Here is a 72,089-nt window from a genome sequence, read left to right as displayed (position 1 = left end):
ATGTATTCTACAATTGGCTCAGGGTCCCTTTCTTTATAATTTTCCCAGTTCTGCCGTAACAAATCTAAAGGCCCTCTTACTTTATGACCAAACAAAAGTTCATGGTTCATGCAAATCTCTACATAAATATTAATGAGCAGGGTGAACGCTACAGTGCTATCCTATCTCTCCTCTGTCTTCTTTTCTCGAGGCTAAACATGCCTAGTTCTTTCACTTTCTCCTATCAAAATAGCATGATTGATGAAGAAGCTGGTTTTTGCTCCTTGACAAGTCCCATATAGTCTGAGGCAAGAATATCAATACTGTTATATCATCACAGTTTTCATAATTGTGTTGATTGCAGTCTGGTGATCTTCCTACCTATTTTTCTGCTAATTTGGCTCCAGTAGCCTTTTGTCTAATCCATTCTTTGCCTTTCTGGTTTGTTTATTTCAGTGGCAAAATCTGTTTATTTTGTGAGTCTGTGTGTTTCAGGCAGTGAACGTTATTCCACCCTCTTTGCCCAACCCTTTCACCTAGTTGTTCTGTACTTGACTGGACTTCTCCAAATGATTAATTTTTAAAACACACACACACACACACACACACACACACACACACACACACACACACACACACACACAAACTCAATCTGTCTCTATCTCTCTCCCCTCTTGCTTGTGTATGTGTGTGTTTGTCATGGTGTATCCATGTGAATTCTTCCAGGATGCATTTTGTTCTTTGGCAAAGCATATATATTCTTCTAATGCATGCTTAATTCATATTGTGGCTGAGACTCATGCCAAGCCCTGGCATTTTTAATTTCTGTTACTCATTTCATTCCTACATATGTGGGCAGAAATGGGTAAACCTGCTCTCATTGTCCAACGGGCTCCATTGGCGTCTGTGGATCAGACAGAAGGTAGGCATCTGGGTTCACCATCACAAAGAAAAAGCAAAATATTGCCTGGAACCACTTTGTGGTATGAGAGATTGCTAGTGACCTTCACTTCTTTGTTTTGTCAAACGCAATCTAATGCTGCTTCTGGAGTGGATGGATCAGCCAATGAGCACTGTCATTGCCCGGAAGACACCCACATCCATTTATAGTCCACCCATTATTTTGGGGAAGGTCCTTCAATGTCTCCCAATGAGTCATGTAGCCCATGGATGAGTGAGTTCTCTAAGCCTCAATTTGGACAGCAAAGGTGTGGGCACAAACTGCCAGGCCCTTTCAGCACCGGCAGCCAGCTCAGCTACCTAAGGGAGTGACGTTATGTTTTCCTGCTTAGGACAGAGGTTAAAAAAAAAAAAGGTCTCACAAGCCAGACAGCAAGGGCAAGACCCAGAGGCTCAGACAAAGAGGGCCAGGTCCTCTGGCATCAGCTCACAATCTGTCCACTGCAACAATTCAAGAGAAAGGAACCACAAGGATGCCCTTAGAGGGATCTATCAGAGTGTCTCCCATATTAAGGAGAGAGGTTATATCAGCTTGGAAGGGTCTTTTTGTTGGACTTACAGAGCAGCCTGCTGTTATGTACAGCCCCACTGTTTTGCCTGCCTGCCTGCCTGCCCCTGTCAAATTCTGCTGCCTCTCTGTGCCCACTCGGTTCACAGCAACCTGCCTTTTTAATGAAATACTTTCACAATACATGTGGTCTTTGCTGAACGATTCAGTGCAAGAGTATGCTAATGCTGAAGTCTGAACCTTTAGGACTCTAGCATGGTGTTCGCTCAGCAAGAGAGCACTAATTTGAAATATTAGTTTTGGTTTAGCTGCCTCTCTCGGCCTGCCAGTCTCTATCAGCCACTTCTGCCTGCCTGCCTGCCTTCCCAGGGCCCACTTTCTTGTCTTTCATATTTTATCTCATCCTCCTGATTTGCTCTCTCTTTGTTTAAAAAATATCTCTTCCTTGATGTAGCTTTTCAGTGGTACACTTCACGACTTTCCAAAGTTTCCAGCAAGAAGCTGCCGGTCCTGGGGAACAGTCAGTGGACCAAAGCAGCATGAACGGGCAATGCTGAGCACTTGACTGAGTGTACGTGCTTTTTAATTGTATTTTGCTGTCTGAAAAAAAGTTCATGTTAAAGTTGTTTGGTGTGTGCAAACACTTGAAGCTAACTATTTGAAATTGGGTACATTTACTCCCTTCTTTAGCTTCTATGATGTCTCCAAATGTAACATATATTGGGGTGGGGGAAAAGTTAAAGCAAATATTCATTCATTCATTCGTTCCATTTATATCCTGGCCATCTAGTGCCTCGGCACTACTCCAGGTGGCTAACAGCAGTTAAAATGCCACAACCCAATACCACCCAAAAGACACAGAGAACAAAGAAACATTAAAAGCCCAAGGTATCCCCCCAAAAAAGACAGAAACCTGGATGGCAAATCAAAAGGAAAATCAATGTCTGTTTTCCATTAGGAGGCCTGGTGAATAAATGTTGGAATTGATCAAGGTTCAGGCACTAGACCATATGGGTTGCTCTTGATTAGTGGTTCCCAGCGTTAGGTCCCCAGATGTGCTTGGATTAAAGCTCCCACCAGCCTTCACCACTAGCTGTGCTGGCCAGGATTTCTGGGAGTTGTCGTCCAAGAACATCTGGGGATCCAATGTTGGGAACCACTGCTCTGGACCAACCTGGGACTGCATTTAAAGGGCTTAACAAGTATCCAAAAGCCCTAATTCTAATCTGACCTTTCAAAGATATGGTCATTTCTGCTGTTTTGGTAGAAGTGACTACAGACAATGAACCACTGGGGAAGGCAAGGACCCCAAAGTATTTTTAAGATACTTTAAGATGCTTTATTGTTGCTGAGTCTTGCAGCTCAGAGCTTAGGACATGGGGGCAGATTAGGGATCATCTTTGGAACCTCCTGTAGAGGTCTAATAAGAGTTGTGAAGCCCAGGGCATGATATTAGCCATGTGCAAAATATTACACATTGCCACTAAGGTCAGAGAGACCTTGCCCATTAAACTTTATAGAGGTTCATAGTGTAGGTTCCCAATAAATCTTTTCTGTTACTTTTAAATGACCGTGGTTCTCCATAAATTGAATTCCTGGGTCTCACATCCTTAAAAGAAACTAGAATTTTTGCAAGCAGAAGTCGTATTATGGAATTACATCTCAGCATTCATTTCAGCTCAACACTAGTTCATATTGAGAAGATACATATTGGAAATGTGTGAGTGAATCCAGTCTCTTATGAGAAACTTTTGAGTTACTTTTAGCTTTGTAAACTCCAGTTGTTAAAATCCCTCATGTGATATCTCTCCATCGCTCCCTTGCTCCACTTTGATAACATTATTAAATAATCAGAGAAGGTTTAACCCAAATGTTGTTTCTATGAACAACAATTTTCTTAAAAAGAAAAAAAAAAGAGTTAGGGCCCCACGATGGACTAACTGCCACAGAGCTGTGTTGCAATTTAAATATATGGGCTGGAAACAAGTTGTTACTAGAATAGATGCATTGAATCAACTGCTAAATGGTAAGTCAACACACGTATAAATTTATCTATTCAGTGGGTCTACTTTAACTGAAATAAGCAATTAGATTTAGGTCTTGAGTTGCAAGTCTCAAAAAACCCTTAAAGCGGATGCACTAAATCAATAAGACTCAGTTTAATCATGACTAATTTGTCCCACTGACTTATGAATGGACACACATAAAACAGAATCGAAATGGAATTCCACTTTTAGAAAATAAATTAGCTACAATCAAAGGACCAAATTCTCTTGAGGTTTCAATGCCAGCATGATGGAACTTTCTCCCTCCCCCTCCTTTCTCTCATCGCAGCTCTTAGACTTGCCCATGAGCCAGCCTAGAGGGACTCTTTCCAGACCATGTTTTTGGGGTACACAGTGGGCTGCGGTTGGGAAAGGAGACAGTTCCTTTCAAAATATTTCATGTGTTCTTAGTCTGTGGAACTCCTTGCCACAGGATGTGGGAATGGCATCTGGCTGAGATGCCTTGAAAAGGGGATTGGACAGATTCCTGGTGGGAAAGTCCATTGCAGGTAACAAGCCATGATGGGGATGTATAATCTCCATGCTTAAAAGGAAGGTACTTCAAAATGCCAGATGTAGGTGAGGGGTATCAGGAGACAGGTATCTAGCTGTCTCGTGTGCTCCCAGGGGCATCTGGTGTAGGGTTGCCAGATACATGGGTACCAAAAGGAGGACATAGAAAGACAAAAAAAGGTCAGAGGAGGATGTATTGAATGTTTCATTTGAATCATTCTGGATTAAGCCCGCAATCAATACAATTTTATTAAAACTGCCAATAAATGTCTCTCAGTGAACCAACCAAGAAATAGTCTTTGTAGAAGCCATTTTCATAAACATGGATGGCAAAAAGTAGTAATATATATGAGCAGAACAAACAGGAAGGGGGTCTACCAAGAAACAGCAGCTTCTGATTGGGAGCAAAGCAAATAAACCTGAACCCACCCCGGCCTGGCTGTGGGATCCCCCAGCTGCTCGCACTCTGCACAGGCTCAGAGGCAACCTTGCTAATCTGGATGTCCAAACAAGGCTCCAGCGCAGGCAGGGGGAAAGCGGCACTGGGCAAAGCCAAATGAGGCAGCCTCCCCCCCCAAGGGTCATAAGTTCAAGGCTGGGGAGTGTGGGAGTTGGAGTCCCTGAAAGGGATTTTGAACGCCCACACTCCGGCTGCTCGCCTTCCCATCCATGCGCTCGGTCGCTGTTTGCTCCTGTCTGGCTCGGCGGGCGGTGCTCCGCTCACACTGCCTTTCTGGGCTCCACATGGGCTGGGTGGGCACGGCGGATCGCAGAGCAGCTGCTGCTGCCGAGGTAGGGGATGAGGGCTGCGCTCCGGTGCTGGCAGCAGGTAATGGGGGAAGGGTGGGTGGGGACAGGGAAAGGCAGGGGGAAGGGGGGTCCTTCCATCTCTCCCCCTCCCATCCAAATTTATAACACAAAAAAATGCAAAAGCTGGACATTTAAAAAGTTTTTATCTTTGCCTGCTGGACAGAGGACATTAGGCTAAAAAGGAGGACATGTCCCCCCCTTTGCCAGACATCTGGCAACCCTAACCTGGTGGAGCCACCGTGAGATGCAGGAATCTGGACTAGATGGGCCCTTGACCTGACCTAGCAGGGCTCTTCTTATGTAAACCTCTTCTAGATTCTGCAGAAGCTCACAGCTCGGTGTTCCTCATAGTTCCAGGCACCCTAAAAAGAACAGATTATTGTTATATTTCCAGTTTTAAGAAGTAATTTCCCTGTTCCTCATAAAAAGTTAAATGTTTGCTTCTAAGGTATTTTCAAGCAAACAGATAAATCTGAATAATGCAAGCCTCTGGTCTATGCTAGATGTCATATTTCCTTCCCACTGACCTCAGTGTTCGTTCAAAATCCACCAATGAGCATGAGCCAGCACCTGAACCATGTGATATTCCTTCTTTGTCATCTCCATAAGCCACATCCCTGAAGCTATAAAAGTAACTAAAAAGATGCAATGCCAAAGCAATGCAGTTACCCACTGTTAAGTTAAAATTAGGGCTCTGCATAGGCTTTGATGGAATCCTGAACCAAATTGGCCTAATTTAGGCTGATTGGTAGGAGTTCCAGATTGTGGCAGAACGGGCAGATTCGTTGCAGTGGTGAAATAAAATGGCCCAAAGCAATGAGGACTGATCTGGCAATTTGGACATGTACAATGAGCTGGGACAAACTAGGCTACAGGGAGAGGGTGTGTGAGTTAGGAGGGAATGGAGGGCAATTGGGCCTGAAGCAATGACAGCTGCAATGGCTTCCTGTTAGTTGAAGTGGGAAGGGAAGCAATGTCACAGCCCCCCTGTGTTATGCGCTGACCCCCACCATAATGACAGGAAAAGGAGAAGGAGGGCAGCATTCCCTCCCTCCCTAGTGTCACAAACCATGTGCATAAGCAAGGCATTATGGGGAAAGTGCTCCCCATCACAGATTGGATTGTGCAGGCAACCATTTTGGCTGCACATACTGTGCAAGCCACCATTTTGGACATCTCTGCCCTCAATGCCATGCCCTCCCTGCCCCCAGGAGCTGCAGGGCCAGGCAGGACTCACACCACCAGTGAAGGAGCGGCTGCTCTACAGCAGCAAGTGCCGGAGCCCTGGAGGAAGACAACAACAGTCCCCTTCTCCTTCCTGGTCCTTTGGGAAGCAGCCAGGAGACATCCAAAAAGATGCCTATGACACCCTATCTTCCACCCCAGGTCCCTCTTCAAGGTCTCATGTGTCTCTAGATTTCATGTACATTCGTGCAGAATGAAACAAACAACAAAAAATTAAGCCATTTTGGGTTTCCAGTGCAAGGGGAAGAGTAGCTGCCAATTCTGTCTTCACATCCTGAAGTGTGAGATAGGCCTCGAAACCAAACCAAGAACCCTGTGCAGATCCATAATTAAAATTGTAATGCAATTCTAGTTACACCTTTGTTATTAGGGAAGTGAACTAGTTGCACATAACTACTTATGTGGACAAGCAGATGCTCTGCTTAGTAGATTTCTTAGTAGGTTTGTAAGTCTGTGCTCAGATCACTCATCTACCCACAGTTGCAGACACCACAAAGAAGTATAAAGAGATTATTCATAACTGTTTAATGTCTCTGCATAATTCAGCAGGGATGTTTTAACAGAGATCCTGCTTCAGGAATAATTCTTGGAAGCATCACCTAACATCGAAAAGCCATTAAGGGAGATTTTAATGCGATTTTTCTGCACATAGATCCTTTCAGAAGCAGAAGCTGCTTCCGAAACGTCCTGGTGTAATGAAGCATTGTACGGATAGTACGCCTGCAAGTAAATGAAAAATGAAAATCATCACACATTACATTAGGGATAGTTGGACAAGCATGGCTTTCCATCATGTTGGCTCTTAAAACCCTGAACGTCGACTAACTTCTTTTTAAAAACAATACAGTCTATGCTATTTGAACACGTTGTGCTTCAGGCCGGGAGTTTCTGGACTGTAAAAGATCCAGGTGACAGAGAGAGATGCATTTCTCCCTTCAGCAACGGATAATATATTTGGAACAGATGTTTTTCAGATATCTAAATTATACTTCTAACAGGAATATTTTCTAACAGTGTAATTGCTGTGTCTCAGGAGCATTTGGTAAGTCAGTGAGCTGCTTATTCCAAACCTACTTATTATTTCAGATCACTTGAGGGGTGGCAAATGCATTGTTTTTGGCTTCCTCATAAAGACACTGGTGCAAATAGCCAACATTGTGCTAGAGAAGGGAGCCGAGCAAATTGTGACAAAATAACGCAAAATGGAGGCGACGGGGAATTTAACTGGGTTCATAGCAGAAGTGTGAAAAACTGTGCTTTTGGAGTACAAAGCAAAGCAAAAAGCAAAGCGTGCTGCTTATATATCGCCCCCATAGTGCTTCAAGCACTCTCTCGGCAGTTTACAAGTTAATTACGCAGGCTACACACTGCCTCACCAGCAAGCTGGGTACTCATTTTACCGACCTCGGAAGGATAGAAAGCTGAGTCAACCTTGAGCCGGCTACCTGGGATTGAAGCCCAGGTCGTGAGCACAGTTTTGGCTGCAGTACAGAGGTTTAACCACTGCGCCACGAGGCTCAACAACTCCCAGAATTCCCCAGGTACAAGTCTTGGGCACATCTAGTTCATCTAGTTTGATAAAAACATACTAGATTTGGCATCCTGAATTGATACTTGAACTGGAACACAGGCACTCTTTGGTATTTGAACTTTTCCAAAACATGGTTACTGTATGGAATTATGCATAGATTAGGAGAGAAAAGCTGCAACAAGCAATATATAAGGGGAAACGGACCAGTAAAAACATAGAAAAAGATGACCAATACCAGTCAAACAGACTGAATTGGCTCAAAAAAATTCACAGGTTTAGTTTCCAAGTAAGATCTTTGATAAAACAATAAAAGATCAAGCTTTCAACAAAGAAAATATTACTATTACATGGTCTGCTGTGTTGTATGTAGTGTGGATACTATGAGTTCTTGGGTGGGGTTTTGGAACTTAGGGATTGTTACGAGGGTGTGTGTGTGTTTTGGTCTGGTCTCTGAGTGTACTTTGTGAATTTCTTTGTATGTGTATACGGTGTATATAGTTTAATGACAATAAATAAATTGAAATAAATTGAAATTGAAAATACATCTCCAGGATTATAAACAGCACACTAAGTACATTGCATACAGTGATATACTGTATATTCAATGTGATTACATCACAAAACATTCCAGGTGTACTCATTGCTTAATCAACTTCTGCTGTTCTGATGAGGTCAGTTATAGGAAGCCACGTGTCACTAAGTCTTTGCCATTCCTCCCAGTTAACCACATTCTTTCTCACATGTATCTCTAAAGACCCCCTTTCTCAGTCTCAGGTTCCGGGAGTGTGACTGAAACAGCTTTTTTGTTTCATTACAGATACGATGCCCAGTTTCCCAGCTGCGTTTTGCTTAAAAAGAGTTTTCTTCTGGACCCAGTCTATGATAGTGGTCATGCTCTTTGCATTGGATTTCAGTGCTTCTCCCTGTCTATCCTGCAGATGGCAAACTGCATGAATATGGACTCTATTCATAAACACTGGGGACCCCCAAACCCAGATAATCCTTCGCAGGCTGCATACACTGACTGATCTTTCTAAAAGGTCTGAAAACAATGTGTAGCCTGTATAATTAAAAATTGTAAACCGCCCGGAGAGTGCTTGTAGCGCTATGGGGCGGTATATAAGTCCAATAAATAAATAAATAAATAAATAAATAAATAAATAAATAAATAAATAAATAAATAAATAAATAAATAAATAAATAAATAAAACAGTTTTGATCCCAACCTCCTTTAGCAGTCTTTCAAGACAATTGGACCTTGAACCATTGTGGAAATATCTATTGTACCCATTCGACTGAAAAGGTTTGCATTAAAAAACCCATTTTCCCCCATATGATCTTGATCCGATATGGTTCTTGCTCTGTGCATTAGCATATACATCACTGAACGTTTTTGTGGTGGATAATGATGGCTAGCACTGCTCCAACAGAGATCTGTGTGAGTTGGTTTCCTATATACATTTCTGCCTAAAGAACCGTCTTTATTCCTGTATATCAGCACATCCAAAAAAGGTAATTTTCTATCTCTTTCTAATTCTACTGTAAATTGTATATTAATACAGATCTTATTTAAATGTGCTAGAAATTCATATAATTTTTTGTCTCCATGAGGCCAAACCAAGAAAGTATCATCCATATACCTTTCGTGAAAAGATGGTTTAAAAGGTGCGGATGCTAAAGCCTGCTTTTCAAATGCTCCCATATAGAAATCAGCTACTACTCGGAACAAGGAGGACACCATTGTCCCTACTCCATCTGTCTGTTCAAACAACTTCCCATTAGACATAAAATAAATTGATCTAAGCACAAAATTAAATAATTCTGCTACAGGTGGAGGAAATAACGGTTCTAATAATGATAATGTAGCTTCCACTGGGACCCTAATAAACAATGATAAACTTACTAATAAATCATTTTCAGATACCACTGAGAACTCCCAGAAGTACAAGCTGGATTTCAAAGGGGCAGAGGAACTTGAGACCAAATTCGCAAACATGCGCTGGATTATGGAGAAAGCCAGAGAGTTCCGGAAAAATATCTACTTCTGCTTCATTGACTATGCAAAAGCCTTTGACTGTGTGCATCACAACAAACTATGGCAAGTCCTTAAAGAAATGGGAGTGCCTGACCACCTTATCTATCTCCTGAGAAACCTATATGTGGGACAGGAAGCAGCAGTTAGAACTGGATATGGAAGAACTGATTGGTTCAAAATAGGGAAAGGAGTACAACAAGGCTGTATATTGTCCTCCGGCTTATTTAACTTATATGCAGAATACATAATGGGAAAGGCCAGACTGGAGGAATCCCAGCAATTCCCAGAATTCCGGCAATTAAGATTGATGCTTTTGAATTGTGGAGCTGGAGGAGGCTCTTGAGAGTCCCCTGGGCTGCAAGGAGAACAAACCTATCCATTTTAAAAGAAATAAATGTTGAGTGCTCACTGGAAGGACAGATCCTGAAGCTGAGGCTCTCATGGCCATCTCATGAGAAGAGAAGACTCCCTGGAAAAGACCCTCATGTTGGGAAAGTGTGAAGGCAAGGGGAAAAGGGAATGACAGAGGACGAGATGGCTGGACAGTGTCATCAAAGCTACCAGCATGAATTTGACCCAACTTCAGGAGGCAGTGGAGGACAGGGGGGCTGGCGTGTGCTGGTCCATGGGGTCACGAAGAGTCGGACATGACTAAATGACTAAACAACAACAAATATCTTGAATTTCTTGTGCAAAGGCCCTGGAGTTTTTTAAATGAAACTCAGCTTGACCCAGCCTAGGTTTCAATAAACTTGCAAGATACTCTGCAATTTTAAAGGCGGGAGAACCAACAGTAATTACAATGAGGCCTAAAGGAATCCTACTTTATGTATCTTAGGAAGACCACAAAGTCTAGGGGAACAAGACTTTACTGCACCACAGCCCATCAGTTGCTTTTAACAATCATTCCAGTTTCCCTTCTGTCTTTCTAATCGGATCCCTAGGAATCAAACTGAAGGCTTGATCTGTCAATATATCCTCCATCTTTTTTTACATAATCCACCTGACCTAATAGCACTGCTGCATTTCCTTCATCAGCCTTTAACACTACCATGCTTTTATCATTACATAAAGTTTTTCAAGCTCTTTGCTCTTTCATTGTGATGTTACTACCAGTTGGTGTTGCAGATTTTAACAGCTGACACACTTCTCCCCATACCTCTTCTGCTTCTGACAGGGGATGGTCTTTAATTGCTAGTTTAGTCCCGCACAGAATGCTTTTATTGGCATAGTCAATAAAGCAACAGTAAAGTCTAGACCTTTGGATCGGGCTGACATAGTCTCATCATCCAGGATTTTGGAGTTGAAATTAACCACCAGTTTAGATTTATCCAACTCACCACTCCCTTTTGATAATGTCCCTAGTCTTTCAAACTTTTCTTTCTGTTTCACAGAAGTCCATTTCTTCAAAGCCGCTGACCATATCACTGTACTATAGATTTTTTCAAACCTTTCACAATCTTCTTTCCCCAAACTTGATGCCACTTTTAGATGTCATTCAAATGCTGATCTGTTTACTGAGTCAGGTTTCTGCCATGTGAACTGGATTTTCTCTCTCACAATGGCCATTCCAGTACATTTAAATAAATGTCCAAACTCTTGTGAATGTATAACATGTGTAACCCTTCCAAAGATAGGAACCAATTTACAATTCTGACACCATAGCAAAAACGTGAGATTGCATAAGAGGGTTTCCCGTTGCAATCGTAGCCATTAAAAACATGTAAGATAAAAATGCAGATTATGGACATTAGGAGAGAGTACACAGGTATGAATTTTCATTCCCCCCTTTTAACATGCAGTAATAAAGGGAGATGGGATAAACCAAATTGGAATAATAGGAAGTGGAAAGAAATTCTGACTGGAAGATGTATTTACGAGTAGCACAAAAGAACCATTTCAGTGGTAGGATGAAGAGAGGATGTTAAAAGCTGTGTTCTTTTAAAATAGGCCCCTGATGGATTGCTGGCTGAGCTTGGCAGCTATGCTGACCAATGGCTGAGTCAAGCACCAGTAAAATCACTTCAGTGTTAAAAACAGGAAGAACAACTGTGGAGACTGGTGGGGAAGATGGGCATCAACAGGAAATGTTGTAACCTGCACTGCTCCTGTAGCTGCTTCTAGAATGAAGTCTGCTAAAGAATAAAACACAGTTGAGTTGTGAGTCTCAACCAGAGTAGATCCACTGAATCAATGAGAATTTAGTCAGACAGACCTTATTCATTCCATGGGACTATCACATTTCCAATGAGGTGCTGGATGCATTGTTGGGTAAACAGCAAAAACATTGATCAACTCATGACACAATCCAGTGCATGAGAAATGTGACTGAAGAGAACCTGTGTACCATTCTAGATCCTGGTTCTGAGTACAAAGGGGCATGAATTAAGTTGTACGGAGTCCTCTGTGTGGCACCACAAGCGCCATGCATTCCCTCCCCTCAGCCGCCCTGGCTGGTTGGCCCACTCACATTCCATCACACTTCTCTGGGGTCCTCCTTCTCTGGCAGTGCTCCAGTCCAGGCAGAAGCTCAGACTGCCCTTCCCTGCCTCCTCTAGCAGCTGACCACGCAACAGCTACACAGGAAGGATCCTTGTCCCTCCTCATCAGTGGTGCTGCATGGAGGCCTTCATTCTAAGGGGCATGACTTAATTCCTGTCCCTCTCTAGTTCTGAGGGACAAATTTTATGCTATATTGAGAAGGAGATGGAAGAAAATGTAATTCGGTATCATGTGTTATCCCTGAAAAAATTAAAGCCAAGAAAAGCATGCAGATTCTCTCTCTCCTTCTCTGGCACTCTTTTAAAACTTTGCCTTCTTAAAAGTTATTTTTTTATATTTCATATCTAACTCTTGTTTTGATAAATTACAATTGTGTGATGGTGGGTGTCACCTTCTGCTAACATTTTTTTAGGCTGTGATTGACTTACGTTCTAGTTTTGAAATATCAAAATGTTGCATCATTATTTAGTTCTATGGCACTTGTTTACACTAATCGGCATCTCCTAGGCAACTTTCAGAGATGGAAAAGTTAGTGAAGAATGTTAAGTTACTCATTAATAATAATAACTGTGTGCCAACAAGTCAGTTTTGATTCTCAGGGTTTTCTAGCTAGAGGCTACTCAGAAGTGGTTTCTCATTCCGTTCTTCTGGGGGCACCCTCTGACTGTGCAGCTTGCCCAAGGCCACCCAGGCTGGCTCTTCTCGGATACACAGTGAGGGAATTGAACTCCCAACCTCTGACTTCATAATAAGATATCTAACTCACTGATCTATCCAGCCAGCTTTAAATTACTCATTATTATGCTAAAAAAATTACATTATATTTACTTTGAAAACAGGATGTTTAACTTGGCAATGCTTTACTAGAAAGAAAGTGAAAAATCATAACCATGATTTTACTCCTTTCCTTCCCTTTGACCCTATTTTGAACTTCAGAGAGAAGGAAATTGCAAGATTTTTTGAAAATCCCATCTCTTACTTGCCCAATCAAAAACCTCTTACCTTGCTTTCCCTTTCTCCTTCCTTTTTTAACTGTTTCTTTAGCTTATGTGAAGACTCTTCATCAGATTGGGCAATGGCAATCTTGGAGTGGGAGGAGAAACAAAGTTTTTATTATGAAAATTATTGATGATCCTGTCACCTGGTAGCAGCTTTCTTTCTCTGCACTCCCCCATAACTAATTTACCATTGAAAAGATCTTGACCAGGTTGGGTTAAACATCAGATTACAAAATGCACACATTACTGTTACAGAGTCACCGATTACAATTAAAGATTAAATCAGCATCATATGAAGAAAATGGAATAATATGTTGATGTAAAAGATTTCTTTAATACTGGTAGGGTTTTTGTTTGTTTGTTTAATTATGACACAGAATAGAACAATTTTGTAATTGTTCCCAATGGCACTGATGGGAACAATATCAATCTTTTTTCTAATCTATTACTATCTTTCCTATAACTTAAAAACCAGTTAGTGTTTGTGCATAATGTCGAATGCTTAAAAAAAGAAAGAAAAAAAGAAATTGGTAAAACAAATGTTCCCGTCATCAGGAAAATTCCCAAAGATTTCTAGCAAGTGCAGAATATGTTATAAAGATCAAGACAGTGTCAAATTTTCATCTCACCAATGAGAATAGACACGTGGTAAAGGGGTGGGTATGCCCTCAGTATATCCCCTTCACAACACAAGTAACATTACATATTATTTGGGCGTCTTCACAGAGAACAGATATTATATGTTAGTGAATGAGTTATCTGGTGGCGAATCTCCCCAATATCTTAACTAGCAGCAATTCACAGGCAAGATTTACACCAAGGAACTAGAAGCAATTCAAAGCTGAGATTTATACCAGGTATACTTAACAGGATTCTGGCCACTTAGTTTGAACCTCAGAGAGACCAGCTTAGCTTCAGCAGCATTGCTGCTCCTGCATGGAGCATCTGATCAAGACTTCCTTCTGTGCTTAATTTCTCATTTTCATCTTTTATCCCTCATCCTTAAAAAAAAAAAAAAAAACCTCACTGTATTATCTTCTGCATTCCTATTCAGCGATGATTTCTAGAAAAGAAATCCCACAGATAGCCATTTGGGAAACTAAGCGTCAGGCCAGCCTGTGTGTTTTGCCTTTATGTGGCTCATGGGAAGGATGTAAACCTCCCACAGACCTTGCAATACACCAGGAGGACTGGATCATTTCAATCCTATTATATTTCCATTGGGACAGATTGATTGTCCAATCAAGGATTATACTATGAATATTCTAGGAATATGCGGTGCCCAAAATCCAGTTAGAATTCAATTAGGCCTGTTATAGCAATGGGTTACTCTTTTAATTAGACCTGCAGAGTAGAACCTTGATTTATTTATTTACCATATTTTATAGGACTTTCCTGAAATAGAAAATCAAGGCAGATTCAATGGAGCCAAGCGGCACAGAAACACATCAAACACAAATCACTTAACAGATAATGCAGTCAAAACTGTACAGATAAATGGTTCTGGCAACCTTATCCCTATAGCCTTAAACTGTAGGAATCAGACTCTGTTGGCAGTATAAAATCTTGAAGGCGATGAATGCCCTTTAACCTAATCAGCACTGAGCTTCTGAATGGGATGAAAACCTTGGGGTGCAGCAGAATAATAAGTCAACACACCAAAATATGTGTAGATGAGGGCCACATTTATTGATTTATTTCTATGCCCTGCAACAGTAACAATTGCAGAGTTTTATAACTACCCCGGCGCTGTCTGGCAACCAGATGTGGGATATGTTACATTTTTCCTTAAAGACACCTGCCAGCTAAACTTCTTCCTCTCCAGTGGCGACACCTTTCCAGGTGTTGACAGCTTCTGGCATCCATTCCGTTCTATTCCAGGCTGCACATTAGTTCTGCCCCAGAGGCACCCTGTATTCTTTGGAACAGCAACCGGTATAATATGCCTTTAAGAATTTTTGATGGGAGCAACTTTGGGTGAATATCAATTGCGTAGAATAAGCAATTGTTTCATTCTGCACCTCAGATTCTATTTGCCACATTTTTACCTCAGTCAGAGTTCAGTGTCAATTTTAGCAATGTTGTCTGTTAGTGTTCAGTAATGTGAGGGTTGTGAGACAGGTTAGCCGTTTCAGTGATCTGAGTGTTTATGCCACCATGTAGTTAGTGAAGAAACTAATGAAGCCAGCAAACTAAGATGCCATACTATGTAACCAGTGAATATATATAAATAGTAAAAAAGCCTCTGGTTTAGAAAGAATAAAAATGTTTCTCTTTTACTTACAAAATCTTCACATCAAAATAAAAACAAATATATATATATATATATATATATATATATATATATATATATATATATATATATATATATATATATATATATATATATATATATATATATATATATATATATATATATATATATATATATATATATATATATATATATGTTTGTATTTTGATGTGAAGATTTTATAAGTAAATGAGAAACATTTTATTCTTTCTAAACCAGATGCTTTTTTACTATTTATATGGAGAGTATATGCCAGTTGAATAAAATTGAGGTAAAATCTGGCTAAAGTTAATATACCAACCTATTCTGTGGGTCTTTGTTTGGAATGCTGTGTAGCTAGAACTTTGCTTTTCTTTTTTAACCAGCATTTTCTACACACACTGCTCAATAGTATCCTATCTCACAGGTTAATCAACAGCAGCTTTAATAGTTTGAAATGTTACAGGAAAATAAAAGCTTTTTCAGAAAGGGGGGGAAAACCATTCAGAGGAAGTTAGTCAAGGAAAAATATTCAGTATGACATTTGGATCCTCATGATCTTAATAAATATTCAGATTCAATAGGAAGTCTATTGTATGAATCATATGTTGTACACCCAGTGCCACTGGTCTCATTCTATAGTTTGCAGCTCATACCACATTTTTTTAACCAGAATTTTTACAAAGAATTTACATATAATTTTTGGCAGCATTATGAGCAGACTGCACCAACTCCTCCTACGCCGTTTGTCCATGAAGACATCAATCTGTTTCGTTTTGCTGCATACGGAGGAAGGCTGCCTATGAACTGAGAGACAAAATGCAAATTCTTAATAGGCATTAAGAATTGTCTGAGTGAGGCCTATTCCCCAGCGCTGTGCCAGAATTCACCTGCTAACCAGGGTATTATCTCACAATGAACTTGATTATGGGAAAACATAAAGTTTTTTTTTTGGTACTGTACTCTACAGTGACCACGATGAAGATGCATTTTTATTGCCGAAACTGTGATTACTTTTTAGTCAAGGCACACAAACGGCAAATGAGATTAGACAGCTTGTAATGTTGCTCATTTTCATTTGTTCTCATCAGGGTGAGAATGGATGCAAGGTAGCCTTGTGCTCTCCCCCTCATTATCAACTATCACATAAAGATGATATATATTTTAATAGCAGCAGTTTTCTAATGCATTACCATACAATATGGCTTTGACCTTTCAAGATGATGCTGGGGATTTTTATTGATTTGCTATTGTTGACTAATTGTGTTTTCTGAAACAAAGGCCACTCAATGTATTTTGCTGCTCTATAGCAAGGCTATTGTAAACAGGAAAACACCAAACAAATATGGGAAATCATCTAGCCAACGAGGTCATTGAGCTCATACAAGACTCATAATAGCTCTTTCACATTTCCAGCATGCCTTCCAGGCTGGTACTCAGTACAGGTTTTGTCAGGTTGTTATATAATTATTTGTGCAAGAGTAGGCCGATTGCTAAAAAAAGTACACATACACTCGTGCCACACTGTAGTCCAGTGTTCCGGCACTACCAGGAATATCCCTTCTGTCAACATCACATTCGTTCTTTATCTTTTTCTTTGTTTGTGTCTCAAGATGGTCACAAACCAGTTCACCAATTCGTGCCGGTTTGGTTTTTTTTTTTTTTTTGTCCGAATACATTTTCAGTGCTTCCCAGCCCCGCCTCCTCTGGGGGATGCCCACTTGGAGGCAGCACCCAGAGGAGGTGGGGCAGGAAAGCTGGGGAACTGCCTCTTACTGGGTGCCCGCCAGAGGAGGTAGGGCTAGGAAGCACAGAACACCTGTCCAGATGAAAAATGAACTGGCACAAACCACCAAACTGATTGTTTGTGCCCATCTCTATGTGTCTCAGAAGCAGCATAGTAAAATAAATAAATTTATCACATGAGAGCATCTTCTCATAAGGTGCTACACTCAATATGCCAGCAATTTTGGTAAACTCTAGAGTGGCCAGAGGACTGGAAAAGATCAGTCTACATCCCAATCCCAAAGAAGGGCAGTGCCAAAGAATGCTCCCACTATCGTACAATTGCACTCATTTCACATGCTAGCAAGGTTATGCTCAAAATCCTACAAGGAAGGCTTCAGCAGTATGTGGACCGAGAACTCCCAGAAGTACAAGCTGGATTTCGAAGGGGCAGAGGCACTAGAGACCAAATTGCTAACATGCACTGGATTATGAAGAAAGCCACAGAGTTCCAGAAAAACCCTGATGTTAGGAAAGTGTGAGGGCAAGAGGAGAAGGGGACGTCAGAGGATGAGATGGTTGGACAGTGTCATCAAAGCAACCAACATGAATTTGACCAAACTCCGGGACGCAATGGAAGACAGGAGGGCCTGGCATGCTCTGGTCCATGGGGTCACGAAGTGTCGGACACGACTAAACAACTAAATAACAGCAACATGAAACCCCCATAGTACTTGCTGGGGGGCATACAATACATTGACATCATAGTATATTATGTCGAATTTTTTTTAAAAAAATGCAAATGTGCATGTATATTTAGCTGCTTCCATCTAGCCTAGAGTGGATCAATATAACTTCAGTCCTTGTCAGTTTTATCTGTGTTTATTTCTAGGTCTGCTCTAATGTGTTTTCATATCAGTCTTTGAACATTTGAAACAATCTATTTTTAGTGTACATTGCCAAAATATGAATTTTCATATGGATTTCTCCTAAAAATATTCATTTTATCCTAAAACTCAATGTATACCCCCCCTCCATATTGGTACATTATTTGAGTTCTGCATATTACTTTGGTTGAATGAGGTTAGTTTGCTTTATCATGCAGACCAAATGAAATTTTGAGCATCCTCCATCCAGTCAACCAACTAACCAATCAAGCAATCAATTCTATAATCTTGATACTGGCCAAAACCAACAATGTCCAAGCTGCTCCTCTCAATCCACATTGCTACACCCAAGGAAGTCAAAAAGGTGAATACAAGGAATTGTGCCTATTTGATAATGGCCCCTAGAGATTGGGACGAAGTGCCAAAATATCACTTCGTCTTGGTTCATGAGTCATCAAACATGATGACACATTGTTTGCCCCCCAATGTCCTGACAAACAATCATTTTGTCATTAGGTGGGTCTTTTTTTCTTTTTTCTTTTTTCTTTTTTGTTTTGTTTTTGTGGGTTTTTTTTTTGTTTTTTGCTTTCTCTCTTCTTGCTATGCCCCACGGGGCATAGTAAAAGGAGGGAATGCAGGGATCAAAGCAATCCCACAGCAAAGAGGAGAAGTAGGATCAAAGTGATCCTGCAGTGCTTTCATCCCTTTCACCCTCCTCTTGCTAAACCCCACAGGGCATAGCAAGAGAAGGGAAAGCAGGGATCAAAGCAATTATGCAGCCACGGATGTTGCGATCCCGCTGTGCTTTGAGCCCTTTCCCCCTCCTCTTACTAAGTCCCGCGGGGCAGAGCAAGAGGAGGGATAGCAGGTATCAAAGAGATCGTGCAGTGGCTGGGGGCTCCCTTTGATCCCTCTTTGATCCTTTCCCTCCTCTTCTTATGCTGCACGGGCATAGGAAGAGGAGGAAATGGGAACCAAGCCATCCCCCCAGCCCTGGAGGTGGGATTCCCTTTGGGCAGGCTTTAATAAGCCACCCAAAGGGAAAAACCCTCTCTGCTTATGCCCCCGAGGAACAGCCGATTTGCGGGGGCATAAACAGATAGAGAATGAATATAAATGGATTCTATTCATTGCTTTGCATTCATTGGGGTCTCTGGATCCCAAGAATATGAAGCAATGAATATCTGACGAATCAGGGATATTTAACGACTATCCTGATTAATTTTTATATTTGTCCCCATGTTTAGTGGCCCCTCATCTGTGGAATAAAATACCAACACAAATACACTTGGCTCCTTTCCTCTGTAAGTTTAGAAAGATGATAAAGATGGAATTATTTAAAGCTGTCTTTAAGAATCACATCCCTGGGATGCTGTCAATAGCAACTTTTTAAAATTAATTCTAGATTTTATTCATTCAGCTATTCATTCAGTCATTCGTGTGTGTTATTTATAGCCACTTTTCTCCCACCTTTCTCTCTATTTTCATACAGTTATTCATTTTTATGGTTAGAGTTATTGTCTGTTGTACTGCTATATTGTTTTGGATTTTATTTTTTTATTTTTTGTTACTGTGGGATATTGTAGATTTTCATTTTGCGTAAACTGCCTAGTGCAGTGCTTTCACTAACAGGGTGATATATAAATAGGTAAAGGTAAAGGTTCCCCTTGACAATTTTTTTGTCCAGTCGTGTTCGACTCTAGGGGGCGGTGCTCATCCCTGTTTCCAAGCCATAGAGCCAGCGTTTTGTCCGAAGACAATCTTCCGTGGTCACATGGCTAGTGCAACTTAGACATGGAACGCTGTTACCTTCCCACCGAGGTGGTCCCTATTAATCTACTCACATTTGCATGCTTTCGAACTGCTAGGTTGGCAGGAGCTGGGAAAAGCGACGGGCGCTCACTCCGTCACGTGGATTCGATCTTACGACTGCTTGGTCTTCTGACCCTGCAGCACAGGCTTCTGCGGTTTAGCCCGCAGCGCCACCACGTCCCTGGTATATAAATATAATTAATTAATTAATTAGATTTATAGACTGCCCTGTTAGTGCAAGCATTAAGTATTTTTTTTTTACCATATAAATCTACCAACTACAAACAAAATACAGTATAAGATAAAAAGCTGCTTGGGCCCAGGGACAGATCAAAGCTTAGGGCAAAATGATTTATGTGTGTTTTTTCTTCTCTCAATTCTCTCTGGAAATTTGGAAATTTGGGACTTAATGAGGTTGGAATCTCTGTCCTCAAAAGGGGGAGGGGGATTTTTTTTCCTTCTCATATAAATGTATGAGATAATAGTATAAATGCATGTAATAGCTTGTAAGCTATAGAAATGGATGACTGTCAATTTCACTTGCTACTACATTTAGTCCTTCCTTCCTTCCTTCCTTCCTTCCTTCCTTCCTTCCTTCCTTCCTTCCTTCCTTCCTTCCTTCCTTCCTTCCTTCCTTCCTTCCTTCCTTCCTTCCATAAATCAAGCTTCTTGATCTTCTAGTTAGGCAAGCAAACCTATTCTTGTGAAGAATTTTGCTAAGTTATTTAAAAAGTGAGTAGAATGCAATTTCTTAAATCGGCACTGGCCAAATTATTTTGGTAGTGCCAGTTCCAGCATGGAAAAAAGGCACTGTGTACTTGCCTATCAGTGGTCCCCCCCGCAAAAAAAGCGCCCTTTAACAGCCGGCTTGGGGAAACCCAATCTTCACCAAACTTGGAGAGATTGTAGAGGAGAGTCAGTAGAAGCTTCTCCCTGATTTTGGTGTCTCTAGGTGCCGGGGGAGGGGAAACGTTCTGGAGGTGGGCCCTCTTTGTAGTTGTATAACCCAGATGTCCAAAACCCAGTCTTCACCAAACTTGGGCGGGGGGGGGGTGCTGTAGAGGAGAGTCAGAGGAAGCTTCCCTGTGATTTTGGTGTCTCTAGGTGCCCGTGGAGCCATTTTACAGCCAAATGAAATGATGAGTCAAAATTCACTAAACATTCCTTGGTTCATATTCATTGGGGGCATTGATTCATCTGAATACGAATCTCTGAATTAGTGATTTTTTTAAATGACTGTGGTGATATGTTTTTTAATTCGTGCCCATCTCTAATCCCAATACTAAAGTGAGTGCATGGCCCCACCTTTTCAATCTATTAGAAGTAACACTGAAAAATAGCTCATGGGCAAAACTGAAAAGCATTTTGGAAAAGCTACCAAATGCTGGTCTCACTATGCATTAAGCACTGGAAAGTTTGCTCCTTTTAAATTGTTGCTGTTAGGAGAGGAACCTAAGAGGCTCAAGATGTCCAAACCAGCTTTTACTCTTATATCAGAGTAAGTGGATAACGTGAAGGGATGTTGGCAAGTCTTTGGATCTGTGTCCTAAGTCTGAGTCTTTGGTACCAAGTCCTGAGTCCCAAGATCCAAGCCTGAGTTCCTATTAAAAACAAGCTTTTATCTCCAGAAAACAGAGGAGGGATGGGTGAGTTCTGAGTTGCGAGTCAGGTCCGAGGCATAGAAAAAAAGAAGAGTTGAGTCCAAGTTCAGTTGCCAGTGAGACTTTAGTCGGACTTGACACAGAGCCCCGTGACTCAAGTCCCTATCCCTGATAGCGTGTTCATGGGATTCACTCTTACCACAGAGTATGTATAGTAAGTTATGGGATTTGTGTGGCTTTGCTCTATGGATTAATTTAATCTACACTGATATGAGAAGGGTGTAAAAAAAAAGAATGGCAAAATTGTATGGCATTATTCAGTCACATAACTTGAAGTCATTTATGTTGTCTCTGCCGGCAATCCGTTTTCTCCACCATGCACATGCATATGCATATATGAGGCAACTAATTTATGTGCCAGATTGCACAGATCAAGGCAGAAACAAGAGTCAATTTTAAATAAAATTGCAAATGCTCCGTCAAACCTACAGTCTTTTGAAAGCTAGGGGAAACTGCATTTTACCTCATTGGTGGTAATTAAATGTATTAGGACCACATTCATGTGACATCGCCAAATGTGGCACAAAACAAAGGATCTTCCAGCTAGCAAGGGCTACTGACTGTAGTCTTTCCTCTTGCTTTATATTGTACCACTTTATTCATATACAAAACTTATGATAAATTATTATCCAGAATTAGTATCATGGTGAAATAGTCATACAGATGCATGTTGTTGCCATCTTGAGTGTTAAGATCATCAGGGGAGGCCTTTCTCTCAGTCATGCCACTTTCACAGGTGCAACTGATGTTGACACAGGACAAAGCCTTCTCTGTTGTGGCTCCCAGACTCTGGAATTCCCTCCCACTGGAGGCCAGACTGTCCCCATTTTTGCTGTCTTTCTGGACGCAGGCAAAAAAATTCTCTTTAGGCAAGCTTTCCCTCAGTGAGTGGCTGCCTGAGTGAGGTTTTTTAATGCATGGTTGTACCTTACTGCATTGAATGTGTTCTGGTGTTGCTTATGTTTTTTGGTACTGTATTCATTGATTGTTTAACTACTGCGTACTTGTTACTAACTTAAATACTTCTTAATTCTTGTAAACTGTCTTGGGTCATTTTTAAGGAGAAAGGTGGGTTAAAAACCAACCAACCAACCAACCAACCAACCAACCAACCAACCAACCAACCAACCAACCAACCAACCAACCAACCAACCAACCAACCAACCAACCAACCAACCAACCAACCAACCAACCAACCAACCAACCAACCAACCAACCAACCATTGAAGGGGCAAAGCAATCATATTTTTGAATCCCCTCCCCTGTTTGTAGGCCCAACCCCTTAGAAAATATGAAGCTCTTCCAAAAGCCAATAGAAGGAGGAGGATGTATATATGAACAATAAAAGTAATCCCCACAACATTTAGATATTAAATGCAATACATTTCTAAGACACTGAATAAAGTTACCTACTCATTTCTTGCAGAATCTTTCTCAATTAGTAGATAATGAAGTTCATTACAATAATTATATCATTAATCCTAACAGACCTTCCTCAAATGAAGGTCAGTAATTATTAACCCAATTATGGGTCTAGAATGACTTTTCAGGGTCCTGAAATGTCTGACTCGGAGCAATCCGCTTCTTCAAACACATGGAAGACAACATCTGTGCCACGGGTTTATATACAATGAACATAGTCTTGGGATGGAACCAACTGGAAAGACAATAGTATGTTAACACCTGGAAATCTATATGAAGTTGACGGTAGCCTTCTTACCACAGTTAGTGAATATTCAAGGCGCTGATAACATCAGCTTCTGGCATTTTGAAAGCACAAGTGATGTCAGTGTTCAGGACCTGCATTTTCAGGAAGAGCAGGTTTTGTTGAGGTCAGGGTCAAACTCAAAACATGTACAAGACAATAAAGTAACCTAGCTTATTAATATCTGTAGTCTGGAATTCTAAGCAGCTTAACTTTTGGAAATGAGTTGTCATAAAAATATCTCTATAGACATTATCATTTGCATTCTGAGTTATGTGACTTGGCATAGAACAGATAATGATTACAGAGATTTCTTACCTTACTTTTGCGTAACTGCACAACATGATTTCAGCCATTATGCTGCAAGACTTCCCCCGCTGATATTGGTACACAGTTTTTAACACACTTTCCCTCATGTACAAGTTTATTTACATATTGTCAGCTGTAGCATGGCAATTGCATTCAAGGGCACATTTATCTGGACATGACTCGCTTGAGAAGAGTGGGTGGATTAAAAGAACGTTTTACAAGATTTGTCTTGAGACTGTTTTACAGTCACCAAAGAAGCAGACAAGGAGGGCACTTGTATCGTCATTCAGGACAGCGCTGATTACAAGAATGTGATCCTTCATCAGTTGTCACACCATTGAGCATACAAATCATGCTGTAATAACTACACTGCATTCTTTTCCAAAGACCACAATTTTTTCCAAGGACGTTGAAGGGCACAGCTGATGAAGGTATGAGATTTTCTATACATATAAAGGGGGGGGGGATAATAGATTTTTCACCTTAAAATCCCATCCTAGTACAATGCCTTTGTTGTGCACTCTACCTAATATGGATAAAGGGTTAAATGCACTCTGGTGGCCAGCAGTACATTTGCACAAATAAAACTAGTGCACCAGCTATGTCCATTTCTTGAGAGGTCTGATCTGGCCACTGTGATACTGTACATGCCTTAGTTACTTCCCGGCTGGATTACTGTAATGCGCTTTATGTGGGGCTGCCGATGGAAAATGTCAGGAAACTTCAATGGGTCGAAAATGCAGCAGCCAGATTGCTGACTGGGGCTGGATATAGGGATCACATAACTCTCCTCTTACAGCAGCTTCACTGGCTGCTGATCTGTTTCCAGGCACAATTCAAAGTGCTAGTTTTAACCTATAAAGCCCTAAATGGCCTTGGTCCAAGCTATCTCAAAGATCGTTATCTTTCATTATGAGCCAGCTCAGGTGTTAAGATAATCAGGTGAGGCTTTCTTTCAGTCAGGCCACCTTCACAGGTGTAGCTGATGGGGACACAGGAGAGGGGCTTCTCTGCTGCTGTTCCCAGACTTTGGAACTCTTTCCCACAAGAGCCCAATCTGGCCCCATCTTTGCTGTCCTTCCACAAGCAGACAAAGACCTTTCTCTTCAGGCAGGCTTTCCCTTTATGACTGGCTGCCTGAGTGTTTTTTTTAAAAAATGGATTGTTGTACCTTACTGCTTTGAATGTGTTTTGTTGGATTTTATTTGGTACTTTTTAGTATTTGTATACTCAGTGTTGTTAGCTTTAAAAACTGCCTTTTAATGATGTAAGCCACATTCAGTCTCTTTTAAGGAGGAAGATGGAGTAGAAATATTTTATAAATCAACCAACCAACCAATCAATCAATCAATCACTATTCCTCTGTCATAATACTCCATAATATCTAGCATTGCTGGAGTGTTCGAGCCACTTCCCCAATGAATAGTTCCTTTTCTGAGTCCATTTAGACACCTGTGTTACAAACAGCTATGATGTCACCTGTCCTTCAAGGTTTAGGCTGGAGTGTTAACATCCAATGGTGGTCAGAAGGCGGGACATCAGGGGGAGGAGCTGGGATATATAGGGGTGTGAATGTGTGTGAGTGGCAGATCAGGATCTGTGAGTGTTGAGATGAGATAGTGATCAGATTGTGTGGAGATATGAGTCTGTGTGAGCTAGAGCATTTCTTTATGTGATTACCTGATTTATTTGTTATACCAATCTTAATGTACCAATCAATAAACTTTAGTTATTTTGTTTGAAATCCATTCCGGCCTAAAGATACTTATTGCAGGGGATGGATGGTGGCAGACTACCAGAAGAGTAACAGTGGAGTGACATAGCGACCTTCCTTGGTGAGGTAGAAGGAGGCCGTTACAAAATTTTGGTGCCAGCTTGTGGGATACGAAGAGATCCAGTGAAGCCTTGGCTGAATCGCGCCCAAAGCAAGGGTATTTTAGTCAGGGACGTCCGAGTGGACGCGTGGGTGACCTTCTAGGACTTGTCTCAAGAGGAGAAAGTCTAGTAGAGGGGCACTGAAACTCAGACTGGGGACTAAGATAGGGAAGCTCTGAGGTGACCATCTTTGTGGGAAGAGTGACCCAAAAGGCAGAGGCTGTGGTGGGGCTGGCCTGTCCTGAGTTTAGTGGAACTCTGAGGGGACAGAGCGGAAGCCAAAAGACAGCAACGCTGAGGGAACTCTCCATTTAGACAGCAGAGCCTGAGGAGAGGCAGAGCTGTGTGAATTAAGATTGGTACCAGAGACAGAGTAAAGAGAATACACTCTGTTTAGTAAGAGGCCTAGCGAAAGGGGCAGGAGCCCAGTTACTGTTTCTATCTGTCAGTTCTGGAAAGGACAGTGACAGTATATCTCAGAGACTCAGAGTAGAGAAAAAAAATAGTGTTCTTTTAAACTGAGGCTTGAAAGTAGAAAACAACCTTTTGGGTGAAAGATTATGCCCTTGACAAGGAGAAAAATGACTGAACAAAACCAGTTTGAGGAGGCAGTTGTCTCTGAGGAACAGTTTAGTGAGGAGGATGGAACAATTCTCTCAGTTCAGGAGAAAGGGGCTTCAAGTGAAGAATTAGGAGACCTCAGAAGAATTGAGTTAGCGCAGGCTCATGAATTGAGAGTGAGGGAAACTGAGGCACAGATAGAAAGGGAAAGAATAGAAAAAGAGGCACAAATGGAGAAGGAAAGACTAGGAATAGAAAGAGAGAAAATGGAAATGGAAGAGAGATTACAGAGAGAGAAAATGGCGTTTGAGCTACGCAGACTTGAGTTGATGAATCAAAATAATAATAACAATATGAATTCAAGTACTGTTGAGGGTCAATTGTCAAAAGCTGACCTAAAGAAATTTCCAGTCTATAAGAAGGGAGATTGTCCCGAAATTTTCTTTTCCCTTTATGAGAGAACGTGTACAGATTTTTCTATAAAGGAGTCAGAAAAAATGACAATTTTGAGATCATTAATTAGTGGAAACCTGGCTGAGGTGTACGCTGAAATGCCTATTGAGTTAATAAAGGATTATTCTGAGTATAAAAAGCTTGTATTTGCCCGTCATGGCATCAATGCTGAACAGCTTAGGCAAAGATTCAGATCACTCACCAAAAAACCAGATGAAACATTCACACAGTTAGGAGCAAATTTAGCTAGATATTTGGATAAATGGTTGGCACAGGAGGGAGTGCAGACATTTCAAGAATTGAAAGATATTATAGGGCTAGAGCAGTTTTATTCTCTTCTACAGGGGGAATTAAAATTTCAAGTCAAGGAAAGGCAGCCTAAAAACTTGAAAGAAGCCACAGAGATTGCAGATTTTATAACACAGATCAGAAAACCAATATATTCTGAGGGGAAAAATGTGAGGAAGACAGGGGAAAATTATAATAGATTCTCTCAGGGACACGTTAGGAGCCAGCAGGGTGGAGGTAGCCATTTTGGAGGGAAGCCCTCAGAGCAGAAACAACAGAGAACTCAAAATTTGGAGGGAAAGGGAAAATTTGATGAGAAATACTCTTGGAACAGCAAAAAATGTTATTACTGCCAAGAAAAAGGACATTTGGTCTCAAATTGTGAAAAACTAAAACACAGGAAGGAAAATTTACCTCAGAATATGAGTGTAAACAAGCCAAAAGCTGTTTATTGTGTTCAGAAGGAACAGAAAACTCCCCCGCTGGAAGGGACCGTTGCCATAGCAACACCAGCACAACTTGATACAACAGCTGAGTGCTGTGATGAAAGTATCCCTCTGGCTGAAATAAAACACTGTCTTCTGGTTAGAACAAATTCTCAACTTTTTGAGGCAGCTGGAGATAATATTGGGATTTTTGATCACAACTATTTAGCCCTAAGGGACACTTGCTCACAGGTGACCTTGTGTCATCCTGATATCATACCCCAGGAGTATATATTACCTCAGGAGAGTCTGACAATCAAAGGAATAGGGGAAGAGTTAATCGTTTTGCCAGTAGCTGAAGTTTTTGTGCGTTATAAAGGATGGCAGGGAAATGGGAGAGTGGGGATTTCTTCGCAACTGCCAGCCGCTGTTCTTGTGGGAACAGACTTGGCTGAACATGTTAAGAGGGTGTTAGTTCTTACACGTTCACAAGACCAAACAGAGACAGCTAAAGAAGTTACTGATGTTCAGGAGGTGAGAGAAAATGAGGGTAGACAAGAAGCAGAAGCAGTTACACTTGAGTTACCTAAAAGCAGTATATTTTCACAAGAACAAAAAGAAGATCTTACTTTAAAAAGTTGTTTTGAGAAAGTGACAGGAGTGCAGTTAACCCCTGAAACTCCAGAGAGGTTCCACATCAAGCAGGGAATATTATACAGAGAGACACTGACGAATATCTCAAAAGGGGGAGATGGGATTCGAAGTCAGATAGTGGTGCCTGTAAAATATCGCCAGATGATCTTAGAAAGGGGGCACTCTGACATATTTGCTGCACACTTAGGAGTAAACAAGACCAAGCAAAGGATCACACAAAACTTTTATTGGCCTGAGATAGGGAAGCAAATTAAAAACTTCTGCCAAAGATGCGATGTTTGCCAGAGACAGGGTAACAACAGTGACAGAACCAAAGCCAAGTTATGCCCATTACCCGTGATCTCTACTCCATTTAAATGCATAGGTGTGGACATTGTAGGGCCATTGCCTAAGGTCACAAAGAGGAGAAACAGATTTATTCTCACTATTGTGGACCATGCCACTAGATATCCTGAGGCTATTCCCTTAAGTAACATAGAGACCAACACAGTAGCTGATGCCTTAGTAAGTTATATGTCTCGGATGGGCTTTGCTTCAGAAATAATAACAGATTTAGGAGCATCTTTTACTTCTAAGCTCATGAAACGATTATGGCAAATCTGTGGGATTAAACATTTAGAAACTACCGCCTATCATCCTCAGAGCAATGGGTTAACTGAAAAGTTTAATGGGACCCTAATGAGAATGATCAGAGCTTACTTGGCAGAAAATCCAAACAACTGGGATCAGAAATTGCAATCACTATTATTCGCTTATAGATCAGTGCCACAAGCCAGTACAGGTTTTAGCCCATTTGAACTTTTATTTGGGAGGAAAGTGAAGGGACCACTTGAGTTAATTAAACAGAATTGGGAACAGATCACAGAAGATGATCCACAAGATGTAGTTACCTACATAGACATACTAATGAATGACCTGAAAAGGAATTTAGAGTTAGCTTCAGAAAATCTACATGCACAGAAAACTAGACAGAAAACCTGGTACGATAAAAAGGCGAGGGAAAGACAGTTTAACCCTGGAGATGAGGTACTTTGGTTAAAACCTTTCAAAGGGAACAAGCTACAATTAAATTGGGCAGGACCATATAGGATTATTTCAAAAATGAATGACCTAAACTACATTATTGAGGAAGAAGAACACCAAGGCAGGAGGGTAGTTCATGTTAACGCTCTGAAACCTTACTATAGGGAGGAACAGAGAGTTTTATTCACAATGAAAGCTGCTGATAGGGAGGAACATGACTTGCCTTATTGGGAAGGTAGGGGTGAAGTTAGGTACAACCCAGAGGAGGTGAGAATCAGCCCTGCACTCACCCTAGATCAGCAGAGAAAACTGAAATCGCTAGTTACCAAATATTATAAGGTCTTTTCAAACAAGCCTAGGTTAGCTAAGGGAGTGATGCATAGGATCCATACTGGAGATGCACCCCCGCAGGCAGTAACCCCATACAGAGTAACAGGACCATATAAGGACAAGGTGCGCAAGGAGTTGGATGAAATGCTCAAGGAGAATATCATTGTACCATCTTCTAGCCCTTGGTCCGCTCCGATAATTCTGGTTGATAAGCTGGATGGAAGTGTTAGGTTCTGTGTTGACTATAGGAAACTAAACCTTGTGACCAAACCTGATGCTTACCCTATGCCCAGACTGGACAACCTGATTGAAACTATAGGGGGTTGTCGATACATCTCTTCATTAGACCTAGTTAAGGGTTTTTGGCAGATGAGGATTGATCCTAGAGATCAAGAGAAGACCGCTTTTTGTAGCCCTTTCGGTTTATTTGAGTTTCGAGTCCTCAGTTTCGGCCTAAGGAATTCGCCAGCCACGTTCCAAAGGCTGATGGACCAGACTTTACAAGGGCTCAGTGATTTTACAGTAGCCTACATAGATGACATAGGTATCTTCAGTAACACCTGGGAAGATCACCTAAGACACCTAGAAGTAGTACTGCAGAGGTTAAGTGCAGTAGGGCTAACCGTGAAAGCAAGCAAATGCCAGCTGGGTAGCCCAGAAATAAAGTATTTGGGTCATGTTGTAGGGGGAGGAGTAATCAAGCCCCTGGAAGCAAAGGTAGAGGCAGTACGTGATTAGCCTAGACCCAATACCAAGAAAAGAGTAAGATCATTTCTTGGTCTGATAGGCTACTATAGGAAATTTATTCCTAGGTTCAGCGAGATGGCAGTGCCGCTGACCGAGCTGACGAGGAAGAAGACTGATGACCACATCCCATGGACCAGTGACTGCGAGGAGGCATTCCAGAAGTTGAAGGAGGCGCTAATCCACTATCCAGTGTTGCGTGCCCCAGACTTCGACCGAGAGTTTATCGTGTACACAGATGCATCCAACGCCGGGGTAGGAGCTGTCTTGTGTCAAGCTGATGACAACGGAAACCAGCATCCAGTGTCCTACCTTAGTAAAAAGCTTCAGAAAGGAGAGAGACACTTAGCTACCGTGGAGAAAGAGTGTCTTGCCATTGTTTATGCGGTTCAGAAGTTATCGCCATACATCTGGGGGAGACATTTTATCCTTTGTACAGACCACTCCCCACTGAGGTGGTTAAAGACTATGAAAACCCACAATAGTAAACTGATGAGGTGGGCCTTGCTGTTACAGGATTTCGACTTCGAGGTTAAGGTAGTCAAAGGGACGATGAACTGTGTGGCTGACGCCTTATCCCGAAGACCAGAAGAGTGAAGACGACCAGATGGATTTTGTAAATTGGCTAAAGTGGTTTAACTGTTTATGAATATGGGTTGGTTGAAATGTTGTTCTGTATATGTATATGGAAATGAGTTATTGTGTGTAAGTATTTTTTTGATGGACAGAACAATTTAAGTGTATGTTGAATATTGATGATAAGTATTTGAAATGGAAGAAATGCTGTAATGTGTTGTGATGTTCTAAAGTGAAAAGATGATTAATGTGGTAAGTATTTGGGTAATGTAATTTTATGGAAATGTGTTGACTCTACTCCTAGTTGTTTTGGGAGAAAAGCAATCTAGCTTTCCCCCACAAAACAACTTATAAAGGGGGGAGGTATGTTACAAACAGCTATGATGTCACCTGTCCTTCAAGGTTTAGGCTGGAGTGTTAACATCCAATGGTGGTCGGAAGGCGGGACATCAGGGGGAGGAGCTGGGATATATAGGGGTGTGAATGTGTGTGAGTGGCAGATCAGGATCTGTGAGTGTTGAGATGAGATAGTGATCAGATTGTGTGGAGATATGAGTCTGTGTGAGCTAGAGCCTTTCTTTATGTGATTACCTGATTTATTTGTTATACCAATCTTAATGTACCAATCAATAAACTTTAGTTATTTTGTTTGAAATCCATTCCGGCCTGAAGATACTTATTGCAGGGAATGGTTGGTGGCAGACTACCAGAAGAGTAACAGTGGAGTGACGTAGCGACCTTCCTTGGTGAGGTAGAAGGAGGCCTTCACAGGTGTAGCTGATGGGGACACAGGAGAGGGGCTTCTCTGCTGCTGTTCCCAGACTTTGGAACTCCTTCCCACAAGAGCCCAGTCTGGCCCCATCTTTGCTGTCCTTCCACAAGCAGACAAAGACCTTTCTCTTCAGGCAGGCTTTCCCTTTATGACTGGCTGCCTGAGTGTTTTTTTAAAAAAATGGATTGTTGTACCTTACTGCTTTGAATGTGTTTTGTTGGATTTTATTTGGTACTTTTTAGTATTTGTATACTCAGTGTTGTTAGCTTTAAAAACTGTCTTTTAATGATGTAAGCCACATTCAGTCTCTTTTAAGGAGGAAGATGGAGTAGAAATATTTTATAAATCAACCAACCAACCAATCAATCAATCACTATTCCTCTGTCATAATACGCCATAATATCTAGCATTGCTGGAGTGTTCGAGCCACTTCCCCAATGAATAGTTCCTTTTCTGAGTCCATTTAGACACCTGATCCCCTCTTATCTAAGTGTTTTTGCTGATTTCATTAATGAAATGCCTATTATTGTGGAAGAGAGGGATAGTATTGGTGTTAACTGCAATCACACTATGTGTTTGAACACCCCAATTTCTAGTCCTCTAGGCATACACTGAAATTCATTGGTGTGGCCTGCTCCAGTCATTTCCCTCTCAAATTTCCCTTTGCAACCGCTCCCTAGCCCCAAACCCAGTTGTCACTTCAAGATCAGAAACAGACTGTCCCCAAAGGTTGAAATGCTCCGACGCTGCCTCCTGTGTCTTGCCATTTGTGTCCACGTGTTCTCATGCGCAGAAATTGTCCTACCTGCCCCATGTAGATCATAGAGGTTCATTGATGGCCAAAGATGGCATATGTCGCCTTAGAATGTGAATAAAAAAGGGAGATTCCTGACACTGTTGTGATCTTTAAGAATGCTTCAAGAGTAAATGTGGGGACATGTTCAGGAAATGGGTGAGCAGCAAAATCTTGTTGTTGCCTTTGTATTCTTGTTGTGTTGGCTGTTAAGTGTCGCCTGCTCTTTAAGACAAGTGGGCTGTTTGTATGGGAACACGGGCCTGCCACTCCGAGTGTGGGGAAGAGAAGTGTTGCTGCTTGGAATATGGTGTTGTGCTTTGATGCTACATCAGGGAGTTGTAGGTGGCAACCTGTCACGTACTGCCATTTCCCCTTTCCAGTTGGTCTTTTAGTAACTTGTTCCTGGGTACCTGCCACTTTAACTTTTCCCCCTCACTGGGTGTATGCTGTAGTTTAAGAAAGGGCTGCCCCCAATCCATGAGTTGTGAATCTCTTATAGATCTCAGCAGACGTGACTGAACGGACTGAGAGTTTGGCTGTAAGCGATCAATTTTGTTGGGTGGCTTGGGTGGACATTGGAGGCATATAACTATGTGTGGGTTCATGCTCATGCCTGTTAGATACTTGCCCAGTGGCATCCAGAAACTATAGAGTCTTCTAGACTCAGGTTGATGGCAAAGAGAAAGTTAAGGAAGATCCTGAGTTGTTATTTTCTGGCTCCAGATTTTAAAGATGCCATCGATGTACCTGAGACAAACCAGAGATCTTTGGCTCCAGGAGTTGAGGAAGTCCACGTCAGCCATGGATATGTTTGCACATTGTGGTGTCATATCTGTGCCCACCAATGTGGCACTTACGTGAAGAGACATCTTCTTACTTCAAGTGAAATAGCTACGTGTGAGTACCAAGTCACCGAGTTTGGCGGCTAGGTGTGCTGTAGCCTCTCATTCTGAGTTGTGTCCTTGAAGGCTTGCAGGCCACAGCTGTGTAGGATGTTGGTGTAAAAAAACCTCCCTATCCTTGGTGCCTAAGATAGTGTTAAGCAGGGGGTGTGAACTGTTCATTTAGGGCTCCGCCTGTCACAGTGGGTTTGGTTTCTTTATGCTTATATTGTCTGTATATTTGTGCATTACTTTCTTTTCTCAGCCTGCTAGATACTCCTGGTGCAATAAACATGTAACCTGCTTAAAATAAAACAAGCAAACAAACTGTGGCTCATTGAGAAACAGTAACTGAGAGGGATGGGTGGGAACCGAACCATTTCCCTCTGTCTCTTTCCTATTTGTCTCCCCCATTTGCAGAAGAGAAACTGAGGGAATTTTAAGAACGAGAAGCAGGGAAATAGTGGAGGGTGTACTAGTCTCCACAGCCATCTATCCTTGTTATCATTTTCTATTAAGAAAACTCTGGGAAGCAAATGCATCCAAGGGAGAAAGAAAAAAAGTGGTAACGAAAAACAGATAAACTAAATCCTACAACTGATAACTATATGAACATGTTAAAAAAACATTTGCATATATGCAGAGATTTGTTACATTTCTATTCCTCCTTTCTTGCAATGAACATTTATTAATCCATTGATGTATAGCACTAGCATTATGGGACACATGTAATGAATAGACGGCACATTTATTATATGTATACTGACATACCTGTGCCATATACTATTCATTTTAAAGTCGCAGTGCCAATAATCAAAATGACTGGGTCATCATCATCATCATCATCATCATCATCATCATCATCATCATCATCATCATCATCATCATCATCATCATCATCATGTGCTGTCAAGTCAATTGTGACTTATAGTGATCCTTTTCAGGGTTTTCCAGATGGAGAATATTCAAAAGTGTTTTTCCATTCTCTTCTTCTGGGGGGGCGGGGGTATCCCTGGAACTGTGCAGCTTGCCCAAGGCCACACAGGCTGGCTCTACTCACAGGAGGCACAGTGGGGAATCAAACTCCCAACCTCTGGCTCTGCAACCAGATATCTGGCTTTCCTGCCAATTTATTTTCCCCTTCACAGGAACATAAAAGTTTAGATTCTTTAAGATTGGGGGATATGAAGTTAGAACAATTTCCAACTGGAGAACCAAAATATATATATATATGCGCAACAGACCTATATTGATATCTGGTGAAAAGAATGAAATGGAAACGTCTAATGGTCTTCACTTATTATTCCAAGCTAGCTCAGTGCACAACTCAGAATGTACCATGACAAGCTGTCTTAACAATTTTCACAGACATCAATACAAAGGAAAAGAAAGAAAAAATGACACATGCCAGAGAGAGGAGGACCCACAATAATCTCAGGTAAATCCTCCAGGTTGAGAAAAAAGGAAATGAAAGAGTTAAAAAAAGGACTAAGGGTGGATAAATATTTCCTTCCATTTTCAATCGTATCTATTTTTCTCCTCAGATCTGAGACAAAAGGCTGTGAACTCATGTTTGATATTGTGCTCAGGTTTGTTGGCACTTCCAATTCTAAGAGAGTTTCCTATCTTAATTAAAGTTGCTGTGGTCCAGTAATGCCATGAACTTCTGCTCTTTGAGGGACAGAATTCTAGCCGAGAATGTCTGTGTCACAGGGGAAGATGACCTCCTTCTCAGGAAGACCTGGGTTCATCACATTCAAAGCTGGTTTACGCAATTGCAATTCAGGGGTTATTTTGCCAGAGATATGATCACAAGGAAACAACCTCTATTGTCCTCAATAAAGGGTTTTGGTTTATTTTTAAGTTGAAGGAACACCTGAAGTTCTAGCTTGGGTAATTTTTTATCTGATGACTAAAAATTTACAGATGAACTTTCAAGTTCTACTAGAACTTTTCATCGACCAGGGAGGGTATACAATTTGGGGGTACAGGAAGAAAAAAAGTGTTTAAAAACCCTCTAGGGTCAGTTCTTGAATGCAGGCTGCTTCCAAGGCAATATGGAGCATGCATACAGTCTCTGTTCTCCGTGCTGGCAAAAGCTTGACTTGACTAAGTCTCCTCTTTTGTGGATGTTAAAATTGCTAAATTTTAATATATGGACCAATTGCTAAAATTGGTCCATATATTTCTGCTCCATGCCAAAACAGGGACTGCATTATGCAAGAACAGGGAGCCATTCCCCTTGGGTGGCAGTGCAATTATTCCTGACATGCCCTAACAAGGCAAAGGCTCTCTAAGCCTGGCCTGTGGAGAGTAAAAGTCTTCCCATGTCCCAGTTGGTTCATCTTTTAATCTTTAATGGAAATCTGCACCAGGCTCCTGCAGGCTGAGAGCTCTTCAACGTCAAGGGCCTTCCTTGATTTGACCCATGCTGCCTCCACCTCTACTCTTTTGCTCTATATGCCCCGGATAAAAGGCCACTATGGATGCTGCCTGAAAAAGCTGGACCTGAAATTCTGGTCAATATATCTGTAACAGCCTCTGAATGACCTTGAATAGTGACAATACTGTCATGGGTTTGCTGCTTTCTTGGCTGGGAGATGACATTCTATGACAACCCTGCGGTGCCTGGTGAATCATAAAGGCTGCAGAGGGGTTCAGATAGCTAGGCATCTTGCTACAGGAAGTAAAGACAGTAAGGTGCCCACCTATAGTGGCAAGGGTCTTGCGGCTATCCTGGAGGGAAACCATATAATATTTTAAAAATCCTGTCTTCCACTGCTGGCTAATCCCCCACTCCCATTGGCTTCATCAAATTTCAGGAGACAAGTTGGTGTCACCTTATAGGGTATCCGTGTTGCAGGAGTCACTGAGTTCCAGATGCCTGGACTGTCCTCAAGATCCTACAGCTCAGTCAGAAAGGAATCTGGCGTTTTCTGTACCTCTGGTGCCAGCAACCCAAGCATGTCTACCTGAAAGTGAGACAAGGCATCCATAATGTCATTATTTACACCAGGGATGTGCCTTGCTGTGGACGTGCCTGGAAGTGAAAGGAAAGTCCAATGCTGCAAAGAAAAATACTGCATGGGAACCTGGAATGTAAGATCTATGAACCTTGGGAAGCTGGATGTGGTCAAACAGGAGATGACAAGAATAAACATCGACATCCTGGGTGTCAGTGAACTAAAATGGACAGGAATGGGTGAATTCAGCTCATATGATTATCATATCTACTATTGTGGGCAAGAATCCCATAGAAGGAATGGAGTAGCCCTCATAGTCAACAAAAGAGTGGGAAAAGCTGTAATGGGATACAATCTCAAAAATGATAGAATGATGTCAATATGAATCCAAAGCAGACCTTTCAACATCACAATAATCCAAGTTTATGCACCAACCACCACTGCTGAGGAGGCTGAAATGGAACAATTTTATGAAGATTTACAACACACTTCTAGAACTGACACCAAAGAAAGATGTTCTTCTCATTCTAGGGGACTGGAATGCTAAAGTAGGGAGCCAGGAGATAAAAGGAACAACAGGGAAGTTTGGCCTTGGAGTTCAGAACGAAGCAGGACAAAGGCTAATAGAGTTTTGTCAAGAGAACAAGCTGGTCATCACAAACACTCTATTCCAATAACACAAGAGGCGACTCTATACATGGAAATCACCAGATGGGCAATATCGAAATCAGATTGATTATATTCTCTGCAGCCAAAGATGGAGAAGCTCTATACAGTCAGCAAAAACAAGACCTGGAGCTGACTGCGGCTCTGATCATCAGCTTCTCATAGCAAAATTCAAGCTTAAACTGAAGAGAGTAGGAAAAACTACTGGGCTACTCAGGTATAATCTAAACCAAATCCCTTATGAATACACAGTGGAAGTGAAGAACAGATTTAAGGAACTCGATTTGGTGGACAGAGTGCCTGAAGAACTTTGGATAGAGGCTCGTAACATTGTACAGGAGGCAGCAACAAAAACCATCCCAAAGAAAAGGAAATGCAAGAAAGCAAAGTGGCTGTCCAAGGAAGCCTTACAAATAGCAGAGAGGAGAAGGGAAACAAAATGCAGGGGAGATAGGGAAAGCTACAGAAAATTGAATGCAGACTTCCAAAGAATAGCAAGGAGAGACAAGAGGGCCTTCTTAAATGAACAATGCAAAGAAATAGAGGAAAATAACAGAAATGGAAAAACCAGAGATCTGTTCAGGAAAATTGGAGATATTAGAGGAACATTTTGTGCAAAGATGAACATGATAAAGGACAAAAATGGGAGGGACCTAACAGAAGCAGAAGACATCAAGAAGAGGTGGCAAGAATATACAGAGGAATTATATCAGAAAGATTTGGATATCCCGGACAACCCAGACAATGTAGTTGCTGACCTTTAGCCAGACATCCTGGGGAGTGAAGTCAAGTGGGCCTTAGAAAGCCTGGCTAACAACAAGGCCAGTGGGGGTGATGGCATTCCAGTGGAACTATTTAAAATCTTAAAAGATGATGCTGTTAAGGTGCTACATTCAATATGCCAGCAAGTTTGGAAAACTCAACAGTGGCCAGACGATTGGAAAAGGTCAGTCTACATCCCAGTCCCAAAGAAAGGCAGTGCCAAAGAATGCTCCAACTACCGTACAATTGCACTCATTTCACACGCTAGCAAGGTTATGCTCAAAATCCTACAAGGTAGGCTTCAGTAGTATGTGGACCGAAAACTCCCAGAAGTACAAGCTGGATTCCGAAGGGGCAGAGGAACTAGAGACCAACTGGCTAACATGCACTGGATTATGGAGAAAGCCAGAGAGTTCCAGAAAAATATCTACTTCTGCTTCATTGACTATGCAAAAGCCCTTGACTGTGTGGACCACAGCAAACTATGGCAAGTCCTTAAAGAAATGGGAGTGCCTGACCACCTTGTCTATCTCCTGAGAAACCTATATGTGGGACAGAAAGCATCAGTTAGAACTGGATATGTAACAACTGATTTGTTCAAAATTGGGAAAATACGACAAGGCTGTATATTGTCCCCCAGCTTATTTAACTTATATGCAGTATACATCATGCGGAAGGCTGGACTGAACGAATCCCAAATCGGAATTAAGATTGCCGGAAGAAATATCAACAACCTCTGAGAGTGCAAAAAACGGCCTGAAACTCAACATCAAAAAAACTAAGATCATGGCCACTGGTCTCATCACCTCCTGGGAAATTGAAGGGGAAGATATGGAGGCAGTGACAGCTTTTACTTTCTTGGGCTCCATGATCACTGCAGATGGAGACAGCAGCCATGAAATTAAAAGATGCCTGCTTCTTGGGAGGAAAGTGATGACAAACCTTGACAGTGTCTTAAAGAGCAGAGACATCACCTTGCCAACAAAAGTCCGAATAGTCAAAGCTATGGTTTTTCCTGTCGTGATGTATTGAAGTGAGAGCTGGACCATAAAGAAAGCTGACCATCGAAGAATTGATGCCTTTGAATTGTGGTGCTGGAGGAGGCTCTTGAGAGTCCCCTGGACTGCAAAGAGAATAAACCTATCAATTCTAAAGGAAATCAACGCTGAGTGCTCACTGGAAGGACAGATCCTGAAGCTGAGGCTCCAGTACTATGGCCATCTCATGAGAAGAGAAGACTCCTTGGAAAAGACACTGATGTTAGGAAAGTGTGAGGGAAAGAGGAGAAGGGGACGACCAAGGATGAGATGGCTGGACAGTGTCTGCGAAGCAACCAACATGAATTTGACACAACTCTGGGAGGCAGTGGAAGATAGGAGGGCCTGGCGTGCTCTGGTCCATGGGGTCACTAAGAGTCGGACACGACTAAATGACTAAACGACAACAACAATGTGCCTTGCATACACACACACACACACACACACACACACACACACACACACACACACACACACACACACACAGAGAGAGAGAGAGAGAGAGAGAGAGAGATTACTTTGCAATTACCCAGAACCTTTTTCCAGATGTACACAGGTACCAACAATAATTCCAGGAGGATCAGAACCTTCTAAATTCTGTGGTCAGTGCTGAGCCCACCAGTGATCCTGAATGCACAATCCAAAATCTATCTCACCAGCAGCATCTGCTTGCACCTGTGATACCTCACCTCTTTCAAGAGGATTCTGCCTCATTGTGTTGCCATTAAACTACCTCAGAAAATGTTGGGTATATTGCACCCTCATATAAGGTTGTTAACAGGTTTTGGCTCAGAGAGACTATTCTGGACTGGGGTTGCTGTCAGTAAGTTTGGTAGTAGCCAATTGATCCCTCTCTGCCTCAGATTGTTTTCCCTATATTTTTATAGTGAGCCATGGTTCAGTTAGTGCTGTGTCAGTGTGTTAGTTAAGGAGTTGGATGTGAACAGTTAAAGTGAGGTGTTATGTCAGGAATGTAATCAGTTAGTTAAAAAAGAAGTAAATTAAGCATTAATGTAACAAGTAAACATTTCCACAAATATGAAGTTTATTTTTATATAGGAAGAACTGTGAGTAAAATGAAGCCCTTTGTTCTCATTCACACCACAGTCTCTTCTTGTAGGTTCTGAATCTCTAAGAGCTACACTGACAGGCAGGTATAAAATTATTCTGTTCATACCAGGAACAGGTGCAGATACACGAGATATGGGATCCGTTTATGTCTGATAAGAACTTTTTAAAATCCACAGATTTCTTCATAAATATGATAGAAAGAATTTAAGGTTAGAAAAACTGATTGTAAGAAAAAGCACCATTGGCAGAGTCAGTCCTTCATATGAGAGGGTGCTGATAAGTATTGAGCCTTTCCCAGAAATAATTGAGCTAGGAAGCTATAAATTGAAGTGTGTATTGGTCAATGTATCTGTATTCAACGGCGCAAAAATCAACTACCTATGATTTTAACTTATCTTTCATGTTCAGGTCCAAAGTGAACATGGCAGCAGCTCCAGAAAAGTTCAATGTGGAAGAGCATAGGACCATAATCCTTTTACTCCAAAGTGCAAAGCAGATCCATGATGAAATGTCACAAACTATGAGTGACAGTGACCCTTCATATGCAACAGTTAAACATTGGGTTGTCAATTTTAAAACTGGCCATTTTGGTGTGGAAAGTGAGAAACCAAGTGGAAGGCCTGTTTCTGTCTCTGTGCCTGCAAATATGAAAGCCATTTGTCACATGATCATGGAGGTCAGCCGAATATCAGTCCAAAGTATTGATATATATCTGAGAATATCACATGAGAGAGTTGGTGCCATTATCCATAATGACTTGGAAATGAGAAAGCTGGCAGCAAAGTGGATCCCCAAACTTTTGACAACTGAACAAAAGAGGAAACATGTGGAGTAATTGGAGGCTGTTTTGGAACCTTTTGCAAGAAATGAGTCAGATTTCCTGGTAACTGGTGATGAGACATGGATCTGCTGTTATGATCCTGAGACAAAGGAACAGTCTAAGGAATGGAGGCACAGTGGTTTCCCCAGGCCAAAGAAGTTCTGAGTGCGAAGGTCAGTGCAGAAGCAAATGACAACAGTTTTTTTGGGATAAGAAGGGAGTTCTGCTGGTGGACTACCTCCAACAGGGTTCAACCATCAATGCAAAATATTACTGTGCTTTATTGATGAAGGAAAAACGTCGAGGAAGATTATCCAAAGAAGTCATTCTGTTGCATGACAACGCCTCATCACGCACTGCAGGTGAAACAATGGCAAAACTGACGTTCTTAGGCTTTCAGGTGATGCCCTATCCGCCCTATTCTCCCGATCTGGCTCCTTCTGAATATTATCTGTTCCCCAAACTCAAAAAGCACCTAAAGGGACAACGATTTGGGTGTGTTCTGGGGGCAACTAATGCTGCAAAAGAGTGGTTACAGCAGCAGTCGGAAGAATTTTATTTGCAGGACAAATGTCGCAAGTGCATTGACTTCCTGGGGGAATATGTAGTAGAACAGTGTGGCAGTTACAGCTTCCTAGCTCAATTTTTTCTGGGAAAGGCTCAATACCTATCAGCACCCCCTGGTATTATAAAGGATCTTATATTCAGGTAACTCACAATTTATGGGGAAGTACCCTGATTGCATCTTATTGCCAGATATCTTGAATTAGTTAACAATGATATTTCTGTCTCTTTTACTCTGTGAACACCCACCAGGATTATTAACCCCAACAATTATTTACAGTAGAAATTGTAAGTGCAAATTCCAGTCATGTTCAGATAGTGCAATCGTATCTTTATTGCAGAATTGGGATCCCAACAGAAGAGAACTTTTCCTTCCTTTGCAAAATCCCATATGATCAATTTAATTTATATGTTTGCAGGTGTGTGTGTGCTCTTTAGTGTTAGGTTAACACTCTGGGGAGAAGCCACAGCAAACATCTCCCTTGGTACTTTGGCAACAGTTAAAGGGCAGTATAGTTGGTGTTGCATTGTAAAGGATATTAATGTATTTTCTATTTCACTGTGAAATCAGCAAGACCATTAAATGAACTTTTCACACGTTGCCCCATTCTCATCTGTATTTCAAAGAAATAATGTTGCCAACTTCCCGTTGGTGACATTTTCAGCTTTCTCTGTGCTCGGTGCTCAAATGAGTTTTGAGAAGTGAAACTTTAATCAAGTATACGGTTGTATTTCAAACATCGGTGCATAAACAACATTTCTAAAATGTCTAGCAAGTTGTGCTGGATGATAAATACTTCCAAAAGTTCTAAATAACTTAGAGGTACAGTCTGCAATTTTTAACGCAGGAGCTGATTTGAAAAATTCAACGGAAATGCACTCTCCTTACATTGATCACAATTAGCTCCAAAATTTCCTAAATCAATCCCATAATTCATTATGACAATTGACCAACAGTGGGTAAAAGCATTTGATAAGGCTAGATATTTCAAAGGGGGGAGCGCTGTATATGGAGTACTATAATTTAATACCACATAGGTAAAGTTAATATTACTTCAAATGGCCTTTGAATATGGGGGTATGTTAATACCACTTATCTCAAAGAATTCTTGCTATAGGAGGACCTACAACAAAATTACAAGGACACATTAATTAATCTATATTGCTATGCAAAATAAGAAAACAGGATGTATGTCTTCCATAGAGTTGTAAATCCTTGTTTGTCTCACCCTCACATATGAGGACAAGCAACCACAAATTTATTCCCCTAACAATATAATGACTGTGTGCTGTTAATTTCATTCTTGCAGGGTTTTCTAGGTACTGAGTACTCAGAAGTGGTAGTAGTGAGGTTGGGGGTTTTGGTGCAAAGTAAGGAAAAATATGCAAATTACTTTACCACACAACTACCACTTTAACACAAATAACACAAATTGCATGTTTTGAAAATGGCTGTGACTCTGTACCATGGATTCTCAAGGATTAGACACACTGGCATGTGTGTATGGGGGGTTGCATCTTTTAAGACAATTAGCCAGCCAGTGTCTGCATATGCGCGTTGCTTTTCGAAGGGAAAGCATACAAGTAGTGTCTGTACATATGCAGAGACAGTTCATGCAAATTACAGAGAGGCTGAGGAGGGGGGGAAAATAGTGTTCCTTGTCTTACTCCAAGAGGAAATATGGCTTAATAGCTTAAACATTCCTTGTTGAGGTGTACCTCACAAATCGAAAAGAACAATGTAGCAAATGTTTGGGGGAAAAGGCTCACAGAATTTACCAAGTATTCCTCACATTCCTAAGATTAGTTTGTCAATTCTGACCCCCGCTCCCTGTGCCAGACCAATGGATTCAGGACCTTGAAACCTAAATATTTGAAGCATGGCATCCTTACCAAGAGATCCTACAGTATACATCTGAAGGTTATTTGGTTTTAAAAATACATTAATTACCGTAACTGTAACTAACTGCAATATATCCACTTGAGCGCCATCTTTAGTCCCTAGGTCACAGAGTTTTCTGGCAGGATAACTCTGCCGTTAATGTAGTCTGGATCTAGATAGGTTGTCTGTGAGACAGAATAGTTCTTTCTGCTATGGAGTGGCCTCTCCTCATGGGCATAAAATGGCCAGATCCCTCCCCTCAGACTACAGAAGTTATGGCATCCCATGGGCGCAATGGGGGATGCTCCCCAGGTCACTTGGGGAGGTGAGTACCCCACCTCTTGGTCTATTGGCTGCCTTTGGTTGGATGCCTGCCACCGTGATTTTCTCCAGACAGGGTCTACACAATGTGTTTCACTCTGACAGTTCTGTAACTTGCCTTGTAGGGTTCAGCACATCGAACCTTTGGTATGTCGAATGACCGACTTACATCTTACTGGTTTAAGGGCTCTGCTCTAAGCATGTACGTCTCTATTGAGCATCTAGTCTATGACAGGACCCAGTCCTTGTATCCAGCAGTGTTTCATGGGCCACACTTTGTCTACCTTGCCATAGTCCTTGATCTCATGGAAGAACAGTTCCGTGCGAAGTACCAGAGAGCTTTTTCAATTCATTCTTTTATTGTACCTACTAAGTTAACAAATTAAGAGATGCCAGGACAGAGACATGATGGGCCTTGGTACAAATTAATCTATGACTTTGGAGGTTAGCAAGTTTGCACAGCAAGCAGTGCTGAAAGCAGCGCACAATAAATATCAATTGTCAAAATACAGCATGGTTGAGGGGATGGAGAAGAACAGGGGAGGGGGAGAATCTGTTTAAAAAGGGAGGCAAGCAGATTGACATCAAGCAAAAAAGCAAGTCAACAAATGGAGAATAAATCCCATCATTTCACTGTTATTTCACATAACAGTGAAATGATGGGATTCAATTAAAACAAGATGCTACACAAGCACTTTTGTTGTTGCTGCAACAGAGTTATAAGACAACTTTCTAGAACTCATGTCAAATAAAAGGTTATCCTATACAGCTTAAACAATAATAATTTAGCTTTGCAAATACAATTAGCATAATCTCTGTTCATGTAGCTGTCTATCTACATATTTAAATTTCTAGCTGGCAGCAGCATGTATACACACAATTTTTATCAGTGCCTCATGGGAAGGGTTTATCCCAGCTGGATCCCACATACTGTATCTTAATATGTTAGCTGGAAATCTTCTCTCTCTCTCTCTCTCTCTCTCTCTCTCTCTCTCTCTCTCATGCTATAGCCTTAAAACCAACTTAAGGGAAAGGTACCAAGCCATTTAGAAGTCCTTTCAAGTAAGGACAGGGATATTGTTTTTATCAAGAATATTTATGCTGACACCTTCCAAAACACCCAATAAATGTGTCTGGAGAAATGCAGATTGTTTGGGTGATTTATCCAAGCAATATCCACATATATCATGTGGTTTGTAGGTCTCTATATTAATACCTCAATAAAATATGTCACTCTTGCCATGAAGCTTCTCTCCTTACTCAGGGAGGGAAAAAAGTCTGTATTGTGAAACTTTGATAGGTTTCCCCCACATTTTGATATAAATAAATTCTGACAAGAGAAAGACTACGTGGAGGACTGACACTAGTCATTCACAAAATGATGCATTACCCCTCAGGTTGTGATATATAAGGCCAAAACAACTATTATGGCAATAATCACCAGCCTATTAAATTTTCCCTGAAACACACACATCAATTTCTTTTAAGCTTCACCAGAAAAGCTTTGAAAAGCCTAACATCTGATTTTTCTCAGTACTTGCTAAGGAAAAGCAAGAAATGTACTTCTGACCCTTCTCAGATCAATTTGACCCTTCTCAAGTCGATGCTTGGGGCCGCCATTGTGTATTTCAGCCTTGCACAAGGCTGCATGGATTGACAAGACTTTTCTTCACTTTTGTGTGCCTTTTCCCCCTTCTTTCAGTGTCTCATTTGGGGAACCCAAAGTTCACAGAGATTCCTTATGGGCCAGTCTCTTTAAATCTCTTCACTATTTTTTCCAATCATGTGGAATCCAAACAATGGATATGTACACCCTTTCTGTCATGTTTGTGTCCATCTAGTCATGTCCATCTAGTCATTCGGCTACTCTGGGCAGTGTACATCGAACAAAATAAACAATTAAAATAACATCAATATCTAGAAATAATTAATCATTCAAGAGGGGAAAAACAAAGAAGATAAATTAAATTGTTCAGGAAGACCCAGTCCTGCAGCTCTCCATCTGTTGATGCAACATGAAATCCTGCAGTGGGAAACCTGCTGTATTCATGCAGATTCTTCCTGTGAGTTAAAATGCTGCACAATCAGGGGTCTAAATCATGCAGGAAGTCTACGGGAGCAAGCTAGCTGATATTTCAAAGATGTAGCAAGAAGCTATGATTTTATTTTCTTACTGATCCAAGTCAGGGCACAAGCACTGTGATAAGAAACTTCAATATTTTTGCCTGTTGCTATGGTCTCAGTTGGGGCTGACTCTCTCTCTCTCACACTCACAGCACACACACATACATACACACAGATACATTATGTTCTGCTGTTTTTACTGCTAAAAGAGATTTCTGCAGTTGAATGAAACAATAACCTCTGTTTGGCAAGAAAAATGGTAGGCATTGAATGCTGCTCTTGATGTCAAAGGGTGAAAGTCACCTTATGTCCCTTCCTGTGTTATTGTTTCTGTGTGGATCATGGACCCTGAATTGGATCTAGAATATTGTTGCTAGCCCTCCACAGAAACTTGCTTAAGAGTTCTGTGGGAAATCTCGGGAAAATACATTTAAAATGTCAAATACCATAGATACTCCAAATATCCCTAAATGTTCTTGGGACAAATCTCAGGGATGATCCACTTAAAAATAAACAAACTCTTTACTACAATACCATGAAATAGCAATGGCCAAGGGTTCTAACATAAAGTCCTAAATTGTTGGGAACCTCACTGAGTGGTCTGAATGTCTCCTGATAAGTTCAATCAGGTCCTCAGAGACCATGTATCTACAAATACTAGCACCTCGAGAGGACCAGAAAACACTATCCACAAGCCGGGCCTTCACTGCTATGGCTCCCTCCCTGTGGAATGTGCCGGCACAGGAATTATGCCAGGCACCTTCCCTCTGTGCCTTTAAAAAACAATGGAAAACTAAGCTTTTCAAGGAAACGTTTAGGGACATTCGCTCAATTGACTAAGTATGTGGAGAAGGAAGGGTTCTTCAGCGTGGTCTTCTGTGAATGCACACAACAAAGGGTTAAGTCAGCGCCTGCGCGTGTCCCTCGGAACGTTCTCGAGCTCTGTAAAAGAAACATAGTTAGGAGTATGTGTACTGCGCATGCTCCGCCCGCCCTAGCCTCAGTTCCATTTCTCCGCCGTGCGAAGTGGTTCTTCTCGCTTTGAGCTCTTGCAGTCTCGCTGATTTTCCGTCGTTTTTCTGGATTGCTAACTCGGACTTTGACTTTGGATTGTTACGGACCCCTCTCTTAGTATTGTGGACTTAGTTTTGGTATTTTTCGGCTTTCTCGCCTCGCTCCCGGCCGTTACCCCTTTTCCCGCCCTTTTTACCTGCCATTTTGCCTAGGGTGTATATGCCTCCCCCACCCTCCGGCCCTTTCAGCAGGTGTATCGTTTGCTCGGGAAAGATCCCGTTCCAGGACGGGCACGATACCTGCCTCTTCTGTTTAGGGGAATCCCATTCTCCCCAAAATTGTCGGCATTGCCAAGCGTTTACCAGGGCAGCATTACGGGCTAGACAACAGAGGCTGAAGTTACACTTGTGGGACGCGGCCCTTTCAGCCCCCACACCAGCCTCCATGGAGCTCCCTGCTTCCTCTTCTGCTGCCCAGGCCGATGGGTCCGTGCCATCATCATCAACATCTAGAGCGGCGGACATACCTGTCCAGAAACCTTTAAAAAAATCGTCCGCTCCGAAGAAGAAGTCCGCTCCTAAGACAGCCGCCGCTGCAAAACCTGGAAAGAAGGAAAAATCAAAGGGGTCGGCTAAATCCAAGGACCCGACTCCTCAGGCGTCCTCTGTACCTCCTAACCTCCCCTCTCCCATTCTGGAGGACTCTTCGAGGGACAAGGATTCGGTGCCTGAGGTGTTCGCACCACTTCCCCCTCGACAAGTTGAGCCGATTTTACCCCTTGGCATTACATCGCCAACGCCAAGCCAGCTTGTGCGAGCCACCGCAAGCTTGGGTTCTGCCCCTATCAGCCCCGTATCTAGCGGGCGGGCTTCTCCGGCTCACTCTGTGTCTCCAGTGTCTTCTCACCATCCGTCACCACCGAGGAAACGGGTGAGAAAGACGAGACACTGCTCCCGAGACCGCCATCGATCCCCTCACAGGGATGGCGCTGGGAGACATCGACGTTCCCGACGTCGCTATAGATCGACGTCGGATGACTCTTCCTCTTCTACCGATCGTCACAGACGACGTAGGCATCGCCACAGACACCGCTCCTCCACCTTTTCTTCGACGTCGACGTCCCCTGAATACCATCGACGTCGACGTAAAGTTAGATACGTCTACGTCTCCTCCTCCTCTGCATCTACTCCGCCCAGAAGGCGTCGACGTCGACACCGCAGGGGCGCCGAGGGCAATGCTCAACAACCTCCGTCGCTGCCGCAACCCTCGCTTGACGTCCCACTTCCACCTTCGACGTCGAGCGCATCTATCCAACCGCAGCGTCCTGCCCCTATGCTGCCAGTCGTTTCATCACCACGGCGCAAGAGGGGGCATGTCTCGTCGTCCGAGGATGATGTTTCCTTTTCCTCTCAATCGTCTAGCTCTGAGGCAGAACCCCCTCCCCAGCCTGACCCTCATGATTTGCCAGAAGGGGAGACGGTAGGGTCGGACACAGGTGATCCACACGACCCCTCCCCTTCAGAGGATTTTACGTCCTATTCACAGATGATGTCTCGCCTTGTTAAAACCTTGAAGCTGCGTGTAGAGGATCCAGCTCCTACTCAGGAAGATCTCATATTCGGGGACATTAATAAGAACCGGTCCCCACCTCCTAGTCTTGCTTTTCTACCAGCTCTGCTAGACATTATTAAAGAACAATGGGAACATCCTTCAGCATCTACACCCCTAGCGAAGCGCACAGAAAACATGTATAAGATCAGTGGCACGGATGCGAAGTTTCTACTTAAGCATCCAATTCCCAATTCTCTTATTGTGGAGACAAGTTGTACACGACCATCTGGCAAAGCCCACGTTGTCCCCACTAACAAGGAGGGCAAGAAGTTGGAATTTATTGGCAGACGGCTCTACTCTCTCATCTCCTTTATGCTGCGTGTGGCTAACCACCAAACCGCACTAGAGGCTTATCAAAAACAATTATGGCTGAAGACCCTCGCTGGTTTAAAAATGCTACCTGACGATGCTCGTCAAGCGTTCCTTAATATCTACGAGGAGGCCCAGACTGTCTCAAAACATCAGAGGATTGCTACTAGACACTCAGTTGAGGCAGCAGCAAGGATACTGGTCACAGCTATTACTCTTCGCCGACACGCTTGGTTACGCGCTGCAAACATTTTCGAAGATGTAAAGGCCAAGGTGGAGAGCCTTCCCTTTGACAGCTCGGGCCTTTTCAGTGAAAGGACAGACAGTCATCTTGAGGAACTCCACAAGGCTAAGAGGACTGCCAAATCATATTACATTCAACCTCAATCTAGATTTGGCAGGTACCAGTGGAAAAAGTCTTCCCCTCAATATAATCAGCCTGCTCAGCAATACAGACAGTTCAAGAATCAGCCGCAGTCAAGACCACCCCCGGCTTCTTCCGCCACGTCCACTTACCGTCCACAGCCGCCATCCCAGCGTCGTCAGTCTTATAAGCCACCTACGAGGAAGCACAAGCAATATCTTTGACTCAGAGGTTTTTCAGGCATATCCCGTTCCAGACACAAGATTGCACCCATTTCTCTCAACCTGGTCCACCATTACAACAGATTCATGGGTTCTAAGTATCATCTCTTTCGGTTACCGTTTAGAGTTCAAAGAATATCCTCCTTTAGGAAGGGCAGAGTATACTACATTCGACCCTGTCCTAGAGGAGGAGGTTCACTCTTTACTGCAAAAAGGTGCCATTCAAGAGGTACCAAAGGGGGACCTTACAAACGGCTTCTATTCAAGATATTTCGCGGTCACCAAAAAGGATGGCGGGATGAGACCCATCCTCGACCTCAGACAACTAAATACTTACCTACGTCCCCGCCGCTTCCGGATGGTCACGTTGGAGTCCATTGTGCACCTATTAAAAGAAAACGATTGGTTTGTAGTCATCGATTTAAAAGACGCTTATTTTCATATCACGATTCACCCCGATCATCGCAAATTCCTCCGGTTCATTTTTCAGGACACTATCTATCAGTACCTTGCTCTTCCGTTCGGGTTGGCGACAGCACCCCGTACTTTTACGAAATGCATGGCCCCGGTGGCGGCCTACCTCAGACTCAACGGAGTACAGGTTTTCCCCTACATAGACGACTGGCTAGTGGTCTCAGCCTCCAGGGAGAAAGCTATACAGGACACAGAGTTCACCCTTCATGTCCTCAACACCCTGGGTCTGAAGGTGAACTACAAGAAGTCGCACCTCACACCTTCCAGGGTGGTAAATTATATTGGTGCCACGATAGATGCCCGCAGGGGAAGAATCTTCCTCCCAATGGACAGAATTGTCAAGATCCAAGCAGCAATAGCGAAGTTTCGACCGAACCGCACAGTATCAGCCAAACTTGCTCAGCATCTGCTGGGGCTTATGTCATCAACCACCCCGGCATTGGCTCATGCTCGTCTCAAGCTGAGGTCCCTGCAGGCTTGGTTCCTGTCTCTCTTCAATCCCTTTTACGACCATCACAAGAAGCGCCTTCTTGTTACACCGGAGCTAGCCTTGCAACTACAATGGTGGAACTACGTACCACACCTACAGGTCGGGCGACCCTTTCGTCCCCTCCGTCTTACTCTCCAAGTTACGACCGACGCCAGCCCTACCGGCTGGGGGGCGCATTGTGGCCCACATCGTGTACACGCTCTTTGGTCACCACGGCAGCGAGCACTACATATCAATCATTTAGAGATACTAGCTATCTTCAAGGCGCTCAGGGCTTTCCTTCCCCTGGTACGAGGTCGTGGAGTCCAAATCGTCACGGACAACACCACCGCACTCCACTACATAAACAAACAAGGGGGCACGCGCTCTCAGTCATTGCTGTTCCTGACAGTAACTCTATGGGAATGGTGCTACAAGCAGCATGTATTTCTGAGAGCAATCCACGTCTCGACCACCGAGAACGTGGTTGCGGACAAACTGAGCCGGACCATGAACCAGATGCACGAATGGGAGCTAAACGACTCCGTCTTTCGTCGACTGTGCCGCCAATGGGGCAATCCCGAGATAGATCTGTTTGCCACCCAGCAGAATACCAAGTGCCCTCTATACGCCTCCAGAGCAGGAAAGGGACAGAATTCAATAGGAGACGCCTTCATGGTCTCATGGAGGGACCGTCTGCTTTACCTGTTCCCTCCTTTTCCGCTAATTCAGAGGACGTTAGTACAACTCCGGCATCATTCAGCGGAGGCAATCTTAGTTGCACCCTTTTGGCCTCGCCAGCCGTGGTTTCCAACCCTCCTGAGCATGGCGATAGACTCTGTGAAGCTACCCAACTTTCCAACTTTGATAACACAGGACGCCGGCAAAATCTGTCACCCAGATTTGAGCACACTGCACCTCACGGCGTGGAGGATATCCCCGAGATCAGGGAGATATTAGATAATTCCAGGAAGCCATCCACCTCCAAGTTGTATTCCAATAAATGGAAAAGTTTCCTTAAATTTACGGAATCCAAAGGACTTCAAGCCTCCCCGGCGTCTCTTTCCACTACGTTGCAGTTCCTTCGCTATTTATTTGATTTCAAGTTGTCAGTCTCTACAGTGAAAGTCTACCTAGCGGCCATTGTTTCATTCCAGCCCAGAGACTCTCCTTCCTCTCGATTCTTTTCTCACCCCACGGTTAAAGCTTTTCTCAGGGGAATTACCCACCTCCGCCCACCGGTGAAGCCTATAGTACCACAGTGGTCCTTGCATATGGTTCTTAACGCGCTAATGCGCCCCCCCTTCGAACCTCTAGCTACCTGCTCACTGAAACTGTTGTCTCTTAAGGTCCTTTTCCTCGTTGCCATCACATCTGCCCGTAGAGCCAGCGAGTTGGCTGCATTAAGGGCCGACCAGCCATTCCTGCAATTTTTCAAGGATAAGGTCATTTTACATACCGATATTTCTTTTCTTCCCAAGGTCGTCTCTGAGTTTCACTTGAACCAACCATTAATACTTCCTACACTATTTTCTCAGCCTACCACCGATACCGAGCGCATGCTCCATACCCTCGATGTCAGAAGGGCGCTATCCTTTTATGTGGCCCGCACGAAGGAATTTCGCTTATCCCCAAGACTTTTCCTCTGTTATTTTGGATGCAAAAAGGGCCTTCCTGCCTCTCCTTCCTCAATTTCTCGATGGCTGATTACTACAATATCTCTAACCTATCAGCTCCAGAAGCAATCTCCTCCTGATGGCCTTCGCGCACACTCCACCAGGGCAGTGGCTTCTTCAACAGCACTCCTTCGGGGGATTGATTTATCTGACATATGCAGGACAGCGACATGGTCCAGAGTGTCCACATTTATCTCTCATTACCGGCTGGACACGAGGGCTAAGAGAGAAACGAGGTTCGGTAGAGCTGTCCTGTCATCTGCCCTTCAGTGACGGCCCTCCTTCCGGTAAGCAAGCTTGCTAGTCACCCTTTGTTGTGTGCATTCACAGAAGACCACGCTGAAGAAAGAAAGGTTACTTACCTGTAACCATGGTTCTTCAAGTGGTCATTCTGTGAATTCACACAAGCCCGCCCGACCTCCCCACTATCCGTCACTGTGCTAGCATTCTCAATTTATTCTAGCTGGCGGATAAATGGAACTGAGGCTAGGGCGGGCGGAGCATGCGCAGTACACATACTCCTAACTATGTTTCTTTTACAGAGCTCGAGAACGTTCCGAGGGACACGCGCAGGCGCTGACTTAACCCTTTGTTGTGTGAATTCACAGAATGACCACTTGAAGAACCATGGTTACAGGTAAGTAACCTTTCTTTTTTGTTTGCTGCCTGACAATTTCTTGCTGCCTGTCTTTTTTCTTTCTTTCTGTTCTTCGTGTTTTAGAATGTAGTTTCATGATTTTTATGATTTTGGTTTACTTTCTGCGCACTGTCCAGAGTAACAGTTTGCTAGATGGGTGGTATAAAAATTGAAGGGAGGGAGGGAGGGATAGTGAGTTTTTGAAACAGTTAGCAATTTTAGGAATGTGCAGCCCTAGCTTCCTCCCTCCAAGTATGATGATCTTCCTCCACCCACCGCATGAAGTTTTGCTGTTATACGGGCATTACTGTTCAGCTGAGGTACAGAATTGCAACAGAACTGTCCTGTGTGCAACAGAATTGTCCAGTGCTTTCAAAAATAGCTATAAGCTGTACAGAAAGCCAGCCAGTTGAAAGTTCTGATTTGGATTGTAATTGAATTTGTTCTTTTCTACCAGCTGAACACTGGACGGGGGGGGGGGGGGGACTGGAACCTTCACCCCTGAAATGAGAGTTAGAAATATATTACGTCTACAGATGCTGATTTGGGATTAAGAAATAGTGGGTTTTGTAGCAAGGTGATATCCTTTCAATTAAGGTTACTAACATCCTCAGATTATTGGATCTGTAATTTATCTGTACTTTGCCAAGTGCTCAAGTTCTTGTAGTGGATCCTAAACAATGGTATACTCTGAAGGGCACTCCACTTAATTAGATAGGATTTCTTTCAAGGAAAATACACTTACAATCACTGTTCCTTGTGTATCATTTCTCCACAGATATTATAACAGATGGTTTGTTGCCAGAAACAAACTAATACAAAAAGTCTCATGGTACTTTAAAGACTAATTTTATGGGGTATACACAATACAGAATGTAGCCAGCATCTTCAAATATGGGGAGTGGGCCTTCAATAGAAAGACATTTAAATGTATGTGTACTGAGGATTCACTCCGAGTACCTGAAAAGGTAACCTATAGTCTCTGAAAGCGTATGCTGAATAACATTGATTTGCACTGAATCCTGTCGGGGAGAACAGCACACACAACTGTAATCACACAAGCAATCCCTCTTCTTTGGTGCCGTGCCAGTCACCCCAATAGTTCCAAAACTTTTTGCATGGAGGCGGGCCTGCCAAAGAGGCAAACAGCTCTCTCAGCTACTGTTGTGCACAGGGTTTGTTTGTTTTTCCTAATGTGGTCTTTAAGGGGTCAAGAAACTTTTTTGTTGGTTGTACTGTGGGCCTTTTACCTTAAAGAAAAATAATGTTAGCCGTAACGCCATGAATTCCAGTACTTCAGACAGCCACATTTCTAAAACAAAACAATAGCTATCTAATTCTGTAATGGAGATGAAAAAGCAAAGCAAAGCAAAGCAACGAAAAAAGCAAAACAAAACCTCTCTGATAGTAGCCGTGCATGAATATTACTAGTATCTTTAGCAATATTCTGTGTATCTGTATCAACTTTCTCTTTCATGGATCCCTCTTTACCATTGACCCCATCAGAGCTAGCCAGCACCTGCCAATGCCTGGAATAATTGGAATTAGGATTCCCTGTCCCTACCGCCTTAAATAAACAAAAGTCTGGAGGACACTATTTTGTGAGAAACCATATATTTTGATCTTTACCTAATGCATGCCTTGCAGCAGATAATACTATCCAGAAATGCTGATTAAGTTAGATTAAACCTGACATTTGCAATGTTCATCTGATTCTGCTTTTTAGCCTTCTCACCACGTTCAGTGGAAGTTCTCTAAGAAGGCTGAAAGAGGATTCTTATTCATAAGCATGCAGTACCTTAACATTGTCATCATTTTCTTGAGGCCACTAATGAGTTTTATTGACTCACACACACCCACGCACTCCTTAGCTCACCCTCCTGTATTTCATTGTGCATTGTCGTCTTCTCTGGTCTTTTGTGCTTTTAGTATTTTCTCTGTAAAATATCATTTCAGTTTTCCTTCCTATATGTTTTGCATGCTAAGTGTGCTTTAAAACTGAACTGCTTCGTGAATATTTTTTCTCTTGAAAACCACTTTGTCGACATACTTGGATAGTTCTAGACCTTTGTCTCTTATGTGGAGTATAGCTTTTTAAAAGTTCAATTATGAGTAGCTATGGGCAGGATGATTTATGGCCAGATAACAAGTCTTCAATGCTGTTATATTATTAAGCCTTTCAAGAAATTCCTGTTCTTCTTCCTAGATTCCTTGAAAGAAGTCAGCACTATTTTCTTTGCTCAGAAGAATGGTTCCCAGCTTTGGGTCTCAGGGGTCTTCACCACTTATATATTTAAATTCACTTCAATTTTTAGCAAATTTTATCCAATTCGTTTTTCAGAAAGATGATCAGCAAAGGAACGCATACAGCTTTCACTTTCAGAAAGAAGCCGCAAGGGGCAGATCCTTCTCTTCCCCCCCACCCTCACTCTTCTCTTCTTCACAACCTAATGCAAAGGAAAGACAATGCTGGTTGGACCTGGAGAAATGGGATGAAATGGAAGCCCTGGTCACGTGAGGGAAATGTTCTCTAGTTATCCCCCAGTTGGTTCACTGTTGTTTTTTCCAGTCACACGATACACACTCAAGATCAAAAAAACTTTCCCCGGCCAGCAGTATAAGTGGGAAACATTTCCACCTGGCCTGGAGGGTTGTGTTAGTTTGTACCTCTGTTGTTCCTGTGCATTCCTTTCTGGGATTGCTTGTGTGCACAACCTGCCCCATTTCTTTTCTTAATTGAAATCAGGAAGGTGGCCACCATTTCTGTGGTGTGCATATTATTATTATTTTTTTAAAAAATATGTTTCCCCTACAGTACATTGGTAAAAGTATGTCACTGGGATGGGGGAGCACCAGTATTGCCTTGCAGATTTCTCCCCCCCCCCGCATAGCCTGTGGATAGGCAACAGCTGCTGCCCTTTCTACTGAGCATGTGCCACAGACGGTGGTCAAGTGTTCATTCTGTGCAATCCGATTCTTCAGGAGCTTAAACTGATACCATGTTGTAGCTGGCCATAATGAGTCACATAAGGTAAAGCTAAAGGTTCCCCTTGACAATCTGTCCAGTCATGTCCGACTCTAAGGGGCGGTGCTCATCTCCATTTCCAACCTATTGAGCTAGCGTTTGTCTGAAGATAATCTTCCGTGGTCACTTGGCCAGCGCGATTAGACATGGAACGCTGTTAGCTTCCCACCATGGTAGTACCTATTTATCTACTCGCATTTTGTATGCTTTCGAACCGCTAGGTTGGCGGGAGCTGGGACAAGCGATGGGGGCTCACTCCATCACCAGGATTCGATCTTACGACTGCAGGTCTTCTGACCTTGCAGCACAGAGGCTTCTGTGGTTTAACTCATAGCACCACCACATCCCTCTTAATGAGCCACATAGGAGGAAATAAATCAGTACTACTAAAAGTTGCTGGGACATTCGTCCTGGTATATATACCATGTATATACCAGGTGTCTGCAAATCAGGACAACAGAGGCATGGAAAGTATCAGAAGAACTACAGAACATTTCCCTCGTGTGACCAGGGCTTGAGTCAAAGAAATTCTCCCATCCCTGTATCTTTCCCTGACATTTAACCAAAATGAAGGTAGTTTGGGTAGCACAGAAATAGTCCCACAATCAAAGACAAGACATTTGTGTAAAGTTCTTAAGCCAGCTTGTATGTATGGTAAACCCACTGCACAGTTATGATAAGCCCAAGAGTCTCCCTCCTAAATTTTGGTACATCTATTTAAACTAAAAACCACATTTTAGATACCTTTTGTATCTAGTATATACATTTCATTTTGTTCTGGAATGCATTTTTGAATACCTTTTCACCTAAACTTGCCATGACAGTTTGCTGTTTACTTAGTCAAGAAATTTCAATGAGGCAGGAAGACTGAGGGAGGGCTAGAGTCCGTTCTGTGCATTTGTTCAGTAAGTGCTTATTACATTACTTAAAAAGAGGACCCCAAACCACATCAATGGGCGCTCCTGCTTTAAAGTCTGGAGAAATGAGATTTTGCATGCCATGCCATGTAGTTAATGTTATTGTGGTGATGCTATGTGAGCTATGTTATTGTTACTGATAAGAACTTCACCATTCTTGAAAGGAGCCCAGAACATGATTCGGACAACATTATGCAGTTGATAATGAGGTATTCTCATGTGTTTGTATTATGGTGTCAGACATCATCCAGGAACAGAGATACGGAAATCAGTGGAGTTTCGTTGCAGAATCTTGCCAACGGTTTCATGCCATCCAAGTTCCATACTGAGTTTCAATGTTCTTTCTTCTTCTTTGTGTACATTTTGAAATCACTTTTATTAGTGTACACAATGCCCCCCTCATTTCCTCCATATTGTCAAAGAACTGCTAGTGCATGTTTTCAGATATGCACATGTTTTTTAGTTATGATCATTTATTTGCGTAAGATTTGATACAGGGGAAATAATTGACATTTGTGGTGTGCTCCGGATAATACAAAATCAAAAGGTGCTTTCAAGAATAGACAAATTTATCTGACGTCTTAATTAAAACAAATCTTGGTACATATAGATTTCTTTCCCATACTCTAGCAGAAAGAGGTGCTGTTATGATGACGCATGATCTGAACAATGAGCATGAAAAAAAAGGTCCAGGACGTGGCCAACCTGCTGTTAGCCCCAGTGATGTGATTGCCTCCAGGAGAAGAAAGCTGGGAGAGATATCAAAAAGCTTTGCTGTTCCCCAATAGTGTCTTGTACTTTCTGCCCACTTTTAAAAGTCAGCCAACTATTTCAGTCATGGTTGGCTCTGAGGGGGCCTCGGAGTCACGCTGCTAGAGCTGAAGTAGCAAAAGAAACATAGAAATGCCAGTCCGGCTTAGTCCTCCGACAGTACCTTGGTCCCAAGGACCTCTTGGAGCCAGACATGATTGAAATTGAAACTCAGCCTCGACATACAGCAAATGATGTGTCTCTTCCACACACCTTCCCATGAATCATATCCATAGACCCTATGAACTTTACAGGCAAGGAGATCCTCCTGGCTGTTTTTGCAAATGTGCAAGATGGCCAGCATCCTATGCTGAAGCCGGGATTAAGTGACAAACCTCAACCCACCCTTAAGCTCTTTTGTTCGAGGCACCCCATTATTTTTAATCTCTCATTTTAGATAGTGATGACATGGAGAATCTACTGTATGTTTCTTCCTGGGAAAGTTTGATTCATGGCTCAATTGTGGTGAAACATCAGCTTCTCCACTGATAAACATTCTTTAACCACTCGCCAGTTCTTGCTGATGGTGCAGTAAACTGTGATTCAATGAAAAACAGTCCAGAGTTCTAAAATACAATTGCGTCCGCAGTCTCTTATCTGTCTGTATCTGCAACAAGCATTTCGTTCACTCGCAAGATGTTCAAAGTGTAAAATGCATTTTAGGCCCCTGTTACTCATTCTCTGGATGAAGCGGGCAAACTTCAAAAAGATGGCCTTTTTAAAAAGTATTCACTGCTTCAAAGAGGCTCTGATTAAATTTTCCTGGCATTTAGCTATATCTGTAAATTCTCCATTAGTACTTTTATAAAACTATGTTCAAGGGAGATGTGTGGCACTTTAGTCATAGCTTATCCCACTGCAGCTTTGCAAGGCCTGTATTTCACGTTTGTGTTTAGCAGTATTTCTATCCACTGCTGTGAGCACCCTCTTTATGTTTGGTTGATGATGTCGCTTAGAAATATTTTAAAAGTAGATATACTTTCATTTACTCTTGGAAGAAGCAGTTCCAATTACACTAAAAGGCTACAATAAATTATACGCTTCTTAAAGCCTGCCTTATCACCAGTTTTTGGAAAGTTACTTTAAACTAATTTAGTGTGCTTCTATGTAGTCAGTCATATGGTTCTAAGGTTTGAAAAAGTAATTGTTGTTGTCCCATGCTGTCAAGACAGAACCAGCTTATGGCAATCTTTATGGGGTTTTTCAAGGTAAGTGAGATATTTAAGGAGCGGTTTTACCAGCTCTGCTCCCCCAGTCAGTTTCCATGGTGGAGCGGAATTTGAACCCTGTTCTCCAGAGTCCTGGTCTGTCACTCTGTCTACTATACCAGTGGTCCTCAACCTTGGGCCTCCAGATGTTCTTGGACTTCAACTCCCAGAAATCCTGGCCAGCAATGGTGGTGGTGAAGGCTTCTGGGAGTTGTAGTCCAAGAACATGCCGCCGCGACTAGTGCTGTAGACACGATCGCTCCTGAACGCCCTCTCCGCCGCAGAGATCGCCCGGCGCCCTGGTATAACCAGGATCTCCGGACATCGAAGCGGGTCAGGAGACGGCTAGAGTGCAAGTGGAGAAAGGCCCCGACGGATTTCAATTGTATAGCTGTTAAGGTCGCTACTAACCTTTACCTAGCGAAGGTAAAGGCTGCTACTCGAACATATCTCGCTAACCGGATAAGCGAGGCTGCTAACCAGCAGGCGGAATTATTCCGTATAGTACGCGACCTATCCGGAATTGGTCCGAGTGATGGGCCTCCCCCTAGTTTTTCACCGGACCAATTTGCAGCATTTTTTAAATCAAAAGTGGAGGCCATCCGCCGGGACCTCTCTCCTTTTTTGAATACAGTGAGTCGAGCAGAGATGTCCAGCGCTCCGTCTTGCCCGGTGACCTTTGACTCTTTTCAGCCTGTCACGCCCGACACTGTGGCCAGGGCACTTGACCGCTGTCGTGCCACCACCTCCTCCTTGGACCCTTGCCCGGCCTGGCTAATCAAGGCAGCCAGGCCTTCAACAACGGAATGGGCTACTGTAATAATTAATGGGTCTTTCCTTGAGGGCAGATTTCCTTCTGCTCTCAAGGACACACTCATTAGGCCCATTAGAAAGAAACCTAGCTTGGCGGCGGATGAAATTGGCAACTATAGGCCCGTCGCCAATGTTTCCTTCTTAAGCAAGGTAGTCGAGAGGGTGGTGGCCGATCAGCTTCAGGCGCTCCTGGATGAAACAGATGCCCTGGATCCATCCCAGTCGGGCTTCAGGCCGCGCCACGGTACAGAAACGGCATTGGTCGCCCTGTGTGATGACCTATTGAGGGAGGCCGACAGGGGCAAAATGTCTCTGCTGGTCCTCCTCGATATCTCAGCGGCCTTTGATACCATTGACCACGGTATCCTCCTGGGGAGGCTCTCTGAGTTAGGAATAGGAGGCCGCGCTTTGGCCTGGCTCCGTTCCTTCTTGGAGGACCGCCCCCAGAGAGTACAGCTTGGGGAGAGTGTCTCGGCCCCGTGGAGCCTCAATTGTGGGGTTCCACAGGGGTCGATTATCTCCCCAATGCTGTTTAATATCTATATGAGGCCGCTGGGTGGGGTCATCAGGGGGTGTGGAGCACAGTGCCATCAGTATGCGGATGACACGCAGCTCTACATCTCCTTTTCACCTACCGCAGGAGATGCCGTTCTGTCCCTCCAGCGCTGCCTGGAGACCGTACTGGAATGGATGCAGGAGAACGGGCTGAGGCTGAACCCGGACAAGACGGAGGTACTAAGGGTGGGCGCCCCCACAATAGGGGATTTGGGAAACTCCCTCACTTTTGGGGGGGGTGACCCTGCCCGCCAGGGACGGGGTCCGCAGCTTGGGGATCCATCTAGACCCGGCGCTCACTATGGAATCCCAGGTGGCGTCCGTGGTTCGCACCGCCTTTTTCCACCTTAGGCGGATAGCCCAGCTGCGATCCTACCTTGATGTTGGGGCCCTCACTACCTTGGTGCATGCGCTCGTAATCTCAAGATTAGACCACTGTAATGCGCTCTACGTGGGGCTACCTTTGGGACTGCTGCGGAAACTACAGGTGGTGCAGAATGCGGCGGCCAGATTACTCAGTGGAGTGAGAAGATACCAACATATCTCCCCCACCCTGGCTGCTTTGCATTGGCTGCCCATCCGTTTCCGCATCAACTTCAAAGTGTTGATGCTTGTGTATAAAGCCCTAAACGGTTTAGGACCTCGATACTTGGCGGAACGCCTCCTCCCACCAAGGTCTACCCGTGTCACTCGTGCGAGCCAGGAGGTGAGACTGAGGAGCCTAACGCCGAGGGAGGCCCGGAAGGAAAAGACTAGAAATCGGGCCTTCTCGGCGGTGGCTCCTCGTCTCTGGAACGACTTACCCCCTGAGATTCGCGCGGCTCCCTCGCTGGGTATTTTTAAGAAACAATTAAAAACTTGGATGTTTAGGCAGGCCTTCCCAACAGATAATTCCTGACGATTTCTCCCTACCCTATACCTCTCCTATCCTGTTTAATAATTTTTTATTATTATTATTTTTGTTAAGTAATATGGTTATATGTATTTTTATTGTTTATTCTTATGTTGTTAGCCGCCTAGAGTGGTCCTCACACGACCAGATAGGCGGGATATAAATAAAATAATAATAATAAAAAAATAATAAAAAAAACATCTGGAGGCCCGAGGTTGGGGACCACTGTACTACACCACACTGGGAATTCATCAACGTAATTAGCATTATATGAGAATTTTTGAAAAGTAACTATTTGATCCTTCTTAAAGGTAACTTTATGATACCTTTTTACATGTGGAGAGTATCCAAATGTTACAAGCCATTGGCCCATGATATAAACCATGTTGCCCTTTACTCTCCATATTTGGTATGGAAGATCTTCATATTTAGGAGGAGAACAACTTGAGAGGTTTAAAAAATGAAATGCGAGAGAAATCGAAAGTGATAGATTTGTGATCTCTAGATCAAGGTTCAAGTGCTGACCTCTGGAGAGTCTGGGACTGTCTTTTTATGTAGTTAACCGTATTAATGGTGCTGAACCAGAGTTGCTACCTTTTGATCAAAGGAGACTCCTCATCTTTAGCACCTATGTGACAGGCAGGTGCAACATTATTCTCTGTATGAATACTAGGGAAAGCTGTGCTTATGGAATCTGTTCATTGCCAGATAGGACAGACATTTGATTCAAATGTTCTTTCTGGAAATCACCTGCATTTGCTGTCTTCTTCATATTCCAAATGGAAACGCAGATAAAGTCAACAAGGTTAACAGTTATTGGTCTAACTGTTTTTAAATTTGTAATGCCGTCCAGAGTAGACCTTTGGTGATGGGCAGGGTAGAGATCTAATAACATAACTAACAAGTGGCAGAAAGCCAAATGGACACATTTTTACAATCCAAGTCTGAAGGAGGTGGTTACTTGCTGGAGCCTCATGGTGCAGTGGTTAAACTGCAGTACTGCAGCCCAAACTCTGCTCACAGCCCAGGTTCAATCCCAGGTAGCCGGCTCAAGGTACACTTAGGCTTCCAGCTCTCCAAAGTAGATAAATTGAGTATCCACCTTACTTGGGAAGGGCAATGTGTAGCCTACATAATGTAAAATGGTAATATGATACACTTATATATGGTGTGTGCCACAGTGGTGTGTGCCACAGTTCATATATATACACATTAAATGTCACAAGGTGAAGGAATTCCCAGAAGTAGATCTACTTTCACTTACTTTTCATGTATTCTTGGTTTAAGATATTCAGGGAGTACACATAATTAAAGCTTGATGAGTCTTTTAACACTCCGAAGAAGAACTGCAAGCAAATTTATTTTCTTTTTTTTAAAAAAATCATCTTTGTCCTGCCATTGCTTTTTTTTACTTTCACTTCTTTCATACTATTCAAGCCATGTGCTCCATACACTTTCATATTCCCTCCTGCAATTTAATCTCCATAGTAAGGCACTGGAGCCGCAAATTAATTACAGAAGATAGTGTTCTGTTACTCTAGTGTAATAATCATAACACACACCTGAAAAGTGTTCATTAAGACTTCAAATGAAAAAGCTGTTGTCTTAGCTTATGTAAAGTGAGCTGCCAACTTAAGGAACTCAATATTTTAGCTATCTGTCACATTAACTAGTCATTAGAAAAGGTGCACCTCAAACACTAAAGAAAAGCAGCACCAATAATTGCTGAAAATAAACGGGTCCAGCATTCATACGGAGGATCATCGGATTGTCTTCTGAACACAAGACTTCAAAGGATTCTGGTTTATTTATGGATAAATTGTTCTTCCCACGTTCCCTCTCTGTATCTTTCCTTACAGCACAGGGACAGTTGTGGTTTTCTGCTTGTACTCCTCCTTGAAGCAGGAGGTTGCCCACCACTGCTTGGAATAAATCAGAGCCATTCTGTTTTGACTTCGGTTCTGAACCCAATATGAAACTCAGAAACCTGAGGATTCAGGGGTCCTATGGACTATGATGAGAAATCAACAAACGTATTAAGCATTTTCTTCTCCTTATCATAACTGGAGGTTAAGTCGTCCCTTAGGAAAAGATTATGCCTGCAAAAGTTCAGAGAAACTGGTGGAGCTGGTTGGGTTTTATCCTAATCTCTAAAAGTTAGACTTTTTCCTAGAATATTCTTAATTGCTGGGCAGAACTGGGAGCCTTTACTAAGGAAGAGCCCAGTTAATTCTCATGGAATTAATTAGCTTATTGTACAACATAAATAAACCTGAGCATTAATGAAGCAGATAGAAAGATGTACAAAGTTCATATACCCATGTATGGAGTAAAATAACTCAAAAAGCTCCCAGCGGTGGGTTTCAGAAATGGGGAGCAGGGACTATGGTTTGAACACAGATGGCATTTGCACATCTCAATGAGATCAGCATGAAGTAGGTTAGATTTCCAAATCAGTTCAAATATATTACACTGAATGATGCATTTCAGGTCCTTTTGTTTGCTCTTGGTTTTTCTCAAACTAATCAAACCATTGTATTTCCTCCCAGTGGAGTGCAGGTTGTATGGCTATGGTGCGATAAGGAGATTTGTGAGGGGAGGATTTCAGGCCCCTTTGAACAGCCACCTGCTCCTCATCTTAGGATTTTGCCCTTAGGTGTGGTGCTGAAAAAGGCTCAGGGTGAATTTAGATTGATACATCACCTGTCCTTCCTGGAGAGTGATTCAGTAGATGATGCCATACCTTCGGAGTTGTGCTCCGTGCATTATACATCATTTGACACTGCAGTGCGCATGATTAGGGCATGTGGTTTCAGGGCAGAGATGGCGAAAGCCTACATTAAATTGGCTTTTTGTCTGTTGCTGGTACACCCGGATGATTGTGATTTGTTGGGTTTCTTTCTTTTTTTTTTTTGAAGTATTATATAGATAGGGCTCTCCTCATGGGTTACTCCATTCCTTGCGCTGCGTTTGAGTGTTTCATTCTGACTTTCCTGGGAATAGAATTAGATATGGAGGCACAGGCATGTCACCTCCCGGACAATAAACTACGGGAGCTTAAGGACAGGTAGAAAGTTCTCTTGGGCAAGAGGAAGGTCACATTCGGGGAATTTCAAGAAATAGTGGGCCATTTGAAGTTTGCCTGTTGAGTGGTAGCACCCGGCCGGGCTTTCTTTAGGAGGCTATGCGATGCCGTGAGTAGCTTAAGGAGGCCTCTGTATAGGACAAGAGTCACGGGTGGTATGAGACAGGACCTATTGGTTTGGAGCAAGTTTTTAGATGGCTTTAATGGAGTTTCATTTTGAAGAGAAGACATTTGCTTAGGCGCAGACTTCCAAGTTCAAGCTGATGCCTCAGTTTCACAGGGCTTTGGCATTTACTTTAGGGGGAAATGGTGCACAGGCAAGCGGCCGGAGAGCTGGCACGCATCGGGTCTCACTCGAGACTTAACCTTCCTGGAATTATTTCCCATTGTGGGCACATTATGGCTCCGGTCAGAGGAGTGGTCCAATCCAATAGTGCACTTTTGGTGCGACAACCAGGTGATGGTTCATGTTATTAATACACTTTCCTCCAGGTCAAAGTGGGTTATAAGGCTGGTGAGAGTCTTCACGCTGTGCACACTGCTGTTTAATATGGTAGTGCAGGCTAGGCATATCTCAGGGCTGGATAACAGCATAGCTGATGCCCTGCCAGGTCTACAGATGGAACGGTTCAGGGAGTTAGCACCAGGAGCCAGAAAGTGTCCCGAGAGTCTTCTTCCAGAGGTCTGGCTAATTGGTGAGACAATGCTGAGCGTGCAATAGGGCTGGCATTGGCTCCCAGGACTCGTAAGGGGTATATAGCCATGAGTACTGAGTTTCGAGACTTTAGGTTTCGTGTGGGATTACAGGCTGCATGGCCAGCCCAGGTAGAACACCTGCGCCAATTTGCAACATACCTGCATAGGAAGGGCTTATCGCCTAGTTCAATACAAGATAAGATGTTGGCTTTAGCATTTTATGCAAAAGTATGAGGATACCCTTGTTTCACAGGAGATGATTGTATTAGGAAAATTGATTGAGGGATGGAGTAAGGAAAGGCCAGGTTTCCAGACAACGTATCTCCTTTTACACCTGCGATTCTAGTACAGCCTCGTAAAGAGTTGGGTGGGTATCTGTAAGGATAGTTATGAAGTAGCCCAGTTTAGGGAAGCGAAGCGTTGTTGATAGCCTTTTTTGGTGCTCTTCGAGTCAGTGAAGTTGTGGCCGCAAGTAAAACGGATGGAACACAGGCGGCATTGTAGAAAGATGATCTATGAGTGGTAGAGAACGACGTTTGTATCCGCATTAGGGGGTCTAAGATGGACCAAAGAGGAAAGGGAGTGGACATAACTTTAGGTCAGTGTTCAATTAAAGAAATATGCCATGTCTAAGCCATAGTGGCTTACTTAGCATTGAGAGGGGAACATAGCGGGTATTTCTTCTGCCATAGCGACGGCATCCTCCTTACTAAGTACCAGTTTTGGAGGCTAACAGAGATAGCGCTAGAACGTATTGGGTTGCAAGGATGGTGTTCCGGGATGCACTCGTTCAGGATAGGAGCATCATCTACGGCCTCTGTGTTGGGATATGGTCCAGAAGCTATAAAGAGGATGGGACATTGTTTGTCTTCAAACAAATTCCAGTTGTACATTTGTATGCTACCTCAGGTGTAGGTGGTTGCTGGCCATCTTTTTGTTTGTTTTACAGGTGCAGGGAACAGTATCAGTTGGAGAAGGATTTGGATCTTTGGGCATAGCTTCATGTTCTGGGCAGCGCATTATGCTGGCCAATCATCCTGGGGGCGCAGCAGGTTTAGGGGCTTCCGTGTTTATAGAGTGGAAAAGCCTAAGAGGCATGCTTTGGAGGGAGTTTAATAGTGTAATTTTGGACTATGAGAAGACAATGCCTCTGGATGTCTGGTGGTCCATCTGGGTGGTAATGACCTGGGCAAGCAGCCTGGCAAGTCATTAACAGTTGAGATTCTGAAAGAATTGCATGCATGGAAGTCCCGAATTGTGTGGTCTACCATGATTCCCAGGATTGTGTGGAGAGCCGATTGTCCCTCCCATTGCCTCAACAAGGCTCGAAGGAGTGTAAATCGGGAAATATGTAGAGTGGTGTGCTCAGAGTTTGGCTCAGTGATTGGGCGCTGGGAGATCGGTTTGCGACAGCCTCAGTTATTTAGGAGTGATGGGGTCCATTTATTGGACGTGGGTTTGTAGATCTTTTTGCAAGATCTCCAAAGGGGCCTGTGGTTGGAGTTAGATCGTATGGCAGGCAGGGGACATAGCTAAGCTATTTCCCTGCAGTGGCAGGTAGTGTGGAATGAAGATGGATTGGTGAGTTCCCCGTGGAGTTCAAGCAGGGTATAGCGCATCTGAATCTTCAGAGCCACGGATCACAAGATTACAGTCCGGGGGGGACAACGTGCTGTGGACACCTCTGGGGAAAAGGCCGCCAAGAAACAGGGGGCTAGAGGCCTGGAGGTGGTCAGATATTGGCCAGCCAAGGACGCGTGCCTGTCCGGACTTCACTAACTCAGGGCTGGACACTCGCCCACTGTATACAAGAAGGGGTCCTGTGAGACCTACGCTACCAGCATCATTCCACACTACAGCAGGCCCCATTTGCATCTTGAAGGGGCTAAGAGTTGAAAAGTGTTATGGTTAATAAAGTGTGGCCCTGTTTTCATCCCATCGTTTGAATGTTGCCTTGTTATTCCAGGTGGGAAGGCAAAGTAAGCCACTTGGAGGAGAAAGGATGATTTGTGAGCAAAGAGAAAGCATAAGAAGAAAGGTTAAAGGCTCTGTCCACCTAAGCCACATGTTTTTCACTTTTGCATACACTCTCAGAGACTACACATATTAAAAGTATTGGAGGGAAAGAATTGTGCAACAGTTCATTATGTACAGTCTGTTGAAATTTTAGGAACCTCGCATGTTACCTCTAGTAGGTGTGGCTGGGATGACTGCCAATCTACACAGCACTAACCAGCCATTCCCTTCCTGCTTCTGATTCAAAGAGAGGCCTACCTTTTAATCGTTTACCCTTTGTCTGTGGGCAGTCAGTGAGTCTGTTGAGGCCTGTTGCTCAAAAGCAGTTAAGTTTTTAGCTTGCTGCTATCTGTTCACGGTAACTAAATGAAAACTTTTGTTGTTTCCTAGTAATGCCTAATGCTAGCAAGGTTATGCTCAAAATCCTCCAAGGTAGGCTTCAGCAGTACAGTATGTGGACTGAGAAATTCCAGAAGTACAAGCTGGATTCCGTAGGGGCAGAGGAACCAGAGAACAAATTGCTAACATGTGCTGGATTATGGAGAAAGCCAGAGAGTTCCAGAAAAACATGTACTTCTGCTTCATTGGCTATGCAGAAGCCTTTGACTGTGTGGACCACAACAAACTATGGCAAGTCCTTAAAGAAATGGGAGTGCTTGGCCACCTTATCTAAACCTAGTTAGAACTGGATATGGAACAACTGATTGGTTCAAAATTGGGAAAGAGGTACGACAAGGCTGTATATTGTCTCCAGCTTATTTAACTTCTGCAGAATACATCATGCGGAAGACTGGACTGGAGGAATCCCAAGTCGGAATTAAGATTGCTGGAAGAAATATCAACAACCTCCGATGTGCAGATGATACCACTCTGATGGCAGAAAGTGAGGAGGAACTAAAGAACCTTGTAATGAGGGTGAAAGAGGAGAGTGCAAAAAACGGTCTGAAACTCAACATCAAAAAAACTAAGATCATGGCCACTGATCCCATCGCCTCCTGGCAAATAGAAGGGGAAGATATGGAGGCAGTGACAGATTTTACTTTCTTGGGCTCCATGATCACTGAAGATGGAGACAGCAGCCATGAAATTAGAAGACGCCTGCTTCTTGGGGGGAAAGCAATGACAAACCTTGAAAGCATCTTAAAAAGCAGAGACATCACCTTGTCGACAAAGGTCTGCGTAGTCAAAGCTATGGTTTTTCCAGTCATGATGTATGGAAATGAGAGATGGACTATAAAGAGAGCTGACCGCCGAAGAATTGACGCTTTTGAATTTTGGTGCTGGATAGCAAAGAGAACAAACCTATCCATTTTGAAGGAATATCCTGCCCATTTAGACTGAAGTCTAATATGGGCGGCTGTGTGAGTTGAGGAGGAAAAGGGGTGGACTATTCTGGGGAACTTGAAGCTAATTCTGCTCTGTGAATCTCTGCACTTCTGTTGTGTAACTAGAGGAATTTACCTGACATAGTCTAAGCCTGTTTCCTTTGCAGGTGCATTCATCTCAGCATTCACTGTCACAAACTCTTTGAGACAAGGCCCTTCCAATGCAACAGGAAGTTCAGGAAGCTGCTTGGTTGGGTGAAAAAATCCATGACCCCTAAACTTATAAGAACAATGGCTACAAGTTAACCCTGAATCGAATATTTGGAAAAATCTAATCAGATACAGAGGAGCAATTCACTCACACTATATTGGTGTCCATCATGCTTTTTATTAATGAATTGTGGTGGGATCAATGCTGGGTCTTAATGCACCAACATTTGCCTTAAATAAGGTTGTCTTGCCATTAATCCCTTTTTTGGTTTAAATGATTTTCGTTTGGCTAAGTAATATATAATAGTGTTTCTGATATTTTTATTTTTTAAAAAAAGAAGGTTCCTATTTCTGGGCTTAGGCTGACAAGGCTCTCTTATCATTATGTTTTCCACACAAATTATCATATTATTTCAAGTATCTTATAGCATTTCAATTGGTGACCTCTTCATGAACTTCTGTCTTTCCTCTTTTCTTTTTTCTCTATATCAACTAATAGTATACTGATGATTAGTAAACATCATTATATCCTTTATGCCACAGTTTGGGTTAAGGACTGTTGTAGAAGCACTGATTATCCTGAATTTTAAATATAACATTAACAACAGAATTATTGCTAATTTTAATAGACAAGTTTTATTAATAAGCACACACAATAGCAAGATGTCAGCGAAAGTTCAACTGTGTTAATTTTCTCCTTGGCAGCACAAGGAACCGGGAACATAATTAAGCCTCTATTTTTCACCCTCAGCCCATTGCTAAGGCGTGAACGTTACTGTTTTACAATGAGTTACAAATGCCACCATCTACTGGGGAAGAACCACTGGCAAAGAAAATATGAAGCAAAAACTTTTGTAATTTGATGTGGGTTGGAGCCACTTACAGAATTTCACCACTTCCAAGACAGAATTGCATTTCTTTAGAACAAGTCTTTCTATGTATCCTAACAAATGGTATTTCATGAGACAGCATAATTTTAGACTGAGGGAGATGATTATTAGGCTGAAGTCCTGGGAAGCTAGTTCATGGGAAAGACAGAGCTCAGAACGTTACATTTTTCAGAAGGAACTTGTTGTGTTACTCATTACTTCTCAGTGGCCACATTATCATTGCACAGCTCATGCAAGTTATACATTGGTGTAGGATTAATGCATTGTGATGTCACTGTAAACAGGTCAGGAAAAAATGCAAATAGTCCCACATTCCCTCTAGTGGTTGATTATGATATTACATCTTGGAAATACAGAAATTAGGGATCAATGTTTTTTATTCACTGCAGACTACTTGATAAATTGTTCATCTGATAATGGCATGAGGACTGATGTCATCTGCTAATCTGAACATTTGAGGTGAGCAGTAATTTTAATTGGTAAAACGCCTTGTATGAGTGTATAAAAAGCTTTCAATTTCATCATAATTATCATCTTAGAATTGTTGAGATGATGATGATGATGATTGTTGTTGTTGTTAATAATAATAATAATAATAATAATAATAATCAAACAATAATAATAATAAAATAAAATAAAATAAAATAAAATAACATAAAATAAAATAAAATAATAATAATAATAATAATAATAATAATAATAATAATAATAATAATAATAATAATAATAATAATAATAATAATAATTATTATTATTATTATTATTATTATTATTATTATTATTATTATTATTATTATTATTATTATTATTTTAGAACCGCAGAACTGGAAGGGGCCCTATGGATCATCAAGTCACAGATGGGGACTTGCATGCTTAACCGATGGGTTTGCAGCCAGACTCCTAAGCCACTGCTGGCTCCATGACCGAGCTTGCTTTGGTAGCGCAGAACAACTTTGCTCCTCTTCCGGGATATCCCACGACATGCCTAAATCTCATGAATGCGATCTGTGAGGGGAGGGGGGGAGGAGTGCCCTACTTAAGGGGCTATTTATTTATTTTATTTATTCATTCTATTTATACCCTGCCTATCTGGCTATCCCCCGCTCCCAACATCCTCTTCCTTTTGGACAACCCGCCCACTTGCCCCATGTACCAGTGTGAGTATTCTGGTCACCTTTTGGGGCTATTTCATCTTCTTCAGCATCTAGGATCATAAATTTGAATGATGGTTCTGTTGATAGCTTTTCCATGGAATCTGATTGATATTATTTAGTCAGACCTTGCATTATAGCCCCTAAATGCATATGGTACTTCTTGCTTTACTATTAGAGGCATTCAATTTCTTCTGAGCTTGTTGTTTCCAGAGTAGAACATTTTGTCATTGACTGACTGAAAATATCCTGTTCAGTACACTTTAGTGCACTGACATGAAGTACAGCAAATTCTATTTCTTGCTTTATAGTTTCCAGTTTACCTTGATTCATTTTTCTCATATTCCATGTTCCAACTGTATGTGTTGCACAACATCAGACTTTCCTTTCACTTCTATACATGTCATCCACTAGATGTCCTTTCAGCTTTAATCTAGTTGCATCATCAGCAACAGATCTATTTGTACCTGTCCTTTGCTCTTCCATAGTAGCTGACTGAGTGCTTTGCAACCTCGGAGACTCATCTCCCAGCACTATGTCTTGTTCTAGTGTGGACTATCTCATTGTGCAAGCATCCAGGATGAAAGTACTCACACACCAAAATAAGGCACTCTTTGGATCATAGGCAACTGGAATCCAAAAGTAGGGAACAAAACAGAACCAAATGCTGTTGGAAAATTTGGTTCACAGGACAGAACTGAAGTGGGAGAATGACTCTATGAAGTCAACAACCTGTTTATTTTAAGTATACGCTTCGAGAAACTGAACAGACGGCTGTCCATGTGGATATCACTAGATGGTCAATGTAGAAATCAAATAGATTATGTAATTAGATTTCCAGTTTATTTTGTTAAATGTTCATGTTTTGTGGGATATTTGGGGGATAGATTATTTGATTCTCTTGGTGTGTGGAGGCTGGAGGGGTGAACTGTGTGACTGAACATCATGCCACTGGGCTGTGTGGATGGTTGTTGCTGTTCGTAGAGCACAACTTGGTTTTCCCTAGTTGTTTTTGGTTGTGTTGTTGTTGGTTGCTTTGGTGAGTTGGTGTCTGTGTGTGTGCCAGTCATAGCTTTGTTCACTAGCTGCTTCCTTGCTTTGTTTTACCCGAATGTGCAGCACAGGGCAGAGGATCTGTTGGGCGGCTGTCTGGCACTGAACTCGTACAACAGTTTCTCTTTTGTAATTCTTGGGTGCTTTATTTATTTATTTTTCTTGTGACTGATTTTCCCCCCCTCATGCTCTGTTGCCTGCTTTTGGAGATTGATTCCCTGTTGCCTTGTCTCTGCTTTTTTGGAACAGTTTTCAAGGTGTTTTTTTTTTTTTTTAAAAAAAGGGTTTAGTGCTAGAAAACATGAATGATAGAAGAGGGGGGAAATAGTCTGAAAAGGGCTTCTCCTTTTTGTATAAAATGAAAGGACTGGGAAGGAAGGAAGGAAGGAAGGAAGGAAGGAAGGAAGGAAGGAAGGAAGGAAGGAAGGAAGGAAGGAAGGAAGGAAGGAAGGAAGGAAGGAAGGAAGGAAGGAAGGAACAAATACAAACACTTTCACCCTGTACATCCCTAATCAATACAAGGATGAGAATTCTTCACATCCCTGAAAACATGCCATGAATCAACTAACTTTCTCCTACTGCACCAATATGTTGACTTCCTATCTCTATATCCTATTGCTGTGATTCTGTCATTGTTGCATTATCATTGTTTTCTCGCACATGTATGAGGGATTAATTACTCTGGGAACAGTGAATCCTAATCCAGAGTCTATATAGGGTTAAACCAGGTAACTTTTAGTTCCTTTCTAGCTGTAATTGCAATTATGCTGCCCTGCATTTCCCTGATTTTGTAGGTGTTCTATCTGGGTAGAGATCATGGTTCTCTTTCTGTCATTTCTGCACTTAGCAAGGAAGGACTGATTGGTTGCAGACAGTTTTGTGTCAATCAAATGCAGTTGTCTGTAACTATGATTTAAATTGTCCTGCCTGAGATGGCTGTTAAAATCAGATGCCTCATATTCATATGCCATCTTATAAATTCCGCTTCCTTTACACTCTCTTTTCTCCTCCTCATGGTGAGTTAAAAAGACATGTTTATATGGTAGGGGTGTTGTCATGTGACTAGGAAGATGTTTTGCCTCCTTAAAAGAAAGCTCAAATCAGGAAAAATATATAATACTAAATCACAATTCACCAGTTATACCCATGCAACTGCAGCTTACATTCATGAGGCCTGGCCTGAGGTGTTTTTCTGCCTAAGGTGTAGCATAGGGTTGCCAGATACATGTGTATGAAAAGGAGGACATAGAAAGCCAAAAAGGAGGACAAAGGAGGATATATTGGGGGGGGGGCTCTGTGCACGGGGTGGGGGGCATGTCACTTTTGGAATTAGGTATTGGGAAGAATAGCTCTTTGATCATGGGGCAATCCCATAACCATTCAACCTACTCAGTCTTGAAAGGTCAAGACTGGGAAAGTTACATTTTTTGGACTACAAAACTCAGAATCCACTGGACACTGTGTTTTTGTGTCTTTAAAAATGTTTTAAAATAAAAACAAAACAAAACAAATCTACTTATACACTTACTGGGCTCCCAGGACCAATGGAGACAATCTATTCCTTCCTTTAACGGAGACCCATC

The sequence above is a fragment of the Pogona vitticeps genome, chromosome 1, assembly GCF_051106095.1.
Source record: "Pogona vitticeps strain Pit_001003342236 chromosome 1, PviZW2.1, whole genome shotgun sequence".
Taxonomy (NCBI): Eukaryota; Metazoa; Chordata; class Lepidosauria; order Squamata; family Agamidae; genus Pogona; species Pogona vitticeps.
Note: the sequence above shows the minus strand (reverse complement) of the source record.